Source organism: Artemia sp. Qi Xiang Cuo, chromosome 4 (assembly GCF_049724085.1).
Source record: "Artemia sp. Qi Xiang Cuo chromosome 4, ASM4972408v1, whole genome shotgun sequence".
Taxonomy (NCBI): Eukaryota; Metazoa; Arthropoda; class Branchiopoda; order Anostraca; family Artemiidae; genus Artemia; species Artemia sp. Qi Xiang Cuo.
Window position 1 is genome coordinate 81,025,553 of NC_142797.1, and position 72,089 is coordinate 81,097,641.

General features: G+C 34.2%; 1 protein-coding gene across 1 annotated transcript; it reads left to right on the plus strand.

Moving 5' to 3' along the window:
• Nucleotides 1-4,244: 4,244 nt before the first annotated feature.
• LOC148953493 (calcium-independent protein kinase C-like) lies at nt 4,245-58,796 on the plus strand. The gene is made up of 13 exons (XM_089088566.1): nt 4,245-4,648; nt 11,127-11,181; nt 16,274-16,433; nt 27,920-28,079; nt 31,936-32,020; nt 38,786-38,925; nt 42,010-42,354; nt 43,644-43,769; nt 46,447-46,601; nt 49,203-49,341; nt 50,836-51,024; nt 52,661-52,807; nt 58,579-58,796. The coding sequence occupies exons 1-13, from the start codon at nt 4,316-4,318 to the stop codon at nt 58,738-58,740; spliced, it is 2,196 nt and encodes a 731-aa protein (XP_088944692.1). The 5' UTR covers nt 4,245-4,315; the 3' UTR covers nt 58,741-58,796.
• Nucleotides 58,797-72,089: the final 13,293 nt, after the last annotated feature.

Consider the following 72,089-nt stretch of genomic DNA (forward strand, 5'->3'; position numbering starts at 1 on the left):
AAGTTCATGAAAAGTTAATTAATAGCAGCTTAGTATTTTCATCAAATTGCAATTATGTTTTAAACTACAAATTTAACCCTTTATGCCGAGGATGCCCATCCGCAAAATGCTCGAATTGTTGGAATGCAGGGAATGCTACATAATAATGGAAAATAAATTAAAGTACTATTTGTGAAATTCTTAATTGCATGTAAAAGACAATTTTTACATTAAATTTTAATGCAAAAATCCTCTGATACTTAAATGCTTTAATATGATTTGTGTGTTTTTTCTTGTTTGTATATTTCTGTTTCTTGCAAATTATTTGTTAATATAGGTATTTCTATGAACTTCATAAGACCTTTGATTCTTATTAAGTTAAGAACCCTTTTCCACAATACAGGTTTTTCAAAGAAAAGTAAAGAGCTCCATTAAGCCAAGAATGAGCAAAAACAAAGTAAAATAATCTTCCGAGCGTAAAACTACCACAAATCACTATCAATAAATAAATGAAACTCAAAACGAATAGAAATGACAATAAATAGTCAAGTCAAACTGAAAACGAGCAAAAATTAACACGAGTAGGGCTGATAAACCCCACGCCTTCTCAAGACTAGAATGCAACTTCTTTACTCAAAACAAAATACATTTGAAATCTTTTCTCTTTTCTTACTTTCATAAATAAAAATTATTAAAACTTTTAAGGAATAAATATTAGTATATATCAATTAAACTGACAATCCACGGTTTTTTGTATTTTTGTTGTTGTTTTCTTTTCGGTAAAGCGCAAATTCTGTTCTTGTCTTGAGAAGGCATGGGGGTTATCAACCCTACTCATGTTAATGTTTGCTAGTTTTGAGTTTGACTTGGCTATTTATTGTAATTTCTGTTCGTTTTGAGTTTCATTTATTATTGATAGTGATTTGGGGTAGTTTTACGCTTGGAAGATTATTTGACTTTATTCTTGCTCATTCTTGGCTTAATGGAGGTTTTCACTTTTCTTTGAAAAACTTGTTTTGTGGAAAACTTTTTAAAATTAATTAAAAAAAGGAGCACGGCATCTTTTGTAATTCGTTTTACATGACGTCATTGCAAATGAATGTTCTAAATTGATAGATAAAATGATAAATGATGCCTTATGACATCATCATAGTTACATACCAAACCTCATAAATGACGTCATCTTTTGCATATAAACGACTGTTTCGAGTGATTTTCTTATGAGTTAATCAATATAAGTTAATACAAAGCAAACAATCTATCATGTCAACTCAAGTTCTTAGCAAAGCTGAAAATTTTGAGAAGGGAAACAATGTATGTTGGCCTACAGGAGAGAAGAGAGCAGTAGTGAAGAGGGTAAATATATTTAAATCTACAAGAATTTTTAAACTAGGACCTGACGCTACTAAAGTGGACTTGAAAAATAACAATTCGGGTCAGATGGACAAAAAGGTCATCATTTTATCAAAAATCGAAAAGATGGCTGGTAGCAGACAGACTTATCCGTTCGAAAAACTAGACAAAGAGATTGCCACGATTGGCAAAATGTTATCTATATTTTATAGATCCCCAGAAACGAAAAAGAACTTCAGATTACGGAAAGAAATAATGGATTCCATACGACAGACAAAGTCACTTACGGAAAAATTGAGAAGATACCAAAGCCAAATTGGAAAATGTGATTTAGATGGAATCTTATCCAGTTTTAATTTTCAAGTGACCAAGCTGAGTTCAACCACAGAAAATTTGGAAAAAGAAGTGAAAAAGATGCAAAAACCTTTTTCAATCTGAGCAAAAGGTGATTGATTCTAAAAAGGTAGATAATATCCCGAAACTGATTGCCAGGAATAACCTGAATATCAACATCAAGATTGATAATATTCTGAGGACAATTTCAACGCTCCGTGATTCGCAAGCAGAAGAAGTGAAGAAGTTGATTTCGGACGTAGAACGTCTCAGGAACGATATGAGCAAGGGAATACAAAATGAAGCCCCAGAAAAAGAGAGTTTTGATGAAGCCAAGAACAAAAACGGTGGAAAAAAAAGCGAAGAAGAAATGATTCAGCAAAAACACGGCAAAATTATGTCCAAGGCTCCATCATCAGATAGTTGGTGGAGGCGTGGTTTAAACCCTAACTCAGAAAAAGATCCTCCTTCCTCATTCCTTCCTCCTATAAAAGGTGGCGGGGCCAACACTTCAGATACAGAGAACCATGTAAAAATAGATGCTGTCAGAGAAAAAGATAGTTTAAAGGAAATATCAGTCGTCGACAACCGAGACGAAGTCGCAGTTATCAATGTGTATGTGCCACCGCACAGAAGAGGTGTAAACTACAAAAAAGAAGAGCCATATTCTGGTCCCAGAGCTATTGTAACTAGGCAGCCAAGAGGGCCGGATGGAACTAAAGGTTTCAAAAAAGAATATTTTCAAAACTTCCACGAAACACGTGATGGCGCTGATGACAGGAGCACGTCTCCAGGGCGAAATTCTCCCGGATGAATTAGTTCCAATTAAATTTTACGTTATTCTATTTTTGTTAAAGTGTGTTTAATAAATGTATAAAGAGCCCAAATGTTGTAACTTATACAAATAATGATTGATAGAAACAGCAAGACTCATAAGTGTTAGGTCACATGTCAGATACCTGAAAGAAACAAGCTTGCCTGTAAAACTAAAGTCAGTTCTTTGGTGCCTATGTGGGCCCCTTAGCAGTGGCGACAATTCATGAAAATTTAGGTTAGGGCACAAAAGTGTCCAAAATCAAGGGATGTGAAACTAAATTGTTTTTTTTTTCAAGTTTTTCAGTGAAAAAATAAAACAAGAAAAAACTTTTTTTAATGAAAATATATCAAAGGAATTGACTTTTTATGCCGATTTCCAATATATAAAATTCATTAAGTTTAATCTTGTCCATCAGAAGCTATGAGCATAAAAAAAGTTGCCAAACTTTTCGTAAGGGGGGGGGGGAGAAACAACCCGAAAAAGTCAAATGATCCGAATGAAAATGACATAATGGAATTCAGCATATCAGAGAACCCTATTGTAAAGGTTTTGAGCTCCTGTCAACGAAAATATGGAATTTCGTATTTTTTGTCAGAAGAAAGTTCACGGATGCACGTTTTTTGTTTTCAGGAGTAATCATATTATACTAATGGTCCTAGATGATCAAAAGAAACCACAATCAAATGGAGATCAAAAGCTCTAGTGCCCTTTATAAGAGACCAAAAAGATTGGAGGGTAACGAGCCCCCCTCCGACGCTCCTTTGTCCCCAAAGACTTCAAATAAACATTTTGACATATTGATTTGATTCAGCATAGTTGAAATGCCCAATAGTTGTCTTTAGGGATGACAAGAGCTCCCCCCTCAAAGTCCATTGAAAACAATTTGTAAGTTCCGCAACTAGCCCATTGTTCTCACATAGTATCTATTATAGCGTGGTAAATATTAATATTTTTTTGGCGGGGGGGGGGGGGTTTCTAAAAGAGTGGGAAATATTTACCCGAGATAATTTTCCGTGTTTTTAGAAGGTGAAGGAGTGAAAGTTTTTTTTGCTGAAAGTAAGAGGCAAAATTAAAACTTAAAAGGAAAAAAAATGCTAGAGGGCAAGCCAGGTTTTTGCCAAAAGAAAGATCACGGATGCTGTTTATTTGTTTGTTAGTTTTTCTTAGGGGTGATCGCATCGACCCACTGGGCCTAGATCTCAATTTTTTTTTGCCAGAAAATCGCAGGGTACAAATTTTCAGGAGAAAAAAAATATGGAACCATCGAGAAATTTTTTTGAATTAAATACATACATACGCAGTTACACGTTTAAAGACAGTAGGTTTAAACAATACTTTAAATCCAGTTGGATTTCCATAGCTCCTGTCACTAAGTGGAGTAGGCATATGGTCAGTTATTTAAAGATTTTGAGCTCCATTTACGAACTTTTAATTTTTGACAAAGGTAATCTTAAAATATTTATAAGGCAGCCATTTAAGTTCATCTTGCAATTTCATCAGTTATTGCCATACTGATCAAAATTTCGTCAATTGACAAAGAAGGAAACTTTGGGTGCTAATTTTTTGTCAAAATTACGATGACTTGACTATAGTTCTGTCAAGTACTGGAGTTAAGGGTCAGAACTAGTTGGTATTCCACATTTTATAAAACATTAAAGAAGTTAGCGGAAAAGTTATTGAAATGGCTAAATAAGAGGTCAGGCTTTCCCACATTTGACGATCTTTGTTGAAGAAACAATCGAAGTGTATATAAACATTTATAGGATGAATTTAGCATAAAACAGCCCTTAACTTTAATCCTAAAGTAAAATCTAGTCAGCTACTGCCATCAAAATGTTTACTGGGACCATTAAGCTGAAAGTTTGTGAAGCTTTGGACTTACAGCCCACTGATTACCAGAAAAGGTTGAATGTAGGGCTTGGCAATTCAATAAGTCTTGACCCTTACTTAACTGTAGACATTGATGAACTCCATCTCTTCAAGACTGCAACAAAGAACAAAACATTTAGTCCATCATGGAATGAAGAGTTTAGCATTGAAAACCAATCAGGACTAGTACTAGGATTTACAATTTTCCACAGCACTGCCATTCCTCCAGATGAATTTGTTGCCAATTGCAATGTTTCATTTGAAGATTTAGTTGACAAAAGCAATTCTGATATTTGGGTGAGTCAGTTTGTTTTAGACAGTTTAAATAGTTCAATCTACAGGTTGTAAACACTTTGGGTGGCCTAACAGTCTAGCCTATATTAATGACTCTTCAGTTGGAAAAATGTTAGGCTAGTACTATACAAGTAGCTTAGAATAAGGCCCCCAAATCTATGATGGTTTTCATAGACATAGACAATAGGCTCCTAATATTGGACTAATATAGGCTAGCCTAAATATGTTTAGATAGTTGATATAGACTGATAGGCCTAGTTAGGACTGGACTAGCTGGATGGCTGACTGGGTAAATATTTACCAAATCATATTATTGACTTACAAATAAAGTAAATATACCACTTGATGCCTTTGTTTATGCTCTTTCCAAATATAGGCTAATACTAATTTTTATCAGAAATGAATTTTACCCCACCCCTATGTATACCAATTCAGGGTATATATTTGCAAATTAGGGGGGGGGGTAAATTTTTTTTCTGATGTAAATGTGAGGTAAGTTTAAAATTTGGTAAATATCTACCAAATCATATTATTGACTTACAACTAAAGTGAATATACCACTCAATGCCTTTTTTTTATGCTCTTTGCAAATATAATAATCATTTTTGTTGGAAATGAATTTTATCCCCTCCCCTATATATACCAATTCAGGGTATATATTTGCAAATTAGGGGGGTGGGGTAATTTTATTTCTGATGTAAATGAGAAGTAAGTTTAAACTTTCCCCCTGCCCCCCTAATGTGAAAATATATACCCTGAATTGGTATATATAAGGGTGAGGGCTAAAATTCATTTCCAACAAAAATGATTATTATATTTGTAAAGAGCATAAAAAAAGGCATCATGTGGTATATTCACTTTAGTTGTAACTCAATAATAGTATTTACCTAAACTTTACCCCCACCCCCTAATGTACAAATATATACCCTGAATTGGTATATAGGGGTGGGGGTAAAATTCATTTCCAACAAAATGAGTACTATATTTGGAAAGAGCATAAAAAAAGCATTGAGTGGTATATTCACTTTATTTGTAAGTCATTAAAATGATTTGGTAAATATTTACTGCTGACTGTTATCTTAGAAACCCTATGTATCTTTGCCATTAGAATTTAGATGAAAGTTACTCCTAGGCCTACAGCCAAGCCTATTTAAATACTATTAGCCTATTCTTTGTAGCAACACTTGTCTGGCATTAAAATCTGTCCAAGATTAAGTCTATGCTTTCGATACTATACTTTGTTCTAACTTTAAGATCCTGTGTCAAAGATTGGTTCCAAGCTTAGACTCAAGCTTCAATGTATGTCTAAGATTAGGATCTGCTGTTGACTATCAGTACATTTAAGATTGTGAGTGTTGTATACAGTTAAAATATTCAAGCTAATCACATACTTATTAACAGATCTTGAAAAAGTTGATAGAGAAGCAATCCACTTTCTAGGGGGTATAATAGAGATTTTATATAGATTTAACTATTGAAGGAGTTGTTAGCTGTCTAAGTACTGAGTACAGTAACTTACTCTTGTAGAAATATATAGTAGTTTTCCAGTTCTGAAAGAAACATGCTTAACAAATAAAAGTAGTAGCCTACCATTAGACTCCCTATTTTCAGATAATAATCATATCATCATAATTATCACAAATCCTGGCAGACACAGGATCTGTCTTTAAGGTAATCATCATGTTTTCTTCCATTACTACCAATGTTCTGGATCAGTTAAAATAATATTTTATCCATATTCCTCTATAATGTAGGCTACTCAGTCAAAACTAAAATCCATTATGTTACAACTACATGAACCCGTCTGAACAAAGACCCTATGATGTATCACAAAATTTAGTTAGTAGAGAAATTTATTATTATGACTATATCTAAGACAACCAAGGGGATGGGGGTAGGGTAGGGTGTATTTTAAGAAAAGGCTCTACTCCATTGACTTTGCGGCATGCCACTTGTTTAGTGGCATATCAGATACTTTGAAGTACCTGGCGCTGTGAATATTGGAATAAAAAAAAAAGACTACATTTTTGTCTCACAGTTCACATGTTTAATCCTTGTTTCATCAGCAGCTTTGATGTGATCAAGTGGTGAGCCACCATCTTTGATATAAAAATCCAAAAACATTAATTCTACTGCCATTTGCTTATTTTTGGTACCTATCTTACACAAAAATTATGGTTACCAGACTTATCTGAGATGATTTCATGCAATAAATGTCGTAAGTTTTAAGGAAAACTAAGAAAGGGTTCTGTTACTGTGAATGTTCAGTTTTTTTTTTACTTTTGCATTAACTTTTTGAACAAATTTGGTTGTCACTGTGCTGAGTCTTCCACTTTGTTCTTCATCATGAACATTTGTCTGCCCACTTTTAGATCAAATTGCTCCAAGCTGTAATTTTGATAAATTCACCATTGACACACTCCATCTTCAGTGTTAATGTTGTCCCCATACACTTCACAAAGCTGCTGATAGATTTATATAAGTCCATACTCTATGCTGGTGATTCCAAGCTCTTTGGACCAGAAGATCAACAAAGCATACAATCCAATCTCCTAAAAATCCAAACCTGGGAAAAAGAGCAACTGAAGTTCCATGGGCATTGGCAACAAGTGGTGTCAAAAGTTAACTCAATTCTAGGCCTGCTGAAACACACTATCACCAGCTGCTCCCATACAGTCTTCCTGAGACTTTACAAGAGCATTGTTAGACCATTCTTTGGATTTTGAAACATTCTGACCTCCCCCTCCTACAAGCATGACACCAGAAAAACTTAAGGAGTTCAAAGATGTGTCAACAAATGCATCATGGTCTACAAAATATGCTGTATGACGAGAGACTGGAGCATTTACATACACATCAACACAAGACTAGAGGACACTTACAGAAGCTAGCAAAACAAACAGTGAAGACATGACTGCACCAAAAATTTTTTACCAAGTGTATTTCCAACAACTGGAACAACCTCCAAGACAAAATTTTGACTGCACCCACTAGTGCCTCCTTCAAGTCAAGAATTGACAAAGAATAGAACAAGAAGCCATGGAAATATAAGTGGGATAGTTTGTCCCTCTCAGCTGCCTACAACTCTCAACAGTTGTCTTCCAATGCAGACAAGTTGACATGATGCTGACCTACAAATATAAAAACCATCAAAACAATTCTCTCTTCACAAAACATACAAGTCAGCACCAGATAGGATGCCATTTGCGAAAACTTTCTAAACATACTTTAAAGACACAAATACAGCAAAACTATTTTGCTGAACATGTCATTAATGACTGGAACAGCTTTGAAGACAAGACAGTGACTGCACCCACAACTGCATCCTTCAAGTCCAGAAACATGAGTGGTACTGTTTGTCTCATTCAGCAGCCTACTGATAATTGATTCAAGTTTTTCATAGGAGTGTTTTGCTACCATTCCCAACCATCTCACACGCTCTATCCAAAATTGCTCTTATGCAGCAGTGTCAACTGTAAACCACTGTAGAATAGTTCCTTGTGGTTCCGCCTGACCTTGTGGTCACTGCTGCTGAGTGTCATTATGTCATTATGACATGTCATTAATGACTGGAACAGCTTTGAAGACAAGACAGTGACTGCACCCACAACTGCATCCTTCAAGTCCAGAAACATGAGTGGTACTGTTTGTCTCATTCAGCAGCCTACTGATAATTGATGCAAGTTTTTCATAGGAGTGTTTTGCTACCATTCCCAACCATCTCACACACTCTATCCAAAATTGCTCTTATGCAGCAGTGTCAACTGTAAACCACTGTAGAATAGTTCCTTGTGGTTCCACCTAACCTTGTGGTCACTGCTGCTGAATGGGCTTAATTTGCATCTCTCCAGCAAATCTCTCTTACAGCATGTCACTGGACCTTTAACATAGTGACATTACATTACATTGCCATCATTGACATGGAGCAAAACAGATCCAGTATGGACCTTAATATCACTCCTAAGTGCAAATTAAGGTAATGTAAACAAAAACCTTATTAACCCTTGCAACTCATAGTTTGCAGCATTTGCAATTAAAGCAGACATTTCAAACTGTCACTGGAATTCCCTGGCATACAACACAAATTTATGACTAGCACAGCTAGATGCCAACTGAGTGCCATAATGCACATGCACCAAGATGGCTGCACTAGACCTTTGCCTTGCAGGTAGAGACAAAGATGTAATATTCTTTCTATATAGCCCTTGTAGTTCTGTATAGTCTGACAATAGTAGAAATATTATCCTACCAATAATGTTGAACAAAAAATCTTAAAGTTGGAGTAAAATATATTGTTGACAGCAAGACTCAGTTACTTTTAGTGTTATATAGAAGAATAGGCTTATTATATTACATCTAATTATTATGGTTATGGTCTTTTCTGGAGGAAACACTGTGATAACAAAAGAGCAGTACCCTGTTATTTCCCAATGAACACCCTTTCTAAAATATTTTGGTTGATATCATGACAATTATGTTGCTTCCTCCTCCTAATGGTGCCAGATAGGCTATAGCCCTGAATAATACATTTATCTTTTTTTTTTATTGCTTATATCATCATTTCTCTTTTGTTGACAGGCATTTATATCATCAACCTTATCAATGATCTCATATTGTTGTGAAATAATGTAGACAGTTTAATTAAGGCTTAAATTAAGTTGATTTATTTCAGGCCTGATAAAATTATCTACAGTGGTGTATAATGTCATATAAGCTACTTATGGAGGAGGGCTGGTGGATTTTTGTGTAGGGGATGTGCCAAAATTGTCTAACTATTAGTGACTCTTTAGGTAAATATAGAAGGAGGTTTGTAGTGGGGATGGGTAAATTAATATCTAATCCTATTTATTTATTTATTAATACCAAGATACGGTAAGCTTTAACAAGCTTGTCGCACAAAACAATTATAAAAAAGTCTATAACAATGTCAATGACATAACACAAACATACAGTAACTGAAAAACATTGGAAAAACAATATTACTGAAACATACAATACCATACCAACTTAACTGAAACATATCTGTTAATAATTGAAACCTACAAAGAAGTAAGCCTACAAAATAACTGTCACACTGTCACAAATCAGGTAATACAAAAGTAAAAAAAAAAAAAAAAAAAAAAAAATATAAAAATGGATTGTGATAGGACCTAGTATAGAAATCTGTAGAGGCTAAACTACTTTTGAAAGACTGGACTGGGGTACTTGCAACAATTTCTGATGGAAGTGAATTCCAAGTCTTCCACACTCTGCTAGACAAAGAGTTTTGGCCTAATCTTTTCTGTGAACATGGTGGATGAATTTTGTGTTGGATATCTAATCCTATTTCACCTTTGGAAATATTTTTTTAATTGAGTCTGTGGTTTTGGTGCTGTGGAGTGATATCTCCTCTCTTATTTCAAAAGTATATTTTCTTTGTAGCTTATAAGATTGTGCTTTTTCATTTATGAGCACAAAAGGGCAGCAGCGGGGAAGGGGGGGGGACACCATGAATACCACCAGAGAATTTTCAGTGGGAGCAAGTGCTACTAGGAGCTTTGTTTTTACCAAGATTTCAATGAAAGTATTTCTTATTTCCTATTTATATAAATTCTGTATTGTCTTCTTGTTTTTGGGATCATTGCCATCTGGCCCCCTGTCAGTGTCAATTGGGAACCTCTGTATAAACTGATTGGTTCTAAGAACTAGCCTTAAAAACTACAGAAGTGATGACCCTATAATTCTTCTTGATGTTTCAGACTTGAGTCAATATTTAAGGATCTTGTACACTTTTTAAGTAGAAACATAGATCACACCTCATGAAAGCACTACATTCCAGCCTTTCAGATCACATAACCATATTTTTAGTCTAAACATGGAGCCTCCTTGTCTCATAGGCTTTACTGGTTTGTTGTATACAATTTGCCCTAAAGATGAATGTAATACATAAAAAAAGAAACTTTTTCAAGGTTTTGGAGGCTATCATAGACTGTTTATCCAATAAAGCTAATGACTATACAGTGTAGCATAGTCATTAGAGTATTAGCCAATGGTTTCTATTATAGGGAGGGAGGTATCAAAGCTAAAAACAACATCTTTGTCTCATGTTTTAAACTTTCTAATAAAGATGCACTTTTTTTGTTTTAAGAACATTTTTGAAGGGTTTAAGGCTCTTTTTTCATTCCTATAAATTTGGTTTTATAATAAATTTTTGCTATTAATAGTAACTAATACCATTCCTGAATCAGCTTCAAATTTTTTTGTTTTCTTTTGTTTTAATGTGTTTTGAAACTTCTGGTAATTATAGACTTTGGTTTGCTCTTTGATAAGCTTCATCTACTGCATCAACCATGACTAAGAGTTTTATTTTGAGCTAATTCATGAGTCCAATAATTTACCATTCCATGATTTTGAATGACTAGGAGTGTTAAATATTTGAGCCTTGACTGTTAAATACACAACAGCATTTTCATGTATTGTTTAATCATTTATTTCTTTTCAGATTGATTTAGAACCACAAGGAAAGCTTCACTTAATTATTGAGCTGATCAAGCATGGTATGAAACTTTTGTTTCTTTGTAATCTATATATTATTAGTCTATTCAAGCTCTAGTTTTACCCCCAGATAAAAGAAAAGAAACCATTGAACAGTTATAAAAAATACAATTTTATATGAGTTTACATAATTAATTCATCTCTAAAGATAAAAAAGAACACAACTTTCTTTTGTTCAAAATAAATAAAATAAAATATCTTAGCTGCAATCCAAGTATCAACTGCACCAGATATATCCATCAACTGCACCAGACCACCAAAGAGGTGCAAAGATGCATAGGAGTTCCTTCACAAGCCAACACAAACTTGAATAATAATAGCACTGGCTTGTGTTTGTGAAAAGAATAGATCCCAATCATTTACAGAATAATAAAATAGAAAAAATATACAAAACCAAGAGAACCTTGTACACCACCAACTGAAAGCCTTCTATCATCATCATCATTATTAAGAGAAAGGAAAGCGACATTATTTTCTTCAAAATCAGGCATTACAGTCTACATGCTAGCATAGACTAAATCAAGCTAAACATCTTTCATACATTTTATACATATTTTTTTGTCATCATATAGAATAACTAATCATGCCTATTTGACTTGAAAGTTTATTCAAAGGAAATAGTACTGTTAAAATGCTGTTTATGCAAGAACAAAATAGTTATAAGAAATGAGCGCTTGTTTTAACCAAGACAGGAATTCTGTTGATCGAGATTGTTCTCATTTCTTGGAATCATTTTGTGCTTTTGTGATGGAAAGGTAGTAAAACCCTTATATACAATAGAGTGCCTTTTTTTCTCTTTTTTTTTAATGAATATAGAACAATTCTGAAAGAAAATATTTGATCTTTTCACTGGAATTTCTTTTTTATACTATCCTGAGTTCAATACAAATTCTCATTTTTAAATTTCCGAAATGTAATAAACTACATTAAATTATAAAATTGGATTTTAGATTAAAAAGACAAAATCTGAGTTTAGTGTTTGTGATAAATTTGAGTTGCAAAAGTGTGTTTTGCTTCAAGGTACAATGAATAGATCTTTGTATGGAAGGATTAAGGAATGCATTGTGGAAGGAGACCCATTCAGAATTTGCAAAAGAGCCCATTTTCAGAACTTTACAATTGATAAAAAATATTGGTTTTTGTAGTTTAGTAAAGCATTTGGCTAATTATGATTATAATCTGTTGCTAAAATTATTATAACTTATCAGAAACTAAGCCAAAGCAAGCTTATCACCTATTCCTACTCGTGATTGAGCTGAACTTCCTAGAGAATTATGCTGTGTCAACAAAAAAAATGGATTGAATTAAAAAAACAAAAAAACAAAGCAGGTGGGGTGGTATTTCCAAAAATTCTCCTGATTTATGAGCTTCAATTAAAAAGAAATTAAGTTTATCTTATATAATGGTTGCAGCACTAGCTGCAACATAAAGAGTAAACCTCAGCCCATGATGGCCAAAATTAGAAATAGGATTTTGAAGAAATTGTTTAGTTTGAAAAATATGCCACTTCACTGGTTCAAAAATATTAACTGTAATTCAGGTAGAGCTTTGATGGTATTTTGCATTTCTGAAAGTAAGATTTTGAGAATTGGAAAAAAGCATAAAGCTCCTTAGAACTTTGAATTTAAATAAAAAATGGACAGTTTGAATCACTATGGCCAGCAACCTTAACTGGATGCTTAGCCCCCCCCCCCTGTGCCCATCTTCGAGTCCAAGTAAATTTATATTTTAGCAATAGTTGTAGTGATAAGCACAGGAGACTACTTTGAGGTTTTGGAGAGATGAATCATTGAAATTAATTTTAGCAAGAAAAAGTAATGCCTTGAACGGAGGTATCAAACTTTTTAATTTCAGTAGAAAAAATGATATTTTTGATTGATGTCAAACCAAGGGTGCCGGCAGAAAATTTTCCAGGGGGGTGCAAACGCCAAAATATCAGTGGTGGTTGGGTGACAGGGAATATATTTCAGGATTTTCTTTTTGTAGGGATAAGTTTATTCTTAAGTACCTTTAGGAAAAAACTATCAAATAAAAAGAGCAATTAAATTGTATGCAAAATGAAACAAAATACAGTAAATTTAAACCACAAGGATTCCTGGCAAAGGGATCGATTTGTTTAATCAATAATATATTTAATTATTATGCGTTTAATATTAAAAGAAAATCAAACTCAAATCAAAATTACAGAAAGTTTGTTACCGTAGTTTATAACAGATGTAGACTTGTTTTTATGCAATTTCCTACGCCTTAGAATAGTATACAGAAGGAGTAGAGAAACTCAAAAATCATCCTGCCTGCAAATATACCACGTTTTGATTTTATAACGGCCATGTAAAATATACCTCTTTCATAACAGCAAAATTCTCCCCCTCGAACTTAAATCCCTTATATATTCAGACATTAAAAAAAAAAAATAGAATAGCGAAAGAAAGACATAAGTAAAACTTACTATCCAGCTGTCAAATTGACCCTCTTTCTTTTCATTTTCCCATTCAACTAAATAAAATGAACAGGTTCCAAAAAAATTTTCGTCATAAGAGAATCTTATTAAATAGTTTGTGAAAAAAAAACTGGAAGTAAAAAGTGACTTGAACCAATATTCACCGGAACTAAAAATGAAATTCTCATGACAATTGCTACACCGGTCGTATTGGCTTTTTATGCTGATTCTTAATCTATACAATTCTTTCAGTTTATTGTTACCCACCTAAAACCAAAAAAGTGAGAAAATTTCCCTGATTTTTGAAAAAAGGGACCCCCCCCCCAAAAAAAAAAAAAAAATAAAGCAAGCGATCTTACTGAAAATCTTTTTATTAGATACATTATATCAGAGAGCCCTACCGTGGAGGTTTCGAGCTCCGACTTTCAAAATGTGGAATTTCGCTTTCGTTTTCAGAAGAAACATCATTATGCATGGTTATTATTTGTTTTGTTTTTTCCCAGGGGTGATTGAATCAAACCGAAGGTCCAAGATAATTGTTAGGGAGCTCATTCAAACGTAAATTTAAAGCTCTTTTTCAAATGACTATACAGATTGGACAAGTGGAGAGTCTAGTTTTCTTGCTATTTTAGGGCACAAAACTACAACTTTACCCCGAAGAGGAAGAATTTTGCAATCAAAATTCTGAAGCTAATCGATTTAAAAGTATGAATAACTATAATTTAGGCTTTCCAGTTGTAAAAGAAGTAATGCCACCTAGTGGCAGTACTGGATCAACCAAGTTGATATCTGTAATTGCGTACCAGCTGTAACGAGGGGGTTGAGTCATTGTTCAGGTGGGGGCAGGGTAGATTCCTAAAAAATTACATTTTAATGGAAAAACTGCTTACTCTTCATGAGACCTCCGATAAATGTTGAAAGAGGTAGGGGAGAGTAAATGTAAATTAAATTGTTTCTCTATACAGCTAAAATGTTGCATTACCACTTCTACCAGCACAAAGGTGAAAAGGCAAGGCAGGTAATCATCAGCCCCTCCAGGAAATTTCTTTGGGATGGAAAATACCGCAAGGACCTTAGTTTTCAACAATTTTAAATGGTGCTATTGTCTTTTTCTATTTATATGAAGTATTTCAATGTATTTATCGATAAGAAAATCCTGCTGTAGAGGTTGTGATGGCTTCAGTTATGTAGAAGATCAAAAGCCTTACGGAATTTCCACCCATACAAACAATAATACTCCTTTTGATCCAACCAAAATTCTTTTACAGTAATATTAAGGATTTTTTTTACCAAATACTATTTATTGACATTGTTTTAAAGTATTTTCAAATTTTATCCAAATTGAAATAGAAAGTTTAAATGTAGGACGCTACACGTACAGGTATTGATTTACACATTTTAAAAGCAATTAACCAGGGATTTAAGGGACAGGCACATCAAATTATATCTTGATTAGGTGTGGGTATGATTTGCAAAACAATCAGAAATTAAATAAAAAAAAAAGAGCTTTTCAACTGAAAGGAAGAAAGAGATTTGAAACCTATTTGAACAGATTATTCCTTATATAAAAGGGGCCGTGTACTGCTTAGCTCTTTACTCTTTACTGTGAAGTTTGGCTTTTTTTACAAATTTTGAGATAAAATGTGCAATTGGAAAGACAAGATTTTTCAAAGCACTAAAAATACTTTTGTTTAATGAGTAAGGTGTTGAGAAAGGGGCAATCCCCCTTATATACAGAGTAATTTATATTTTTTTTAAGTTTTAACCTTGCTCCTTACTTTAGTCAAAAACCCTTTTCTATTTGTTTAATTACATTTCATGAAAATGTAAAGTTTTATGAATACAGTACTTTTGGTAACGCAGAAAAAACGATCAATATTTCAGTGGTCTCTGTTTGGATTTTAATGGGTAATCAGATAGTTTGTGGTAATGAACTAACTGTAAGTACGGAGTGACCCGGCTCAATAGTAACCGAATCTCTAAAAAACTGAATTTTGATACCAGTTCATATATCCAAAGAATATGCTTATAATGCTGATTCCAAATATTTAAGTTCCATTAAGTTTAGTTTTACCCGTCAAAAGCTTGTTCCCATCCCATCAAGGAGCCTGAGAAAATTTGTCAGATTTTCTAAAAAAAAGGGGGGAAGACCTCCTCGAAGTCATATAATTTTAATGAAAATCACACCACCGGGTTCAACATATCAAAGAACCATGCTTTAGAGGTTTCAAGCTCACATCTGCAAAAATGTGGAATTTTGTAATTTTTGCCAGAAGAAACATCATGGATGCGTATTTTTTATTTTTTCTTTTTTTTTCCAGGGGTGATCGTATCGACCCAGTGGGCCTAGACCGTCGAGAGAGTGCTCATTCTAATGAAAATGAAGCGTTCTAGTGCCCTTTTTAAGTGACCAAAATAATTGGAGGGCAACTAGGCCCCCTCCCACGCCACCTTTTTCCTAAAATCATCTGATAAAAATTTTGAGATAGTTTTTTTTTCTTCAGCACAGTTGATAGACTGTTGAGTTGCAGTGCAATATTTTTTAAAACAGGTTTTTAAAATTTAAGTTACTATTGGGGTTTGTTCTTTACTAGGTTGCAGTTATTGATGCAACCATGATAGAGTTTGGAAATAAGTTACTTTTATATCTCTAGAAGGAACAAATGAAAAGCCAAGGGAGTTCAAAGAAAGGCAAGGAATTAACAGGCGGCGAGGAGCTATGCGTCGTCGCGTCCATCAAATTAACGGACATAAGTTTATGGCTACATTCTTGCGTCAGCCAACATTTTGTTCTCATTGCCGAGAATTTATATGGTAAGCCGGATTTTTCTTCTTTTGTAACGCAATTTACTTTTTGACAAACAAAAATCAGCTCAATTGGTTTAGAATAAGCTGATTAGCATTTTTAATCTCTTCAAAACTAATTGGCATTGCCAATTAGTTGCCACTAATTGGCATTGCCAATTGGCATTGGCATTGCCAATTAATACTAAGAAACCCTCATTAAATAGTATATACAGCAAAGAGCTGGATTATCCCTGTGTCCAAGTATTGCATTATCCCCTATGGCCAATTTGGCTGCCTTTTTTTTTTTTTTTTTTTTGTAGGACTCATAAAATCCTTCTGACATCACTCCAGAGAATTCAAACTAGGGCCTCATGGACGATTTATAGCACCGATTGGGTAACTTCACTATCTCCAAGTGAGAGGTTTGAATTAGTATTGGTGTCTGTTATCTGCAAATACATCTACCACTGTTCTTCCTGTGGGTTGTCTACTTGTACGGCCTTTTGTCAAGCCAATACTGGAAACATGTAGAGAAACGGTACAGTCAGATTATTTACAAGAGGAGACACCCTCTCCACTGAGTACTTGAAGAACAACTGTGTAAGGTACTGCTCGTCCTTTGGGATTGGTCTCCCTGAAAATACGGCTGTTGATTCTTCTATAAGGAAGTTCAACATACACAAATGTTGGGTGGACAACTAAGTAAATGAATGACTAGTTAGACATCAGCCCTTTAGTTATGATAGCCAGGTTTTGTCATAAAAATAGCACAATGACAGTTATAAAGAAAGCAAAAAAGCTTGGATTATTTGAAACTCATACTTTGGTTCACCAACTAAACTTATTTCTTGAATTAGAGAGCAAGTAGTTCTGTTGTTATTATGGTCTGAACCGTATATCACTGTAAACTATTCTTGTTTAATTTTTGTCAAATATCTTGGTTTACAAAAACTCTTTTTCTGATATCTGTACAATGCAATAACCTATGCATAAGTGTTTGTAGGATACCCCTTGTAAAAAAAAAACAAAACAAAATAAAACAAAAAGAAAAAAAAATATATTTATCTGGCACCTCCGCGTAGAATAGCACGTAGCACATTTCTCTCGATTCTTTTCCATCCACCCAAAGCAGGAACTAGAGAGAGAGAGAAGACAGTCGATTTTATTCACTAATTTATTACAAATTTAACATATTTTCCATTTACATTCATAATGCAAAATTCACCTTTATCTATTGGAATTCATGCTTTCTCAAGTTGACATATTCGACATTCAATGTTCACACAGCTTCAACAATAATCAACCGACTCGTAGTAATTAACGAACAGATAAAAGTTCAAATGGGGTTAAAACCTTTTGTTAGACACTGAAAAACAGATACAGAAAGTTCTGGATATTTTGACAACATACATCAGTGAACGTCATCTGCAGAGCTTATCTGCTGATGACGATAACTGATGTATGTCGTCAAAGTATTTTTGTGTTAGTTTTTCACTGTCTAATAAAAGCACTTACCCCTATTTCAACTTATACTTGTTCGTCATAGAAAGGCATCTTCCGGGAAAATATTCACAAGTATGGTATTACTTTTTCTTGTTTCCACCGAAAAATTTAGAATTGAACTTTAAATTTCTTTATGTCATTGTGAAATAAAGAACTTAAGTGGAAGATTTTGATTTTCTCTGGTTAAATTAGAATTGAATTTTATTCTCTGGTAAAATATAGAAGAGAACTTGAATTTTTAATCAGTCCGTTTTTTAAATTTCAAATTGAGATAGAACTTTTTATCTTCTAAGAAAGTATTCGCAAGTATGGTTTTACTTTTTCTCTCTTCCTTCGAAAAATTTAGAATTGAACTTTAAATTTCAAATTTAGAACTGAACTTTAAATTTCTTTATGTCTTTGTGAAATAAAGAACTTAAGTGGAAGATTTTGATTTTCTCTGGTGAAATTAGAATTGAATTGTGTTCTTTGGTAAAATTCAGAAGAGAACTTGAATTTTTCTTCACTTCGATGATAAAATTTTAAATTGAACTAGAACTTTTTAACTTCAGGGAAAATATACACAAGTATGGTATTACTTTTTCTATCTTCCACCGAAAAATTTAGAATTGAACTCTAAATTTCTTTATGTCTTTGTGAAATAAAGAACTGAAGTGGAAGATTTTTGTTTTCACTGGAGAAATTAGAATTGAATTATGTTCTTTGGTAAAATTCCGAAGAGAACTTGAACTTTTTTATCTTCTGTGAAAACTTTGGAACAGTATTTTAAAATTTTCATCTCTTCGAGAAAATATTCACAAGTATGGTATTACTTTTTCTATCTTCCACGGAAAAATTTAAATTTGAACTTTATATTTCTTTATGTCTTTGTTAAATAAAGACTTAATTTTAATAGTTTGTTTGGCTATTTTTATATTAGAATTTAATCTTGTTCTTTTGTAAAATTCCGAATAGAACTTTAAGTTTTCTTCTCTTAGTTTAGAAAATTTTAAATTGAACTAGAACTTTTTATCTTCCTGGAAAATATTTACAAGTATGGTATTACTTTTTCTATTTTCCACTGAAAAATTTTGAATTGAACTTTAAATTTTTTAATGTCTTTGTAAAAAAAAGAACTTGAATGGAAGATTTTTATTTTCTCTGGATAAATTAGAATTGATTTGTGTTCTTTGATAAATTTCAGTAGAAAACTTGAACTTTTCTTCACTTCGTTGAGAAAATTTAAAATTGAACTGGAACTTTTTATCTTCCGTGAAAATATTCACAATTATGGTATTACTTTTTCTATCCTCCACCGAAAAATTTAGAAGTAAACTTTAAATGTCTTTATGTCTTTGTGAAATAAATAACTTAAATGGAAGATTTTTATTTCCTCTGGAGAAATTAGAATTGAATTATTTTCTTTGGTAAAATTCCAAAGAGAACTTGAATTCTCTTATCTTGTGTAAAAAATTTGGAACAGTATTTTAAATTATTCATCTCTTCGAGATCGATCTGAATTAAAGTGGAGAATTTATATATTATTCGTAATAAAGGAATTTATCAATGACTACTTTCTTTTTTGTTGGGCCAATTCAGAAGAGAACTTGAACTCTCCTTGACTTCGTTGAGAAAATTTTAAATTGAACTAGAACTTTTTATTGTCTATGAAAGTATTCACAAGTATGGTATTACTTTTTCTATCTACCATCGAAAAATTTAGAATTTAACTCTAAATTTCTTTTTTGCATTTTGAAGTCTATAACCTATTAGTCCGATGTGTGTGTACACTTATGAAATTAGAATTGAATTATGGTCATTGGTAAAAGACCGAAGGGTACTCGAACTTTTTTATCTATTGTGATAAATATTTGACAGTATTTTATTTTTTTCATCACTTCGATAAAATGTTCGCAATTATGGTATTAATTCCGCAGCAATCAACGAAAAAAAATAGAAATGGACTCTAAATAGCTGTAAGTATTTGTGAAATAATTACCTGAAATAGGAGACTACACCCTCCAATACGTAATTTTATGAAAGCACACACCTATGAAATGCTAAGAAATCTAGCTCAGAAAAGTCAAAAATAGTAAACCATTCATTCCCAAATCATAGGTATCAGACAACACACACCTAAGAAAAGCTACGAAATCCAGCTCAGAAAAGTAGAAAAATAACAGCTCACACACCCAATATCATAGGTTTCAGACACCACACGCTTACGAAAGACGGAGAAATCTGGTTATGAAAAGTCGGAAATAGCAAAGTGAATATCCTACATCACAAGTTTCAGACAACACACACCCATGAAATACCAAGAAACCTAAGCTCAGAAAATCTTGAAATAGCAATCTGTTCATCCCAAACTAAAGGTTTCAGACAACAAACACCTATGAGGGACTAAGAATCCTAGCTCTGAAAAGTCTAAAAAGCAAACTGCAAATCCCAAATCATAATTTTCTGACAGCACACACAATAACAAATTAACCATCCCAAATCATAGGTTACAGACAACATATACCTCTGAAAGGCTAAGAAATCCAGCTCAGAAAATTCAAAAATAGCAACCCACCCATCCCAAATCGTTGGTTTCAGACAACACACATCAACGAAAGACTAAGAAAGCTAATTGAGAAAAGCCCGAAATACTAAATTACATATACTAAATCATAAGTTTCAGGCAACATTCACATAAGAAACAATAGTAAAACTTAGCTGAGAAAAGCCTGAAATAGCAAACTACTCTACTAAAACTATAGATTTCAGACAACAAACACTTATGAGGGACTAAAAATACTAGCTCTGACAAGTCCAAAAAGCAAAACTACAAATCCCAAATCCTACGTTTCAGACAACACACACAAACGAAAGACTAAGAAATCTAGCTTAGAAAAGCCCGAAACATTAATTTACATATCCCAAAACATAAGTTTCAGTCATTACACACCCACGAAAGACTAAGAAATCCAGCTATGAAAAGTCCAAAAGCAAACTACTCATCCCAACCTAGAGGTTTCAGACAACAAACACCCGTGAAAGGCCAAGAAACCTATCTCAGAAAAGTCAAAAATAGTAATTTACATATACCAAATCATAATTTTCTGACAACAAACGCCTATGAAAGGCTAATAAAAATAGCTAATAAAATAAAAAAATATCACACTACTCATCCCAAACTATAGGTTTCAGACAACACACACCTATGAGGGACTAAGAAATCTAGCTCAGAAAAGCCCGAAATAGTAATTGACATATCCCAAATCATAATTTTCTGACAACATTCACCTACGATGTACTAGGAAAGCCTAGCTTATAAAAGTCTGAAATAGCAAACTACTCATCCCAAACTAGAAGTTTCAGACAACAAACACCTATGAAAGGCTAAGAAACCTAGCTCTGAAAAGTCCAAATAGCAAACTACACATCCCAAATCATAATTTTCTGACAACACAAACCTATGAAAGGCTAAGAAATCCAGCTCAGAAAAGTCAAAAATAGCAAACCACCCATCCCAACTCATAGGTTTCAGACAACACATACCTATGAAAGACTAAGAAACCTAGCTCAGAAAAGTCAAAAATAGCAAACTACTCATTCCAAACTATAGGTTTCAGACAACATACATCAACGAAAGACGGGGCCCGGGGAGGGCCTTGGGGGGTCTGGGGGGGCGGAAGGAGAGCCCGGGTAGCTTTGGGGGACGGGGGGGTTCCTTCGTGTGTGGGGTTTGGATATTGAAGCCCTTGGGATCGGGGTCGAGCGATCGGGGCCCTTTGGGGTTGGGGCAGAGGACCTCACGACACTGTTCAAATAGAACTTGTTTACTATAACGACCACACTCAAAACCTCTTCTAAAACATTTTCTATAATCATCTTTTAAAATATCTCTAACTGTTTCGCCGAAATAATTCCCTAAAATGACTAAAACCGTTTCACCCAAATAATCCCCTAAAAGTAATCTCAGCGTGTTCCTTTTGTTTTTGGCATCTCTGTGCATTCACATTTCAAATTTCTAGGAAACCCTTTCCTAAGTTTATCTCTTCATCTCATAAATTTTCCTAGCTACACTATTAAGGTTTCGTTAGAATATTAATTTATCTCTCCGACTTAAAGCTTAGTGAAGCCGTATTTAGAAATATAATTTCTATCTCCTTAGCCTCCCACATAATTCTAAGATAACAAGGGATGTCATTTCTAACTCCTGAAAGTAAAGATCAATGAATTTCTATTTAAAAATATAATGTTAATTTTTCTCTCTGACCTAAAGAACGTTTATCCCTCAGACCTAAGATTAAAGGAAGCCATAATGTTTCTTAATTCCCCCTTCGTGAATCAATACATTCCCCTAGCGATTATGTAAATCAATTTCTCAGGTTAGGTTAGCCTAAAGATCAAAGAAACCATAATGTTTCTTAATTCCCCCTTCGTTAATCAATAATTTCCACGCCTATTATGTAAATCAAGTTCTCAGGTTAGGTTCGCCTCAAGATCAAAGAAACCATAATATTTCTTAATTCCCCCTTCGTGAATCAATAATTTCCCCGTCGATTATGTAGATCAAGTTCTCAGGCTAGGTTCGCCAAAGAATCTCATAACATTCGCGTCGAGCATGTCCATTCTCACTGACAACGAACAGACATAAAACAGGAACATAAATTGCTGTTGACATCCATAAATGTAAGAAAGTTCCTGTTTTTTCATTCTCACTATATCTTTTTGGAACTGTCGTGGATGGAGGAGCGGGCAAGGTGCAATTGAAATTTTTTTATTTGAATTGGGTACGGATATTCTTGGAGTTTGCGAAACATTTTTAGATGAAAGTTCGGCAAATAAAACTAATATTAGCGATTCCCAATCTTTTCATGTAAGCAGGAATCGAAAAAAGCAAGGTGGTTTAGCAATACTAGTTAAAAATTATATTCCGGCACAGATGAAACAAGAATTTCTATATCTGAATACTGAGATGATTTTTGAGAGCTGTATTGTTGAATGTTTTTTACCAAATAATGAAAAATTATTAATTGCTGTAATTTATCGCCCTCCCTTGCCTAGCATGGCAGACTTTATTGATAAATTTGAAAATATGTTAAGTGTAATATCAAATCTTCGAATGCCATTTTTCATCCTTGGAGACTTCAATATTGACTTGATGGGATGTCTCCCATCAAGCCAGTAAGGACATGACCGACATGTCGTTCAATTTTTAGAGTGTAACCTTTCTCATGGTATGAACCCAGTATGTTTTATTCTGACACGAATAACAAATTCTTCTTTTTCTCTGATTGATAACATTTTTGCATCTTATCCATGTGAGGCTACATTCGTGGTTATGGAAGATACATCTGATCATTGTATTTTAATGTCTGATTTCAAAGCGCAAAAGATAGTCAATAAAAAAAAATCCTATGAAGAGGAGAAATTTCTCACAAGTAAATATGAATGAACTGAAATTTAATCTTAGCAATTTAGATTGGAGTGAAGTTACTAATGAGAATGACCCAAATAATTCCTTAGATATACTTTATCGAATTTTGAATGAAAAACTGGACCTTCATTGCCCATTTGAAACTACATATCGGAAAAGAACCTTGCTCGAAAAGCCTTGGATAAGTTGATCACTTTTAAAATACATCAAGGGAAAAAATCGACTGTATAAGATAAAAATGGAATACCCTTGAGCTCATAATGTGGAACGATTCAACAATTATAAAAACTGCTGGTTAAAATTCTTAGAACAAGTGAACAAATTTATTATGAAAATTCATTTAAAAAATCTGATTCACCTCGGACTACATAGAATTTAATCAAGGAAAAAATTGAAAATAATACTAAGACACCACACCCTGAAGTGATCATAAATGAAAATGGAGTTGAATTATTTTTGTAATTATTTTTCTCGTATTAACACTACTGTTGAACCGAATTCCCCGGAATCTCCGTTTTATTCATATAAAGATTATCTCCCGCTATCTAAAAAATTATTGTATGTTCCAGGTCCCTGTTACTCTTAGTGAGCTCCAGAAAGTAATTACGGATTTAAAAAGTGGCAATTCCATACGCCTAGATGGGCTCTCCACAAGTATTCTGAAAGAAATTGCTTCTGTAACCCATGTTCCATTGCTTCACATTTTAAATGCATCTATATCATCAGGGATCTTTCCAGAAGTTTGGAAATCTGCACGAGTTATTCCAATTCATAAGAAAGGTGATAAGACAGATATAGGCAACTATTGACCAATAACTATTCTTCCTCCAATATCTAAGGTTCTAGAAAAAATTATAAAAAAAAAGAATTGTTTCGTATTTTGATAAAAGGAATTTATTTCCTAAAAATCAGTTTGGATTCAGGTCGGGTCATTCTACTGAACAAGCTATTGCGGCACTAATTTTAGAGATTAATGATTCATTAAATGATGATAATCATGTGTCTACTCTTTTCTATGATATAAAAAAGGCAGTTGATACGCTAAACCACGAAATTTTTCTGGAGAAAATTAATAACACAGGTTTTAAAGGCCTAGATCTAATAAAATCTTACCTGCATGGTCGAAAAATTCAGGTAGAAATAAATGGGCACCTATCAAGCCATATTGCTATTGATGGTATTGGAGACCCCCCAGGGATCAATATTAGGACCATTACTATTTTTGATTTATATAAATGACCTTCCGAGGTGCTTACCCCAAGATAGTAGCTTAATAGTAATTTTTGCAGATGATACAGCGGTAACAATAAAAGCTAAAACCCCATCTTTATTGGTTGAGAAAATGGTGATAGCAATGAAATCTTTGAATGGATGGTTTGCTTGTAACTACCTAGCTCCAAATTTTTCTAAAACTGAATTCATGATTTTTGGGCGGTCACAGCGGACAATAAATAAAATTACCATAGAAGAGTTAATTGTGAATCAAAGCAGGATAAAAAGATTAAAATAATTTCGTTACCTTGGGATTATTTTCGACGAGCTCATATCCTTCTGTAAACAATCTGGTTATTTGAGTTTGAAAATAGCCCAGAACTTTGATTGTCTCCACAGATTGAAACATGTGTTACCTTTTGCCATCCTTGAAATTTTATACCATTCTCTAATTGAATCATATCTAAATTATTGCTCTGTAATTTATCTCAACACATTTACGGTCCATCTGCAACCTCTTCAGATAATTCAAAATAAGGCAATTAGAATTCTGGGTACTTTTATTCATTGCCCAATGAGGCTTCAAAATCTCTCGGAAACCCAAACTTTATATGTTTTTCTCAATATACTTAATCTTAAACAACTGAAGGACCTGCATACAGCAATGTGGTATTATGATATTCAATCTTCAACAAATTATTTCCATAATTTAGGTATAATTGAGACTCTGATTTCTCCTGCCCCCCACGTCCGCTCCAAGAATTATCGCCTTCCTCCAATTAAATCAGAAAGAGCTAGATTATCAATCAGATTCCTCATATAGTAAATAAACTTAATTTAGTAGAATTGTTCCCAAGTTTCAAGTTTCTTCTTTGAAAAAACATATTTCAAAAATGGTTCTTTGTCTGGATGTTGGGATCGATGAATAATTGATATTAGTATGATTTGTGTTGTAGTGTTCTCGCGCTAGGGCTCCCTCTGTCATCTCCTACCTTGTATGTTTTTTTTATATATCCTGTATTTGTTATTTCGGCATTTTCTTATATTTGTTTATGGCCGACACATCGAGCCCTGCTCTCCGTCGACCAGTTTAGAAATTTATTTGTCATGTGTTTTTGTCAATAAAAGATTACTGATTACTTACCAAAAAGATGTCTTTTTGGTTGACATGGCAAGTGCAGCTCCAGGACAAGAGCCCAAAATTATGCGAATAACCATACGTTTCAACAAAAAGGTATATATTTTATACTTGTTGAAATCAGAGTCAAATAAGTATTTTCAATTACCTTGCCTCCTCTAAATACCCCTCCGCTCTAAAATTCGTAAACATAAGCATTTAGTGCTTCTTTTGACCCGTGATCATTTTGGGATCCTCCAGTCGATTGTGCGTTCGGTCCGTCTCTGACTCCCTTTAGTCAAAACTGCATACGCTCTTTCTCCTACCATATTTGGTCAATCGTCTGCAGTTCCTTGGATAATCAGTGTATATGCTATGTCTTGAATTCCCTGTGGTCAACCGTAATTATGCTCCGTCCCTCGCTCCTCATAGTCGACAGTTCGTGCGCTCTGTCTTCAATCGCCTTTGGTAAATAGAGCGTACGCTCCGCCTCCGACCTCCTGTGGTAAAACCTGTGTACGCTCAATATTCTACCCCTTTCGGCCAGCAGTGTTTACACTCTGTCTCCGACTTCCTATCATAAACAGCGCGATTGATCATACGTTTGCTCAGTATTGCTTGTGCACTGTCTCCGACTCCTTTGGTCAACTATGTGTATGCTCCGTATCCAAACTTCTTTTAAGTACATAATGTGCACACTCCGCCCCAACCTCTTTGGTCAATAGTGCGCACGCTCGAACTCCAAGCCCTTCAGTCAATTTAACCTACGATCCTTCTCTTACCCTCTGTGGTTAATGCTGTGTATGTTCCACTTCTGAACCTCATGTCTTCAATATGCGCGATCTGTAGCCAACCCATTTTAATCAGCAGTAGATATTTACTGTTCCCAGTTTGCTTGGATAAATAATGTCTACTGTCTACGATTCTCTTTGTTCATCAGTGCGTACACTCCTGTGTGAATGCTCCGCGTTTGACCCTCTTTAGCCGAGATTTCACTATGACTGTCCTAAATCAGAACAAAGAAAGTGGACATTTAACAAGTGATGTCTGATTTCCACCAAACTGGGTATTTAATGGTATCTTAGCTTGTCGATTTAAAATTAAGGTTACTTTTGTAGCATAACAAAACATAAAAGCAAATATTTCACAATTTGGGTTTAATTTTCACCAATGCACTTAATTACAACTATCTCAGGCTGTTGATTACAAATATGATGCTAATATTACAACACCAAGGTCTGGTAAAATTAAAGAATTTTTGAGGCTGTTGATTGTAAATCTGATAACAATGTATCAATATAAGAGTCCAAAATACAAACACACTAAGTACATAACAAATAATTTATGAGTTTTGCCAAAGCACATGTGTGGTCTGTAGTTTAATAGGTTCGAATTTATGAAAACTCATCAAGGCCACCTCAAAATATAATGCTGTATTCTGACAAAAATATAATGCTGTATTCTTATTTGTTGTCTGCTGTAGTTATTTTAGTTTTATAAATAAATTGTATTTACAAACGTATAATTTATACATCCGTTTTTTGAAAAATATAGCGCCTAGATTTCGCTAAACCCTAACTGTAAAGGCTATTGCCCCAAATTGTAGGCCATTGGGAATTCTAGCCGCATATTGAAGCTTCGCGCAGAAGAACAAAAAAAAAATAATCTAAAACACTGTTCAATATTTGTTTTGAACTAAGAGCCAACTTTTGAGCTCATAGTTGAAATAGATCCCATTTTCATTATTTTCTCTTAATCAGACCTGGATATCTACTGTAGCGAGCATGAAGAACTTAAAAGTTAATGATGGATTTATTTTGACCTCTTGTTCTACTATGAAATGATTCGAAAAAAGGGCTTGTTGGGAAGGCTATATTTTTTTTGGGGGGGGGGGCTAACTCCAATTGCAAAAATAAAACGTAAGCCACTTTTCGACTAGCTATTTTTTTTAAATAGAGTCCATGAAAAACCTTTTCTATAGTTCTCCTACCCCTCTCAACCAAAATTCCAGGTCTGGATCAAAATCTCTGCCAACTTAGTCACGTGACTTATTTTGTCTTGATCCATATCAAAGGAATGAACGCATTGAAGTCTGACATAGCCCAGATGATGTATTTTTTCCTACTGCAAATTTTGCAATTCTTCATTATTCCTTCTTTCTTAGTCTTGAAAAGTTGTCTTTGAGGTATTGCATTCTTATGATAAAAAATTATTTTGGAAAGTGTATTATTTCCTGGTAGTAAATAATTATGGATTTAAGTCTTTTATTTCCAGGGGTATTGGGAAGCAAGGCTATCAGTGCCAAGTTTGCACTTGTGTTGTTCATAAGCGTTGTCACGAGTTGGTAGTTACTCGATGTCCTGGTATAAAGGAACAAAAAGAATCAGAACTCCCTGGTCAGCGTTTCAGTGTGAATGTTCCACATAGATTTCAGGTAGGTTAATTTGAAAAAAATGTTTTTCAGAAAAAAGATTACAGGTCAAAATATTACTTAGATGTCGACCACGACTGCCTGGGCCATCAGTTTCAATTTATTAATTTTGGTAATGAATTTTTAGGGTATTTTCGAAAGTACACTGAAAACACCTTGTTTTGGAAAGTTTCTTCGTTTTTATAATATATCTCTTTACGCCGAATTCTTAATCATTTATACTTCATCGCCAGATTTTTGACGCAGGGTTTATTAGTTGTTGTTTTTTTTTAAATTCATGTATTTTGTGTGTTTTTTTTTCAACTGTTCAGAAACGTTTGCTAACGATGCTTGGTGGATAAAATTTGAAAATGTAATTGTATTTTCTTTGTGACTAAGAAGAATCGTGTGAATTAAGTCTCAGTCTGAGTTTAATTGATTGATAAGTTTCAATTTTATTTATAACTAATAATGGTAGCTGGGATTCTTCTGTTTAAGATTCTTTTAAGATTTTAAGGTTTTTGCAGTTTGTTTTTAATTCAGTTTTATTTATTTTATGTTTTTTCTGTATATCGTATCGTATATAGTATTATAGGTGCACATAGCTCCAACCCTTGTGCATGTTTGTTTTTGTGTTCTGTATGTGCATTTGGGTTTACCGGTGACTGTGAGCGTGCATATATACGTGTTTCTGTATGCTGGGGGGTGGGATGTTCAAAATTTTAAACATTGTTTTTCAGGCTACTATTTTCCAAAGGAGGAGAGAAGTCAGCAGTAGTTTTGTGTGCATCGGTTGCAACTTCTAATATTTTCCCTATATCTTCATTTTCCTTATAATAGAACAGGCTATTTTAACGACGAACAGATGTCGCAACTTCGTTCGCTAAGTAGGCTCCTCGGACATAAATTAGTAGAAAAGAGATGAAACTCCTCTATTTTATTTGTCTATAAATAATACAACGCCATCTATCAAACACCTGAAAATAAAATCATCTGTCTGTAGCTGTGCTGCTGTTGCATAAAAAAATCACCAGGTAAATGGTTAAAATGAATACACCAAAGAGGGATCGCGGAAACAGCAAACAAATTAAGGTCATGCCTTCATTGAGTTTTTTCTTCTGTTTTTTCCATCTAACTACCTACTTTTTTTTAGCTCCTTTAATTTTTATTTTTTGAATTTCTGTTTTTTCATTCCAAAGTGAGTCTATATGCAAGCTGTTCAACATTTAAGCACAAAACGATCGTCTGAAGGTAAACCCCCAACTCAACAGGGGAGGGAAGAAACAATTGATGCAAAAATAATGTTAAATCATCTAGGCAAAAAAATCATCGGGTGAGACAATGAATTACTGTGTAACTGGTGATAAATCATTAGGGATGACAATCTTTTCTATTGGGGATGAAATATGATCATATTTATCACAGTTAGAAGCTTAAAATGATGGTAGGAATACAAAAAGAGAATAACTTATATCAAATAGCCAACTACCCTCTATTTAGTGCATAAGATCAAAGAGTTTTCTTTGTTAATGGTAACTTGAGTCAAAGTAATGATAGTTATCGCCATATAACCTTTGACGTAGTCAATGCCTACCTCTCATGTAGCCAATGATACTACCTCTTTTTTTTGGGGGGGGGGGGATGAGGGACGACCAAACCACCTTAGTTGTGGTAATTTACGTTGTTTTTGAATTTGGCTTCACTGTTAGTGTTAATTTCTGCTTTGTTTTTGCTTCAATTTTTGTTTATTTATACTCATTTAGCTTAACAAAAGGTAAAAGTAATATCAGGTCTAATCAAAAGTAAAGAGACTGTAAAAAAAATATGCATATTTATTAGATAATTTTTTAGATTACATTCAATCTCCTTCAAAATATGCTCCTTCCGAGTCTATACATGTTCTCCAAGGTTCCTTCCATTTTTGAAAACACATCTGGAAGTCATTTTCAGAATTTCCTCGTAGCTCCTCCGTCGCATTTTGTTTTATTTCGTTTACATCTTGAAAACGTTTACCCTTAAGCGCCATTTTTATCTTTGGAAAAAAATCACGTAAAGCTAGGTCGGGCGAATAGGGGAGTTGAGAAACAACTGGGATGATGGAGATCATGTTTGGCCAAAAACTGCTGTACAGTATGGGCTGAATGGGCTGGTGCATTATCGTGATGCAATTTCCGACTACCAGACTCTTTAAACTCGAGTTTTTTACTCGTACAGCGTCTCGTAAACGGCAAAGTACATCAATGTAGTACTCCTTTGTTATGGTCTGTCCTTTTGGAGCATATTCATGATGAACAACAACTTGATAGTTTAAAAAAAAAGGTCGATATAACCTTCACTTGACTCCGGACTTGACGAGCTTTTGTGGGTCGTGGTGAATCAGAAATCTTCCACTTCGAAGATTGTACCTTCGTTTCTGGATCTTAGCCATATACCCAAGTCTCATCATCAGTTATAATTGATTTAAAAAAAAAAGAGATCATCAGATTTGGAACACTCTAGCAAATTAGTGGTAATCTGTTTTTGGTTTTCTTTTTGCTCATTTGGGAGCAGTTTTGGAACAAATTTGGCTGCAACTCTTCTCATGTCTAAATTATTCGTCAGTATGGTTTTTCCTGATCCAAATGAGATTTAGAGTCAAACGACGGTTACTTCGTATTGCTGTTCGTATTTTTTGGGTCATTTTTTCATTGTGGCTTGTTGACAGGCGTCCTTCGCGTTCATCACCTTCACCAGTTGTTCTACCCTCTTTAAATCGTTTAAATCATTCAAAAACGCGAGCACGGGACATGGTTTCATCTCCATAAGCTAATGATAACATTTGGTAGGTTTCTGTAGCTGTTTTTCCAGTTTATGGCAAAATCAAATGCACACTCGTTGTTCTATAATGAAATCCGACAGGACGTAAAAAACACACTTTACTTAGTCGCACCTAGAAGCCGACTGAGAAAATTTTTATCTAATCTATGTCTAATATATTTCCCAACATATAAAGCTAGATTAATATAGCACGTGCAAGTTCTTGCTCAAACCTGGTTTACGATTAATCATATCAGTCTCAATACTTTTTGATTAGACCTGTATAAGCTAATTTGTTTTAGATTTTCAACTCACTTTTTTTTATAGTTTGATCTTATAAAATCCTGTGGAAAATTGGTAGTATGTAGTAGTTGTGCTATGACGAAAGAATGCTTAAGTTTAGAACAGGATGTGTAGTTGAGGTAGTTGTATTTTCGTCTGCAGAAATGATTCCTTGTCTGATTGAAAACGATAAGAAGTAATTGAATGAAACAGAAGGTACTGATAGACAGTAGAATAATGGCTTACATGAACGTAAAGGCAGGAAAGAAAAATGGTTAGCCATGATTTTATTTCCTAATTGAAAAAAGGGTCAACAGCTATTTATTCTCAGGTCAAGAAGCGTTGTCACCCGGCTGGAAGTCTCTTCTACTGTTTTATATCAATTTACCATGATTTTTTTTTTAGTTTTGGATTACTTTTGCTTCGAAGTAGAGTAAAGGCCAGGGGATAATTATCTGCTACTTACAGCACTGTAAACACATGTGACAACCCTGTTAGATTCAGTTCTTCTGTCACCCCTTGGTGCCCGCTAACTAGCTACTATTGCGGGAATTAAGATATGACAACATATTTATTTTTTTTAATTAGAACGCCCAAAAATAATATTTAACTAATTTTTACTAAGTTACATTCAAATGAAGCAAGGGCAAATAATCATTACGTCACTTGATATTATTTGTCAATGCCGCCTGTTTTAATTCATCTCCAAGGTTTTGCTATTAAGAATGAGGAAGTTGAAAGTTATGATATATTAATCTGTGACCTATTTCGAAGGCTAATTTTCGTCAAACTTTCCTTTTAGATTCACAACTACAAGCGGTTCACATTCTGCGACCATTGCGGATCACTTTTGTATGGACTCTTCAAACAAGGGCTACAATGCTCAGGTTTTTATTTGTTTATTTACTTTTTGAAAAAAATTGTGGGAAACTAATAAGAGGAAAAACAACTAAAATCTTGTACCATTAAAATGGTTTGGGAAATTAATGTGGAAACTGATTATTAAGTGTGGGAAAAGTATCGGAAACTAGTAATAGAAAAAATGACCAATATCTAGAGTCAATAAAATGATTACGTGTGGGAAACTAACAGAGAAAAACGACAAACATCTAAACCTAATAAAATAACTAAATCTGAGAAAACCTGTAGGAAGCGAATAAGATAAAAAATAATTAACATATAAAGCCTATAAAATGACTAAGTGTGGGGAGATAATAAGAAAAAAAACGACTTACATCTAGAACCAATAAAATGATTGTTTATCATAAAAATCTAAAGATTATCTGTATATATTTTTTTCTACTTTTTTTGCTTTTGCTTTACATTGGGTCAAAGATAAAAAAAAAACTAATTGTGCCAGGATGGTAAACGATCGCTTCCTTAATTATATTTCGAGGAAATTAGCCGAGCCAGGTAATGAAACTTTGAGATTTTTCGGAATTGATGCTCGTCTTTATACCCAATATTTCTATAAATTTCTATTAATTAACCCATGTTCTGCATAGAATCAAGTAGAAAATTGATTGATCACAGAATAAAGTGAAATATAAAAAAGGCTGATTTTGAGTGTTTCTAGTTTTAGTTCTCGTGTTTCTAGTATTTTGAGTATCTTAAATCAGTTTGTAAGTACCATAAGCCTGCACGTACTTAGGTCTTCTGTCCCCTTTCTCCTCAAGTTCTAAATTTTTCCTGAATTTCTTGGCACTTCTTATTCAAATTGTCCAATAAATTTGTGTCCCCCTTGATAAGAGTACGAGCACGTAGCTCTGCTAAAGTATTATCTCTTACCAGCTTCCCATACTGTTTGATTCATTTACTTTTAAGAATAATCAAGCAATATCTATGGTTCTTCCAAAATATTTCTTACCGCTGATAAAAAAAAGAAAGTCAGTAAATTTTAAGCTGATATCCTTATTAAGCAAGGATGTCGTCGACCTTGACGATTCTTCCACCTTCAACATGGACCTTTTTCGAATTTGGACTACACTGTAGGATATAAATTCCGATTTTCGGTATATTCTGCCGCAATGACATCTATATATGAACCAATCTTCATCTAGTCAGTAAACTACTAGATGACTAAGTCAGTAGTCTAAGTCATCTAGTGACTAAGTCTAGTCAGTAGACTAAGTAGTAAACTTCTTATTCTTCATTCAGTCATTGACTAGTTAACACAAGAGAGTTATATCGTACTTTTTTGGATATTTTAACTTGGATACTTGGTAAATTTTCCACTGGCTGTTTTCAGCTCTACCTTTTTTGATCCCGCCCACTGTCATCAATCGCTGCTAGACATTCATACACACAAGGTGTGCGGACGCATTGAGAGAGAGATTTTGCTTTTTTCATTTTGTCATTTGCCAAAGCTATGCAAGTGGGAATTTGGGCGTTTGCCCAATTTAAATATTACAAGCTGTGGCCTTGCAAAATTACGCGTTTGATACCTGTCAAAGATGATGGGAGTAATTATGAAGTTTGCTGTTACGGAACTGACGAAATTAAGATAGTAACGTCAGAGAATATATGGGATTACGCGGAGAAATATGAAGAAGCGCTGAGAGATGGCGGTGCGATATGGCTGTTTATGGAGGACTCGGAAGGTTTAGCCGGGGATTTATCTGAGTCGGTTAACTTGATACAGCCAGAAATTGTAAACCTTCGTGACGGCATACATGGTGATATTCTTACGAGAGTGGAAGGCCAGTGCAGAAAATTATGAAGCTCTTCGGTGACACAGATTAAGTCAGATTTTCTTGATACTGTCACGCAAGCTTTCTATGAGGCGATTGATCTGCAATTCAAGAGTAGATTTTAACTGACTGAGAATTCACTTAGCGATTTGCGGACAAGAATTGTTCAAAATTGCGCAAAGCTCCAAAAGCTTGAAACTAAGCTGGATGATATAAACCAGTCTTCTCTTCTTACTAAGGTCTTTGTATCTGGGATCGACTCTCCCGCGCGTGATTTGCCTCACCTTGGTGAGAAAGTATTAGCTCGACTTAACAGTGAAATGGGACTCGATCTTGATAAATCCGTTGTCAAGGGTGCAAGGCGTTTGGGAGGTGCATCGGAAATAAAAACTCCGATTGAACTTACATTTTTTACTGAGGCTTCTGCAGTTGAGATCCTGCGCAATCGCAAGAATTTGAAAGGTTCCCGAATCTATGTAAATGAGGCTCTAACCAGGGAAAGGCAAGAAATCTACAAGATTGCGCGCAATAAGTTTGAATTGAAAAATGTATGGACTTTACAAGGTGTGGTTTATGTCAAGTGCGGTTAGCAAATCATTCCGTGTAAAACGATTTCCGACGTAGTTCAGATTCCCAATGTGTCTTATGAACCTATCGTTTAAATTAAGAAGCGGTGAATTTTTCTTTTCTTTTTGTTTGGCTTATGGATGGTTTTCAGTGTTTTCTTGATTCTCGGTTGAAATTAGATGTTATTCTAAATTTAGCTACTGGAAGTGATAAAGATATGCCTTGTGTAAATTATCCATCTGAATGTGATTATTCTTCAGGCGACTTTCTATCGGATAAAACAAAAAGTTGTGATTTTCCGATCCGATCGTTACATGTAAATGCCCAGGGGTTACAAAGTGCATTCAATGAACTGAAGCTCTTGCTTGCATCTAGTCCTATAGACAGTGTTGGAGTTTGCGAAACTTTTTTGTCTGCTAATACACCCCTTACAATGTTATATCTGCCCGGGATGAAGTGTATTTCGCGTACAAGGTGTCAGCTGCGAGAGGTCAGAATCTGTATATTCGTGATGACTGGTCTTTTAGTATTCTCAGTGATTTGTCTGTATTTGATGAAGGGTTATGTGAGACTATTTTTGTTGAAGTCGTACCTTTGAGCTGTAATCCATTTATTTTCGGGTCTGTTTATCGATCTCCGTTGGGTAACTCAAAAAAATTTTTTTTAGTTTTTGAACCGCTGTTGAAAAATATAGAAGCGTTGAAAAAACCGATTTCGGGTGATTTTAATTTTGATCTTTTGAATCTCGATGTTGGAAATAATAAGGAGTTTTTAACTATGATGTTGTGTTCTAATTTTCTTCCAAGTATTTCTCTGCCGACAAGAGTTACAGCTAACAGAGCTACATTAATAGATAATATATTTTTCTCTCCTGTTTTATTGGATGCAGAAAAATCGTCAGTAATTTTGTCTGATATGTCGGATTATTTTCCGGTGATTGTTCTTTTAAATTTAAATAATAGTAATAAACAACATCGAGATTCAACAATGGATAATTAAAAAAAAATGATATACATGGATTGATTGTAAAGTTCTACGTCAGTTAATTAGTGACCATGATTGGAGTTCGTTTTATGGCTCAGATGACGCAAATGCTGCGTTTTCAGATTTTATTGATCAAATGATGGGACTGCAGGATCGGGCTTCTTCAACACGAGTTTCGCATGGAAAGTTTGCGCAGAAATTTGACCCATAGATTACTGAAAGTATTTTGACATCGTTAAAACATAAAAATAGAAAATTTAAGAATTATTTAAAATTACAGACACCTGAGTCGTTTGAATAATTAAGAGTGTATAGGAATAAGCTAAATTAAATTATCAGACATGAGAAGAGAAAATATTATAAACAGAAATTTTTGGAGTATAAATCGGATATGAGAAAAACATGGCAATTGATAAATGAAAAGATACGTCCTCATAGTCGTAAAATTACTAGTGTTAATTGCCTTGTTTTAAATGGAGAAAATGTTACAGAGCCCAATGAAATTATAAATGCTTTTGGAGATTATTTCAGTAATATTGGTTCTAGACTTGCATCGACTATGAATATGCAACTGAATTCTCCTTCTGTTCCAGTTAATGAGCAACATGCAGAAAATTCGTTTTCTTTTTCTGAGATTAAGCCTCATGAGATTGAAAAAGTTATTCTAAAGCTTAGGCTAAATGGAGTTATTCTAAGGATGAATATGAATTTTTGGCTCAAACCGTAAAGCAAATAGCGTCAAGCATTTCACCTTTGTTGGCACATATTTTTAATCTATCACTTATGCATGGGGTTTTTCCTGAGCTTTAAAAAAACGCAAATGTTACAGCATTATCTAAAGTTGGGAGTTCAACTGACCCTTCAGATTATAGAGGCATTTCTCTACTTTCGGTTTTCAGCAAAATTTTGCAAAAACTTGCAAATAGTCAATTACAAAAATATTTATTTGATACTAAGATTTTACACACGTCTCAATATGATTTTATAAAAGGAAATTCAACTGAACTGGCCATTCATGAGCTTTTACTAAATATTAATGATTCACTAGACGATGGTCAACACGCGTTGGCGATTTTTCTTGATGTCGCCAAGGCGTTTTACACCGAAAATCATTCGTTGCTTCTTTTTAAACTCAAGGCTTATGGATTTTCAACACAAGCTGTTAAATTTTTTGCATCTTAACTTTGTGGGAGACGACTAGATTGTGTTGATAAATCTCGTGATCTCCGTTCCGAAACTTCTCCGATTAATTACGGAGTGCCTCAGGGCTGTCCTTTGGCCTATTCTATTTCTTCTTTTTATAAATGATTTGCCTGAAGTTTTGCCTCTTGTAAAATTATAATGTTTGCTGATTATGTAGTAATTTTTGCTTCTCACCGGGACCTATCAGTTCTTTTCCATAACCTCGAAAGTACGTTACTAACTGTATCTGATTGGTATTCAAGGAATTTACTAGCTCTTAATGAAAAAAAATGCCAATATATGTTATTTTCGCGAACTGGATGAGTAGTGTCAGATACCTTCTCTCTTTTCTTGAATGGTCTTGAATTAAAACGGGTAGATCAGTTCAAATATCTTGGGATTATTTTAGATGAAAATTTGTCGTTTCATAAATATGTAAAAACACTGTCGTTAAAAACTGCCCGAAATATTGGCATGCTAACTCGTCTTCGTCATTTCTTTCCTAAAGCTATTCTAAAATCTATTTATTATTCTTTCGTCCACCCATATTTTCTCTATTGCATTTCGGTTTGGGCATCTACCTTTTCGTCTGATTTCAAATCTCTCCAAATACTTAAGAATAAACCAATGAGGATTCTTTTTAATGTTGATTGCAGATCTTCAGTTAGACACCTATATGGGACTTCAGGAATTTTCTCTTTGTACCAATTTCATTTAATTTCTATCTCTAGTATTTGTCACGATTATCAATATAGTAATTTACCTGTAAATTTCTCCAGCATTTTTCCAACTAATTCTCAATTTCATAATTATCCTACTACGCATCGTTCAGACTTTTCGTGCGAAATTCGGCCGACATCGAGAGCGGGATTCAGCATCCGTCACACTGGCCCAAAAATCTGAAAATTCAATTCCAGCATCAGTTCGAGAATGCAGTAACAAGCGACATTTTCTAAGACTGGTGAAGAAATATCTTATGATATGCTAAGCATTTTGTTCATTGGGTTTTTTTTTTCGTTGTTGTAAAATTTAGTTAGAAAATGGATGTGTATTTTCGTTGGCAATATTTTCAGCGCTAAATTATGCCACCATGCATGTGCGCTGTTTTGTGACGTTTATTAATGTATGTGTTATAAATAAAAATATTCTACTATTCTACTACTCTACTAGTGGACTATCTTGTTTTCTAAGAAATTTGTCATTTTTTAAAATTGGTTCTTCTTTTTGTGGTGAAAAACAATGGTTTGTAACAGGGCGAAAATTTTCTTAAATTCTTGCTTCCCATCAATAATATTTTAAACCACTGAATTTTCTTGCAGAAATATGAGATTCAAGTAAAACGTGCTGTTTCTATACTTCTGATTGATAGAAGGCGTGGCAAAAAGAAAAGGGATCTAGCCCGCTGTTAAAGAGAATGTTACTTAGAAGCAGTTTTCCCCCTTTTTTAGCTGGTTATAAATAATTGAAGTCCCTCTTGAATCAAATGAAAATAAAAGAAGGAAGGGCATTTGCTCTTTTTCCCATCGTATCCCTGGGGCTCAGTCTAATGGGAACATCCATCTGATGGAGATATGCTGTATTATTAGCTAAGAAGTCCTGCTACTTCATTGCATATCATTCTGTTATGGCTAGGGTTATGGTGGTCATTAATCGTCAGCTTGCATTTTAGAGCATTATTTTCCCTTAGGTCTATATCAGACACAGAGAGATGAACTGCACCCAAAAGACATATGGCTGACTTCCAGTCAACCATATCATACTGTCTCAATTGCTCTAAGTCTAAGCTCTACGGAAACAACGGAGTAAGATTCCACAAAGTTTGTTTTTTCAAAAAATAAATCAGGAAAATCCCCTTCCCCGCCTCTCTTTACCCTCCTCCTCTCTCTCTTTTTCTCCCACTTTCGCTGCTTTTTTGTTGCTATTCGTTTTAAACTTATCTAAAAATTGTCTATGCATCACATTTTTCATTTTTCAGACTTTAATTTTCTATTGACTAATTCAAGCAGTTCTTCAATTGTATCCCATTCTCCCTGTTATTATCCCTCGTTATTACCCTTTTGCTTTCTGTTCTATTCGATTGGACTTTTCAAATAGTATTATTACTAATAATGTTTTTTTTTTTTCTGCATGGTACTTATTATTTGTAGTATATCTATATTCCTTCAAAAGGTCAGATTGTGACGTAACTATTTTATTATTGTAGAAACTTGTTTAATTTTTTATTTCTAGTTTGTAATATGAACGTACATATTCGCTGTCAGAAAAATGTGGCGAATAACTGTGGTATTGACACAAAACAACTTGCTGAGATACTCAAGGGAATGGGGTTAAAAAACGAACATCTCAACCCTCCTGCTAAACCCAAGAAGGTAAGTTGATTTTTTATAAAACCAAATTAATTGTGGGATATTTCAGCAACTTTTTCAGACGCTTCAGGTGTAGGCAGGAATTAAGGTTGGCCAATACTCTTGCTTCAAGTTATGATTTGAATCTTAACTTCGTCCAAGCCGTCTCCATTACTTTCAGTCATTGATCTGCAAATTGGCTCATCAATTCGATTTCTTCCTCTTGCAAGTACACAGGCTAAACCGGGTTTGATATGCTGGACATGAAGATTATGTTTTAGAGATACGTTTTTTAGATCCATTGATTGAGCGATGATTACAACCCTGGTGAGCATTGCTTGTGCTTTTGTGGTACTTCTGGATAGAATAGTAGTGCCATCTATATTGCTAAATCACTGAAGGACAACTTGGATCCCCAACGTGGATCTTGACATTATTCAGTTAATCACAAATTAAAAGGTAAGGGTAAGGGAACACAGAACACATATCTTACACACGCTCTATCAAGATCATTTTGGATAGGTCTCCGTTAGCATGGAAGTGCATTTATTATCGCAATATGCTTCTATTAATTTTATCACTTTATTATGTACTTTGCCTTTCGTCATAGATTTCAAAATGTCACATTTTAGGACTGATTCAAATGCCGTTATGAAGCCTATAAGCCCACTAATCGTGGACTGCACGTATTTTGTTTCGCTGCTGAAGGATTCATCTTAGCGTAAATAGTTGGTCAACCCATCTCTCTTTTGAATAAAAACCAGCTTGGTCGGATATGATTAGTTACTTTTTGAGTTTTAGTTGCTAAAATATTCCTTCAACTGTTTTGCTTCCGAAATAATAATAACCTCAAGAACATTGTAAAAGCTACTCTTCAAAACATCAAAGGTTAATACGTTTTGTGTCACGTTAAGTGTCAGATGTACTAATTACTTATCGAAGTTTCGTGAGAAAAAACTGTCATCGGTGAGACTCAAACCTACTGCCTCTTCAACACTAGAAAAGCACTCTCCCATTTATATATAATGGAATATCCTTTCAAACCTTAACTAAAAACCCCGCCAACACACTTCCTCATACCTCATAATAGGACATAATTTTACCACTCATGGTAATATAATATAAACTTGAAACGCCGTTTGCGACAAAGGAAGAACTACACGAATATATCAAGACCCATCACTTCAGCATAACTGAGCCTATAATCCAGGTTTGTACTTTACTTAAACCTTGGTTATATATCTTGTCCTGCATTGGCCAGTGTTCAAATGGGACAGATGCAGTCAGTTGCCCTTTCTAAACTTTGAATCTAAAATTAACCATTTTCAGTCTTAATGAAAACGCTATATACCGCAAGAATGGACTTAATTGACATACGCTCAATCCCAAAGATTGTGTTTAAAAAAAAAATACAAGTTCGAAAATTCGTATCGTGATGAGAAAGAGAAATTATTAGCGGGGATAAGCAGCTATTACATAAACTTGTAAGAACCTGCTTCCAAGCTACCCAGCTAAACTCTTGCAAATTGAACTATCAATTTTGGTTTTGTTGGATAAATAGTTATTACGAGGAGCAATAAAAATGACTGCAGTATCCCTTTAACATTTTATATATTTAGCAAAGATGAAAAAAAAACTCGAGATCGCAAAATAATTTAAAAGAATATATTTTTACCGTCATTTTTTTCTTTATTGAATATTGCATCCCTTGTTCCATCCGTTGTTTTCTATTTTATTTCTAAATAGGAATGTTCACTTGTTTACGTTCCTAGAAATCTATGTTTCCTTTAAAGGCATGTGTCGTTTATCCATTGATGACAGATTGCACTATTTCCAGCACGTAAGCCACTAAGTTCTAATTCTTCTACCGCTTTTTTAAAACACACCTGGCTAGAAATTCCAGTCAGGCGAATTTTTGAGCAATGCGGTTGCTAATTAAGGATTTAACTTGGTCTTTAGCTAATATTAACACAATTTGTGTAGTACGCTAGGCTATTATGTGTCAATGGTGGAGACAAATATAAAAGTAAAACGTTAAAGAAAATTTACACGAATGAAATAATAAATAACTAAAAAAATAAGGGTATATTAATGTGTATCAATGGTAAAGACAAATATAAAAGCAAAAACATTAAAAGAGAATGCACATATATAAACTTAGTTAAGACTAAATAATTAACAATGATAGAATAATTAATAAAAGAAGGAAAAATGGAACAAAAGTGAAACACATTAAGCATATAACATAGAGAACCGTTCTTTGAATTTCTTGCCAATAAAATACTACTTTTGTTCTTAGCTATATGTTGAATGCTGACCACGTGCTCAAATTCCTATCGGACCCATTATGAGCTGATAGCGGCCAGATTAGGATCTGACTAAGCTCTTTGGCAAATATTAGCGTAGTTAGCTCTGCGATTCACTAATCTACAGTCTAACAATGTGTTTTATTCATTCACAAAAAAGAGCAAAAGCAAAAAATTGTGAATTAGTATAACTTTGGAGTTGAATATAGTATCGAAATTTGAATCAGACGTCAACTATGATGTAGCTGGAAGGGGTTGTCTTCAAATGTAAAACTCAAAAAGTTGTGAGCTGAAGACAGTAAACACATCCTCTAGCCAGTGGGTTACCCTCACCCATTACCTTAGACTGAAATGCCTAGCCGGATCTTTGAACATATGTGTGCAACTAACAAAAAAAGAGTAAAGGAAAAAAATTTTTTTAAGTAGTATAAATTCGAAGTTGAATATAGTATCAAATTTGAAGTAGGCGACAACTATGGTGTTGCTGGAAGAAGTGGTGTTCAAATATAAAACTCACTATCCCTCTAGAAAATCATCTAACTTTAGTGTAAAGCTAGTTGTGGGCTGAAGATAGTAAACCCATCCCCTAGCCATTTAGTTACCCTCACCCCTTAACCTAGACTGAAATGCCTAGCCAGATGTTAGGACATGTGTGTGCATATTAAAAAACTGTTGAAAGTTGACTCTAATGCTTCATTTTGTATTTAATATTTCTTACTTTTAGAAAAAACAACGCCAGCATAAATTCTGCTGTCTGCAAATTTCTAGTTCACGAATCATTACTCCTCCTTCTGTTTTTTAGATATCAATTCACGATTCTCGTATGTCTCAAATGACAAGTACAACAAATATTTCCCTTAGTGGCTCTATTATTATTGAAACTGAGGAAGTAAATCAGCCTGGTATTGGCAATGACGAAGAAATTCATCTTCGTCTTGAAGCCCAAAAAGTGATGGAAGATCGTTTGAAAAACAAAATGAAAGATATACCGGTGAAAGAGAAGGGAGAGCCAAAGATGGAGCAGAGGAGACCAGAAGAGTCGCTTAGCATGGAGGATTTTAGCTTTATTAAAGTGCTTGGTAAAGGATCTTTTGGTCGGGTTCTTTTAGCCGAGAAAAAAGGAACAGATGAAGTTTATGCAGTTAAGGTAATTTTCCATATACTGAACCATTTATGAATTTAGTTAGTTATTTTCGTAATATAAATAATAAAATAATATTGAAAGCATTGAAGAGTATTTTACTCATAGAAAATATCTCACACTTAATAATCCGATCACAAAGCATTAAATTGTTACTTTATACTTGTGACAGCCTTTTTTTACTTAGATGTCTGGAGACGTCCCAAATATTAGCCCATCTAAAGATTTATTTTTGAACGTATTTTATTGTCCTTCTTCTAACTTGAAGGTTTGATGCTTCTGTTTACCTTCGGTTTCCTCTTACAATAAAACGTGTTCATGGAGATTGTAATCCTACAATAGTTTTCAGATTTGTAAACAAGAATTGAGTTAAACTTATTTAAAACCAAATATATGCAAGAATTAGGAGGTAAACCTATTTACCGAGTTAAACTTATGTACAACCAGTGGTGTCAGTTGAGGGGAGGTGAAATTGTCATCCCCTCTCTCCATAGATTTTGGTCCCCCCCCCCCCTCATATTTTGAACATACCTTCTTTTTTTGGTACATTCATTGAAAATGCATTTTTTTTTGGAATTTTTATTAAAAAAAAAAGAGAGAAAAAACGAATAAAATAACCCTCTAAATTTCGTGGATAAACGACACTGTATACAACCAACACGTCTATAAAAAGACATTCCATTTTTTTTTTTTTTTTTGAGCTTTTTTATTATAATGTTTGTGGAAAGAAAGGAAAATAGATTAAAGTATCTTTTAATCTAATCAGTGGCCTCAGTGATCGTTTTGGCTTATATTTTAAACCAATAATTTTCAGTGGTTAAACTCCAAAGCTCATTTTGTGCTTCTTTTCATCTTGCTATGGTATGTACCACCTACACGTAAAAACAAATAAGTTCAAACAATTTATTATGTGAATTAATCCTTAAGTTTGGGCAGTTAGAAAGTGAACAGATATGACTTTGGAGTATTTAAAAACTGATTACCATATTACTTTCATACATTTCATTTGACGCTATATATCACGATCTTGAACAACATAAAAAAATTGTGCCATAAGAAAGATAAAAAACTCTAATTAAATTAGTGAAAAGGCTCCAAAGATATAGCTCTTCTGTATTTGCTAGCACTTCTTTGTTTAATATTGCTCTATTGTCCGATTTATTGATAACAACGTTGTATGGTGTTTAGTTCTACTTAAACGAAAATACCAACTCGGCTAAAATTGAAGTTTCTGAATGGATGGGGCTTAGGTATCGGCAAATTACACTATTTTAATGCTTGTTAACTTTTTGTAGGTGCTCAAGAAGGATGTAATAATACAAGACGATGATGTTGAGTGCACTTTGACCGAAAAAAGAATACTCGCTCTTGCGGCCAAACACCCGTTTCTTACGGCACTTCATTCGTGTTTTCAAACTCCTGTAAGTATCTACTTCTTCTTAATCTGTGGCCTTTATTAGTTATAAATATCTCATCTTATGGCCTTTAAGTGCTCATACCACAGTCGCTTTTGTTTGTTGCGCACTTTTTGCGCAATAGACTAGTTAACATTACGTAAGTTATGCGACACAAAGGAAATTACAGCCTAAACCCAGTTTAATAGTTTAAGTCAGTACCGGTCTTGTCATTGATCATGTTTTTAAATTGTCTGAAGGATTTGATCCTATCTTTTGTAGGGGTAAGAACTTGAACAAAATTAGTTAATTGGTAAAATGTGTTTTTTCAGAAATGGTGAGTCACACTTAAAAAAAAAAAAAACAGGAAGATTGGAGAGTAGTTAATAACATTTTAACAAGTTATCTGAGCTATTCCACGCAAAGATGAAGAAAGAAAATTTAACTTTTTTTTTCATAGACTTTGCTGAAATATCATTGTGCTGCGAAACTACACTGCTACTTTCTTAGTTTTGGTTTTGTTGTATTGTTACCACCCATCACTTGCTTGGTAATAGCAAAAGATGAAAATGCAAAGTTTTTTTTCCCGTATTGGGGATCATGGAGCGAAGAAAAAAAAATCTGGAAATTTTACCGATTTTTCATCCTTTTTTCTTTTTATTTTAACAAAACAGTATAAGAATAAACAAAACAAAAATTTTTTTGCTCGGAAAGTTGAGCTTCTTAGCGACCCCATAACGTCTTACTCATATAGAAGTTGGAATAGTCTCGTCGAAATCCAAGATAAGATGTTCTGTGTCTCTTCTAGATTTCTAGAAAATAATCCTTGAAAGTGTAATCCACAAACCCAAACTTGGATTTTCATTAAATTTTTAGTAAAACCTTTGATTTTGATTAAATTTCTAGAAATTGCGTGTGTATGCAAAAGATTGGACTCAGAAGTACGGCTAAACAAGTATAGCTGTGACCTGACTACTGACGCGGGGGGGGGAGAGGATTTTGTCTGGTTTTCTGCCGTTTGTGCATCTGCCAGGAGGCATTTCAGATTAAGCAAACTTACGGGGAAGCAAAAGTTATTGCCTTAATTGTTGCTTTTGGAGTGTGTAGGCACAACATCTCGTCGAAATTCGAGATAAGATATTCTGCGTCTCTTCTATATTTCTAGAAAATAATCCTTGAAAGTGTAATCCACAAACCCAAACTTGGATTTTCATTCAATTTTTATTAAAACCTTTGATTCTGATTAAATTTCTAGAAATTGCGTGTGCTTGCAAAAGATTGGACTTAGAAGTAGACCTAAACAAGTATAGCTGTAATCTGACTAATGAGGGGGGGGGGGGGGGTTCTGTTTTTTTTTTCGTTTGCGCATCTGCTAGGAGGAGGCATTTTAGTATTAAGCAAACTTACGGGGAAGCAAAAGTTATTGTCTTAATTGTTGCTTTTGGAGTGTGTAGGCACAACCTGACTTTTCTGAGTTTGTGGGGAGTGGGTATTCTACATTCTTGTCTTCAGGACATCTAATAGAAGGGGTTATCCATCTCAAACAAACGTGGCTGAAAGTATCGGTTGTATCAATTGAAAGAAGTGATCGATTTTTGCGACGCCCATGTTGACCTTCGTGGAAGCTCCTAATTTCTTAAGCCCGTCTAACAGGAGGGAGCGTTGGATTCCGATCAAACGCGGTGAGAATTGAGAGCTAGGCTCATACTTATACGCTTTTGGGGTCTGTACCTAATATTTCCTCAGTTCAGATAGGGAATTATCACTAGGCTTTTAGTGGAATTCAGCCAAACCTGCTTAATAGTTATAGCTATGGATCCAAGGACTAAGCACAGCTCGAGGAAAACGAGGACACATTCTCCAGGACAGACCTCACCCTGAACAAAGCAGGTGCTATATGCGTGAACTGGAGGCCTAAGTGGGAAGTGATAAGTAGCCCACGAAGTGAGCTTTTGCTTGTAAGTTCAATGCTTGTAAGTTAAATATCGAACGCTACACAAAATATTACTATATAAAGGATGTGTAGGTTGTAAGGAGAAAAAAAAGAATTATTTTCTTAGGTAAAATTTTATTGCAGTGTGCCTTTAGGGTGCTAGGCTCCTTAGTTCATTGGTAGACAAAAAATAAAATTCGCTTACAGAATATTGTAAGGTTTGATCAGACTCATATTGTGTTAAAGACTGAGAGGGTCTCGCATGAGAATGCGTGCCGATACTATCAGTCCATTTTTTTGTAATTACAAATAATTCGCTTACCATTTAACTAATCGGGAAAATTCGCTTACCAGTGGGCTAAGCCTAAAAACCCGACGACCAAAGAGGACACTGAACCGATTCCCTTGCTGTTAACAGAAATGTTTTTTAAATTTTAAAAATGTAAAATTGTCAAATTGTAAAAATAAATAAATGAAACTAACTAGTAGAAGTAAGCAAATTTATATAACTGGTAAATGTCAGTAACTCCCAGCCAATCACTAATCCTCAGCTCTGGAAACAAATGCGTGATGTCATACACCGGGTGAAAAGTCCCTTGTCCCAGTGAAAAGACCTGGCGACCCGAATAACCTTCTGGTGTCAACCTATGATTCCCTTGCTGTTATTCATCCTTCCTGGTATTTAAAAGGTATACTCTAAACCAGTTGACCAAGTTATATATAAAAGGTGCCTGTAAATCGGCTAGGTTTGAAGTATTATTTACCTTATAGGATCGACTATTTTTCGTCATGGAGTACGTAAACGGTGGTGATTTGATGTTTCAAATTCAACGTGCCCGGAAGTTTGATGAAGCCAGAGCTCGTTTTTATGCAGCAGAAGTCACTTGCGCTCTTCAGTTTCTGCATAAATATGGTGTTATCTATCGGTAAGATTGTAATTTCAAATGGTCAGTGTATCAATCAATCAATAGCTTTATTGCCCAAAAAAACAAACAAGGGTTCAATATGGAGTAGATGAGAAGACAAAAAAAAAGGAAAGGAGAAAGAAGAACACACTCACAATGAAAAATATGCTACCAAGAATAGATTCAAATATTTCTACTAACACATAGCAGGATGGAAGCTGTTTGCCCTATCAAGCCTATAAAAATAGCGACCACGACGCTGCTCAGCCGCAGTTAGTGGCTCAGTTAACCCGTAGGCTGACACTAGTCTTTTATTTCTAGCCCATAGGGGTATGCACAAGAGAAATTTCGCGAAACGAAACTATACGGATCTAATAGTCTTTTTATCAGTAGCCGTAAACATATTCTAAAATGGAGTCAGTGCGAGGACATGAGGCATCGCAAAAGCGTTGTAGACACGGGCGAGAATACGCCTGCTGTAGCAAGCTTTACAGCAAACTAGCACACCAAACGCTTTTCTAAGTTTATCACTTAGATGAGAGATAAGGAGAGCCCTAGTCGTAATTTGCTAAGGAGAGCAAATTAGCTATGAGTAGCTAATTTGGATGTAAATACATGAACAAGTTTTGAAAGCTAAAAACTTCATCCGCATATCCCCCCCCCCCCCCGACTTAAACATGTAAAAACTTAAATGTTTCGAATTGTAAATTCACCAGAATTTGCTTATGTTTATAAAGAGATGACTTTTGTAAACTTTCTTGTGGGGCTGAACAATGTGACCTTCTTCTGGAGTACATTTCATAATGTTTTAACAATCAAATTGTTTAGAATGTTGAATTACACAAAATGTGAGGAAGATTTTGAGCTGGGTGTGCTGAAGTATTTAAGAACCTCACTCATGCCCTGTTACTCCTAGAAAAATCTCAGTCATGTCCGGTTCCTCATCCTCGTAAAACCCTACTCGTGCCTACACAAATGGGCAAATGCAAATACCCGTGCCATTTAACCAAACACTTGGGAAAATATAGGCTTCACCCTTTCCCTGCAATTCCAAGGGACTTGTTGGTCATATGTCAAAATTTATGACACGGTATTCCACCTTTAGACCACAAGCGACCAAGTCTATTAGGCTTAGGTTTCACTTGTTTGCCGCCTGTAAGTGCAACCAAATTCAGTCCAGATTTTGCATACAAGTCCAGTGGACATTGTCCGTCACGCGACAACCCAAAATCAATCGAATCTTTCATCCCTTAATTCTATGACTATCTACCTTAGTTCTGCCCTAGGAATGACCTATGAATGAATGATAGATAGACTTATCTATCAACAAATGAAATGACATCATTTTTATACTGTACAATCCTAAAAAGGGCTTATCCCAGATTTGCCTCTCAATCACTCGAACTATCTGTCTTGGCTTTTTTTACAATTAGCCATGCCTTGATGTCTACTGCAATTGAAAATCAAGAATTTTGCAGTAGGCATCAAGACATGGCTAATTGTAGATTGATTTTTTGTCGCGTGACAGGCAGACCCATTTGCAAATGAGTCTGTTCATTTGCATATGGGCATTAATATTGAAATGTTTAACATTTCCTGATTATTGTGCTTGTTATTAAGCAGTTAACTTATCTCCGAGGGAGAAGGGATTACTGGTTAGGACTAGTTTTAATTATGATGGTAGGCGTAGTTTAGGTAAAAATCATATGTAATGGATCTTTTTCGTGGAAACTGAAATCTTAATGGATTAAAAGAATTGATGAACTATTAAATAAATGCAAAACATCTTTAACTGACACTTTATCCTATGATTTAGTGGTAAATAGTTTTGTTAACTTAATTATAAATATTTCTACTAAAATAATTATTAATTATTATAATAAAACTGCTAAAACAAATTCTTAATCATAAAACTGCTAAAATAAATTCAAAACAGATTTCTTTTGAATCTGTCAAGATTTAGATCCTATTATAATGGAAGGTTGACATGACCCCCATCGTCCTTGAGAAAAGGGTTGTAAGCTACGAAATTTAGTCCATTGTTGACATACAGTATTTGTTATTGGGAAATATATGGGAATTTTTGGGTTGTATTTTCTACGGGGAGGATTTTCCACAGGAGAAATTTCCGTAGGAAGGAAAGTCTCTGGGGGTATTTTCTGGGGAAATCTTACACGGGAGGGGGGAGCAAAGGAGATTTCCTAGTGTGGTTTAGAAAAATGGTCATAATTAAATTAAAAAAAGTTTTTGACCCGAAAGTAAGGAGCGACATTAAAAATTTGAAACGAGCAGAAATTATTCCGAATGTAAAGGGGGTTGTTCTGTCCTCAAACTTCGCTCTTTACGCTAAAGTTTTACTTTTTATCACAATTTTATAAGAAAGACTATCTAAACACAAAGCCCGTTGAAGTATTTCTAAAGAACTTTTGAGACTCTAGCGTAATGAGCGAGGTTGTCGGAAAACACAGACCCCCTCGTATACGATATAGTTTCTGTTCGTTTTAAGTTTTAATGTTGCTCCTTACTTTCAGTTGATTTTTTTTTTTTTTTATAAATAGTTAGGAATATGTCTGTTGACAGAAGATTTAATCGGATCTGTTTTTAATTTTTTTTTTATTTCAGTGATTTGAAGCTTGACAACATATTGCTGGATGCAGATGGCCACTGTAAGTTGGCTGATTTTGGAATGTGCAAAGAAAACATAATGGGTGGTAGTACCACTTCAACTTTTTGTGGAACACCTGACTATATAGCTCCAGAAGTGAGTGTTTTTTTTTAATATTAATTCATTATTTTAAGGTATTTTTTACCTTAAAATATTATTTGGCAGATTATTATTATTTATTTATAAATTATTTGACAGATTTTTTCGTAGTACCATCATACAAATAAAATATTCAAAATGTAAACTTTTTTTTACTTGTTTCGTTTTTTTAATAAAAGAATTCTTTTGAAATGAAATAGACTAAAGAATCAAAGTACACGTAATTGCAAGCCAAATTTGCAATTACCCAAGCAAGAATTGAGACCATCTAAGATAATTTGTGATTGCTAAGGAAATGTTTAAGAATGTTACAAGTTGCTTTATTTTAGTATCGAACTTATTTGTATTGAATTTTATTTTGAATAGCTAATCTCTTACAAAACAAGCAAAGAAGCAAAGTGAGGACCAAATTAAGAAACAATGATAAAAGAACATTCAGTTAGAAATTTGATTGAAAATAAATCCTATATATTTCCTTTGATACAGCCAATCTCGTGCAAGATTTTGATTTACTTGACCTCTTTCAAGCCTATTTTTCTTTTGATGAAACATAACTTTCTATGAATCCATTCGTCGTAATTGGAGCTTACAATTACCCCCTTATTTCTATCAAGTGAGACATGGATGTGCAGCCATTTCAATATTTTCCCTGTCTTATTATAGGAAGCAAGGTATGAGCAAGGATTGCTGGAGAGGTTATGTTCGAAGCAATTCTTGCACATACCTGACAACAAAGAAAAGAAGTATCATCAACGAATAATAATAATAATAGTGATTTTTAGGGTTTTTAGGTAAATTTTGACCAAATCATATTATTGACTTACGAATAAAGTGAATATACCACTCGATGCCTTTTTTTATGCTCTTTCCAAATATAATAATCGTTTTTGTCGGAAATGAATTTGACCCCCACTCCTATATACCAATTTAGGGTATATATTTGCACATTCGGGGGGGGGGGAATTTTATTTCTGATGTAAATGGGAGGTAAGTTTGAACTGTACCCCCACCCCCCTAATGTGCAAATATATACCCTAAATTGGTATATAGGGGTGGGGGTAAAATTCATTTCAAAAAAAAACCATCATTGTATTTGGAAAGAGCCGAAAGAGCATAAAAAAAGGCGTCGAGTGGTATATTCACTTTATTCGTAAGTCAATACTATAATTTGGTCAATATTTACCGGTTTTTAAGCCTCAGTATTACCATTGAGTTTTTGGCTCGGGTTAGAAACTTCAATGGATATATCATTCCTATATACTGTAAGAAATTGTGATTTTAGAGGAGATGAAAAAACAGAAGTCTTCATCTAGATCAATAAGGTGTGCATAGCGTAGTTGCCTATCTCTTACTACTCTGCCCTCGGACCCTGTTTGTTTACCTTTTTTCTGGGTGGTAGTTTTTAAACCTTCTTATGCTTATTATATTAGTTGTTTAAAACCAAATTCAATCTTTTTCGCGTATTTCTATGAACACGGTGTTTATTTGCAGATCTTACAAGAACTTGACTATGGTGCAACTGTTGACTGGTGGGCTCTTGGTGTCCTTATGTATGAAATGATGGCTGGACAAGCACCATTTGAAGCTGATAATGAAGATGACCTTTTTGAGTCAATTTTACACGATGATGTACTCTATCCTGTTTGGTTGAGTAAAGAAGCTGTCTCTATTCTTAAAGGGGTAAGTAGTGGCGCAATCGGATTCTTATTCTCAGTAGCTTTTCAGTAACTTATTTTCAGTAACTTGTTTTTCAGTAACTTATTTTCAGTAACTTTGTTTTTCAGTAACTTATTTTCAGTAACTTATTTTCAGTAACTTATTTTCAGTAACTTGTTTTTCAGTAACTTTTTTTCAGTAACTTGTTTTTCAGTAACTTATTTTCAGTAGCTTATTTTTCAGTAACTTATTTTCAGTAACTTTTTCAGTAACTTATTTTCAGTAACTTATTTTTCAGTAACTTATTTTCAGTAACTTATTTTCAGTAACTTATTTCAGTAACATGTTTTTCAGTAACTTATTTTCAATAACTTGTTTTGAAATATATAAATCTGCTATCATTTGACACGTATTCAAATAGAAATTCCGTGTTTTTTAAGTTATAATCCAGACTTATAAAAAGGGCGTGTAATTTTTAGAACTGTGTGTATTCTATCGCATGTTATGAATTCAATTATCCAGGCAAAAAATTTCGCTGAGATCATATGTTAGGTTTCAGTAACTAATAATTAGTGCACAGTTATTATAAATTCAAAATATCCCCCCCCCCCAGAAAAGATATAATTAGGAAATTTTCCACCATAAAATGTACCTGTATTAATTATTTCTTTTCAATTGGGGTCCCCAATTGACTAAAATGGAAAAACTTATTTTGGATGGCGAAAACAAACTTTAAATGCTCTTAGATCGAATGTTGGAAGGGAAATGCGTATATTCAAATATAGATGTTTATTCCTTTTTAACTGAGATTGAACCCTTCGTTACGATCCTTTTTGTTTTTTAGTGGGGAGGGGGGAGGGGGAGTGATGAAAATAACTATTACTTCAAGTGTTTTCAAGTTTCTTCAAGTGTTTTGAAGTTTTAGACTGGCTATCGAAATTTAATGAATATGTCAGTGACTGTCAGAACAAAGGGGAAGCTGTTCCAACAACAATCATTGACCTATTGAACTATCCTAATTGTGCTTTTAATTATTAAATATTAATCTGAATAGATTGAATTAGATTTCTATCCGTTTGAAGAAATTTGTTATCCCTACATATTTATTTTATTTGCAGAAATAAATCCAAATATTATGATTTTGTCAGTGCTGCTTGTATATTTTTTCTTTGCTTTCATATTTCATTTTACTAATGACACTTTGCTACGATTTTTAGTTCTTCTTTTGCTGTTTTTCTGAGCCTTTTTTCTACTCTGATATTTCAGTTTTCCTGCTGATGCTTTGTTGCAATTTCTTGTTCATTTATTTACTCTTTTTCTGAGCATTTTTTTCTGCTTGTATATTTCAACTTCCTGCTTACGCTTTGTCATAGTTTCTTGTTCATTTTTTTCTTTTTCTGAGGATTGTTTTGTTGCTCTCACATTTAAATTTTCCTGCTGATGCTTTGTTACCATTTCAATTTAATTTTTTGCTCTTTTTATGAGCTTTTTTTACTCTTTTTCCAAGCTTTTTCTGCTCTTGTACTGAATTTTCCTGCTAACGCTTTGTCATAGTTTCTTGTTCATTTTTTTCTCTTTTTTTTTGAGAATTGTTATTTTTTGTTCTTGTATCTCAATATTTCTCCTGATGCTTTTCTATAGTTTCTTCCTTGTTCTGTAGTTCATGACGAAGAATCCTGCAAAACGATTGGGGTGTGTTCAAGCCCACGGTGGAGAAGCTGCCATTCGAAACCATGCCTTTTTCAGAGATATTGACTGGGAAGCCTTAGAAGCTCGAAAGGTTAAGCCACCCTTCAAACCAAGAATCGTAAGAAACTCATTATATAGTTTCTTTTTTTGCTTTTTAAAGTACTTATTAATCCAGTTATAATGAAAAGAGAATCTGCATATTCTCCCCTTCAAATTGTAAAATAACTGTAGCTTTGAAAAAAAAACAATTTATCTACATATTTGGCAGTTGTCTGTTACTAATCTGATTTCTGTGTAATGCAAGGGGGAGTTTAAGCCTTCAAGCAGTTTACACAGTCATTCAGTTTCTGATAAACTGAGGGAGTATAAGTTTTTGTATGCCTTAAGGCAAGCGAGTAATGCCCAGTTTCTTGTCATTATAAGGTGACAAATGTATTTATTTTGAATTTGGTAACTGTACCCTGATTTTTCCTACGGCTGGGTTATCAAATTTTAACCTTCAGGAAGTTTTTTTCTTGGGGGGAGGAGGGGTAAGGGAATTCGAAATTATTTATATTGGGCAAGAGGACTAGCTGTTTCCCTCCAGTCCTCCCAAAAAAGTATGCGCTTAGTTTTTTTCTTTTTATGGCTGTGGTCCAACAAGCTCTTTAGCAAGTAGATAAATAAAATATTCATCAATAAAATGCAAGAGATGTGAATATTTTCTCATCGAAGTTTTAAAAGAGTATTGGTTTGTCTTGCAGACAACTCAGTAATTCAAACCAACAAAACCTGAAGAGCGTCTGTTACTTTGTTTCTACGAATACTTTACGAGCTGTTGTGAATGTTGAGCTACATTAGGTATTTGAGGGGTAACACTTTCCACGAAAATGGTTAAAAACTGAAATCCCTACTGTTGTGACTTTGGTCACTACATTCTTCTCCTTGCCAAAACAGTTTTTAAAAAAATATGAGACTAACAACACAGAATACCGGGAGACTCTCGCTTTCAAAAACACTGCGCTTTGACAATGACATGATACCACGATTCCTTTATACAGCATATTATTCGTCATTTAGCTCAATTGTTATGTTGTTTGGTATTTCTTTTATCTAACTGTGTGGGCCATGGTGTAGCCCTTGCTAATTCTTTTACTTTCTTACTTGTCTTTTCTTACTTACTTTTGTCTTTCTTTTACTTTCATACAATAATTACATGCCTGTGTTAGCTTTGAACTATTAAAATGGATAAAGACGGTATGCTAGGCGCGTTGTTGTGACATATTTATTGCTCGTTGTCTGTTAATTTATTTTAAGGTAGGATTTGACGTATTTTCAGCATTTTTCAGATTTTAATTCAAATGCATCTTAATGGCCAGTAAAACTGAAGTACTAAATTTTTGTTCTAAAATTCTTTTTTTTATTAAGAAAAAAAAATATATTCCTATCAAGGTTATGTTTCTAAATGCACAAGGTATGCTCGCAAAGATCACGGTAATTAGTGCTTTGACATAGTTAAAAATGGTGTACAGTAAATGTTTTTCAAAAAAAAATTTTTTACAAAAATACCTATTGCAAAAAAATATTTTTATTCCTCAAAAGTTGTGTTTCTGAATGCACAGTGTAATTTGAAATATATTGAATAAAAATCAAAGAGAACTCTCAGTGATCGATAAATCAAATCAAGCAAGGGTTATGTGTATGCCTTTACGCGTGTAGGACACGCCACGCTTCTTTACAAAAATTTGAAATGGCTCTTTTCGGAACATTCTTATCAAATCGACTTGTTGCATGCGCTTATTCAATCCAAAAAAACCGTTGTAAAAAGAATTATATTATCTAAAAAATTACTTGGCTTGACAATAAAATAGCTTTACTATGCAAACAACTGGTACCATTTTAAATTAGTTGTACTTGTAATGCCAAGTATTCCTAAAAATGTCCCCTATCTTTTACTTCTCAATTGAAGCCTCGAAGCAACTGGCGTCTTTTAAATCCATTCTAAAATCAAATAAAACAAGTCTATAAAACTAACAACTGAGAAAATTATGTGTGAAGCTATTGCTGGCATGGGTTTAGAAGTGCCAATTATCTGATGGGGAAAAGATCTTTGGTTTTTTTTTTATGTTTTCTTTTTATGTTTTGAAGAATATTCTTAAGCATACCTTTCTATGGACTTTATCTTTGAACTATGGAAGTTGTTTATTGTGAAATTAAGTTATTTTTGGTATTGAAAATATAAAACAAAACACAAAAAAGGGTTTATTTGATTTGGCATTTTAGAAGCTCATCTATTACTGTTCAAAGCCATTCCTATTTGTTTTCATTCTGGAATATTAAGGGGAATGGAAACTTCTTGGGAGGGTGTAAAGAGGGAGTGTTTAAATAGACTGGGATGGAGGAGGAGTGAGCGTAGCTATGTTGGCCTCAAGGGGCTTGGTGCTGCAGTCGGTTGTTAGTAATAATAGTACTAATTCTGGAAGCAAATAGTCTCACCAATGACATAATGTTTTGTTATAGCTTTTACCAAAGAGATTATGTTCCACGTTTATTTTTTTTCTGTATTGACTGTTGCATGATTTTATTGCGAATTCGAAAACAATAAACCCCTTTTCTAAGTTAAGGAAAATTCATAGCTTAAATTCTAATGAACATTAACATTTTTCTTTTCCAGAAGAAAACATGCCAATTGTTAATTTTGAGGCAGTTTGTCTATTTTTTTTTTTTTTTTTCAATGTAATTCATAAAACAGATGCCTTTTGCTCCATACGTTTCGCCTTTAGTATTATTAATCAAAAAAACTTTTCGCACAAAATAAGTTTTTCAAACAAAAATGTAAAAGCTCCATTAAACCAAAATGAAGAAAAATAGAATCAAATAATCTGCCAAGCATACAACTACCACAAATCAGCATCAACAAATAAATGAAACCCAAAACAAACAGAAATTACAATAAGTCAAACTCAACACGAGCAGAAATTAATATGAGTAGGGTTCCAAACCCCATGCTCTCTAAAAGCCGGAATGTAATTTGTACTTTACTGAAAAAAATTCAAAGGAATTTACCGAAAAAAATTTGCATTGTCAGTTTAATATACACATGCTGATATTTATTGCTTAACATCTTAATTATTGTTGATTTCTCAAAGTTATAAAAGTGAAAACATTTAAAAGAATTTTTTTCTACGTTGAACAAAATGGGTATATCAAAAGTTTGGTTGGATGTGTTTGGGGAAATTGTGGGCGTGAGACCCCTCTCACGCCCACAATTTCCCCAATCACTTTCGACTATTAAAAAGGGCACTAGCCCTTTCAATTTCCAATCGAATGAGCCATTTTGAAGTTTCTACGGAAACTCTTTCTCTAAAAACCTTATATGCCCCCAGGGCATAACTTACAACCCTTGCCCTGAGGGGTTTGAAAGTCTGTCATCCTCATAGACATAATTTCCCGAACTTTCAACTACGTTGAAGAAAATGCCTATCTTAAAATTTTAATTGGATGTGTTTGGGGAAATGGTGGGCGTGAGAGGGGGTTAGCTGCTCTCCAATCACTTTCGACTATCAAATGAGCTTTTCTTGAAGTTCCTACGACAACGCTTTCTATAAAAGCTTATCTGCCCCTAGGGCATAACTTACAACCCTTGCCCAGAGGGCTCTGAGGGGACTATCATCCTCAAAGACCTAATTTCCAGAATTTTTAATTACGCTGAACAAATTGGGTATCTCAAAATTTTGATTTCATGTGTTTGGGGAAATGGTGGGCGTGAGAGGGGGGTTTGTTGCCCTCCAATTACTTTCAACTATTAAAATGGGCTCTTGTCCTTTAAATTTCCGATCGAGTGAGCCCTTTTTGAAGTTTTAACGACAACGCTTTCTATAAAAAACCTTATATCCCCCAGGGCATAAGTTACAACCCTTGCCCTGAGGGCTGTAGGGGGAGTGTCATCCTCAAAGACATAATTTCCGGACCTTTCAACTATGTTGAACAAAATGGCTATTTCAAAATTTTGATTGGATATGTTAGGGGAAATGGTGGGCGTGAGAGGGGGATAGTTGCCCTCCAATAACTTTCGACTATTAAAAAGGCCACTAGCCGTTTTAATTTCCAATCGAATGAGCCCTTTTTGAATTTTCTACGAAAATACTTTCTAGAAAAATCTAATATGCCCCCAGGGCATAACTTAGACCCTTGCCCTGAGGGGTTTTGGGGGTTTGTAATTCTAGAGTTAGTGTAATTCACATAATTTCCAGAATTTTCAACTACGTCTAAACAAAATGCCTATTTAAAAAAATTGGATTGGATGTGTTTGGGGAAAGGCGGGCGTCAGAGAGGGGTTAGTTGCTCTCCTATCACTTCCGACTATTAAAAAGGGCACTAGCCCTTTCAATTTCCAATCAAATGAGCTTTTTTGAAGTTTCTACGACACCACTTTCTATAAAAACATTATATGCCCCCAGTGCATAACTTAAAACCCTTGCCCCGAGGCTCTGGGGGGGGGGTTATCATACTCAAAGACCTAATTTCCAGAACTTTACCTACGTTGAACGAAATGCATATCTCAAAATTTTGATTGCATGTGTTTGGGGAAATGGTGGGCGTGGGAGGGTGGTTAGTGGCCCTCCAATTACTTTCGACTATTAAAAAGGCCACTAGCCCTTTGAATTTTCAATCGAATGAGCCCCTTTTGAAGTTTCTATGACAACGCTTTCTACAAAAACCTTATATGCCCCCAGGGCATAACTTACAACCCTTGCCCTTAGTCTTCTCCTCAAAAAAAATATTTCCAGATCTTTCAACTACGCTGAACAAAATGTCTATCTCAAAATTTTGATTGAATGTGTTTGGGGAAATGGTGGTTGTGAGAGAAGAGTTAGTTGCCCTCCAATTACTTTCGACTAATAAAAAGGCCCTTTAAATTTTCAATGGAATGAGCCCTTTTTGAAGTTTCTACGACTACGCTTTCTATCAAACCTTACATGCCCCCAGGCCATAACTTACAACCCTTTCCCTGAGGGCTGTGGAGGGAGTGTCCTCCTCAAAAACATAATTTTTCTATGGAAATCAACTACGTTGAACAAAATGGTTATCTCAAAATTTTGATTGGATGTGTTTGGGGAAATGGTGGGAGTGGAAGGGGTGTTAGTTGCCTTCCAATCACTTTCGACTATTAAAAAGGGCACTAGCTATTCCAATTTCTAATCGAATGAACCCTTTTCGAAGTTTCCTCGACAACTCCTTCGATACGAAGTGCCCAGGTCTAGAAAAAAACAAAACAAAAAAAAACAATACATTGTGCCAACATCGTTCTTTACTTAGACATGCTATAGCGGTGTCTATGATAAACCGAAAGCGAAAACTGTTTTCCCGAACATTCAGTGGATTCAAAACCGATAACCCCTCAAATAGAGCTATATTTTTCAAAAGAATTTGAGAGAAAATGTTATAGCCTCAATGATTGGAGGAATTGTGCGAAATAGCCCTCAAATTACTTATCGTAAAATAGGCCTCAACTGACTCAAATAAAATAAACTCTTAAACACCATTATTTTCATCAAATTGTTTGGAGAGGCCATGCTACAGCCTTATTGATAGAAGAATTTCTATCCAGCTTTAGTCCTGAATAGAGTCTGCCAAAAGAGAAATAATGTGGACATCTTCATTACAATTGTATAGAGCGCAGGTTTGTTCCTAGTTTTTTTATAAAAAAAAACAAAAAAAAAAAAACTTCTGTTTTTGTATTAAAGTAGATGCAATTTGGATATCGCGACAAAAATTCGTGTTGTGGAATTCATACAGCTACAAAAAGAACTAATAAAAGTATTATAGGTTACGCTATAGTCTTGCTTAAATCATTACTCTCTGTTACTATTGTAATTCCAACGAGTTATACAGCAATTTCTTTTTCAGAAAAATAAAAAAGATACCGTCAATTTTGACTCTGAATTTACTAAAGAAGACCCAGTTTTAACTCCGATCAATCCAGACGTTGTTCGAGCTATTAATCAGGAGGAATTTAGAGGTTTCTCATTTGTTAATCCTGACTATCATCTAAATCGTGTTGTACTTTAGATAATTTACCTTACATTAGAGGTTTCTTTTAATAATTCACACACACACATATATATATACATATATATATATATATATATATATATATATATATATATATATATATATATATATATATATATATATATATATATATATATATATGTTGTGTTAAATTCTTGTGTCTCATACTAGTCCATGTATGTATAAAAAGTTCAGTTTTGAGTTTCGTTGCTAGTATCAATGTTACTTCTGTATTTAGTCTTTGCTTAATCTGTTTTTTCTTTCATTTTTAAAACTTAATGTAGAGCTAATAATTTGTTTGAACATTGTGTATGCCTCGTTTACTTAGTATTGTTATTGTAATTATTCATGCAGGAAAACATGCTTTTTAATTGAATTTACTTATTCAAAAGAAATTTCTGTCACGTTAGGTTTGGAATCTCTGAAATTTCTCTTGTAGATATAACGTTGAAGCCAAAATTGGGGGTCGCAAGTTGTTTTTAAACTTTTTTTATGATGATGATTGTGATTCAACATGTTTGCCCAAAGAGTTTGAGGTGCATTGTTGTCATTGAAAGAGTTATTGTCTCTTTTTTAAAAGAATGTATTTGGAATTATTTTATTATTTCAAGTTCCAGTTGCTAAGCCTACAAATATTAGAACAATCCTAAAGCTGTAGAGCTAGGCATTCTCTTTTTCGGTTTGTTCCAAGCCTAAAATTTATTTATATGCAGACCTGCCTGAATACTCTAATCGGGTTGTATTTCCTTTTTGTGTTCTTTTCCTTTTATAGACAAATTAAGAGCCCTCGAGTTGTATAGAGAAAATAAATTTTAGGGAACCGTGTGCCCACATGACAACAATAACTTATGGGATAAGTTATATGCACTGGGAATGCCTTAATTAAGCATTTACAATAGGGCTAGAGAGCCAATTTTTAAATGGCAATTCTCTGCAATACTATATACTATCTAATTTTATAAACTCTTGGTAAAATTAAGTAGAGATTTATTTTAGATTCCCGGAATATTTTACTTTTTCCAGGTTTAATCCTGCCAATGTCCTAGAAAGAGTATATTATTAAAAAAGAGTCGCTTAGCATTAAATTAAAGAAGAAAAGGGCCAAGAGGACTTGCCTCTGACTAAATTCCAAGAAAGTGTAATTCGTTTGAGCTGAAATTTTTAAACCGAGCTCGTGACCCCAAGGTTTTTAAACTGGCGTTAATAAGGTGAGTCTGGGAACCTAACTAGGAATTACATCAGGAGTTGGACTGGGAAGGGGCTATTGAAGTCCCAGCCTGGCATGCCCTAATACAAAGAACAGGTTTGAACTTCTGTAAGTTCCAGAGTTGTGACTTGGTCTGCAATACGCATCTTTTCTCTGCCCTCTGTGCCAAAACTGCTAATCGATATATATATAGACGGCTGTGGCTTCTTTAAGGAGACACGAATATGCCACTTAAAAATAAAAATAAAGTTTGGGGAAAATCGAAGAGAATTTAGAAGGGTTGACAACTTTGCTAGATAGTAAAATCCTTGATATTGGATTCGGCTGGTTCGTAAATTGTGCAAGAAAGATTTTAATTGAGCGCCAAAATGTATATTTGGGTTGTCCAGTCAGAATTTTGCAAGCAGACATTATTAAATATAGCCTAGTCTGAAATTAATGATCAGAGCCAATAATAATTTTTTAGAGTATATGAAAGCTTAGAAATCAGTGTCTTTGTGACTCGAAATCAATTGGGGGCTTAAGAGTAGACAGCCTTGCTGTGTATATTTGTAGGCTAATTCTAATAACTACTATTTTATATGCAGACTCTAGCCGCAAAAGGTTTGAAAAGAATATCAAAGTAAGCCACATCAAATTAGAGGGGCTTTTTATTTTAAGATGTCTGCTATTCTATTGGGTTTTATCAGCCCTGCGTTCAATAAGCTTACTCTAGTGGATTTTCGTAATTTTTAGCGTTCAGCAGGCAATTGCAATTGTTTAATTGTATTCAATGGCCCTTATTGAAGCCTGTTAAATTAATTATGTGCTTACTGTGCGGCAGTGCTATCAGCCCTGTGTTCAATAAGCTTACTCTAGTGGATTTTTGTAATTTTTAGCGTTCAGCAGGCAATTGCAGTTGTTTAATTGTATTCAATGGCCCTTATTGAAGCCTGTTAAATTAATTATGTACTTACTGTGCGGCAGTGCTCAATAAGCTACAATTCGTACTTTTCTGGATAGAAAATTCTTGGTCTATTTATCTGTCAGGGTATATTAGAATCTCTGTTAGAACCTTTCTTAAAAGACGCTATGAAGTTGCAACATTTTTAATTCTAATGATTTTTTATTTCAAATATGATTTTTGGTGCAATTGGAACAACATAGACGTGTAGAGAGGGAAAGTTAAACCACTAGACTTTGACCGTTTCTTCCAATTTTCAAATTACTCGCGCAAAATTAATTTGGTGACCAACCGGTGCTTAATATAGCATAATAATTGCACTGATTCAATAAACAATTTCAATTAGTTAGAGTAAGCTATATTTAACTCGGGGCAGCTTATTGGATTAAACAAGGTTAGCAACTTGGATATTAAAAAACGACCTGTTCTCCCACCTAGGGTGAATATTCAGTGACTTTGTTAATTTGAATTATCTGTGGTTTTTGTTTTACTCATATTCCTAATATGGTTTCCGACTTAAAAGTATTGCTATTTAGTATTATTTTAGTTCCCCGCTGTGCTGATAAGTGTTCTATGTTCCTAGTTTTGTTTTCTGAATTATCGTGAAACTTATTTTATCTTGACTGTCTTTTACTTTGAAACCTTTTTTCTAGTCCTTCTACACAATGTTTTTTATGATGTGCAATATTTAAGATACGTCCAGATTTGATAATAGGTTAAAATAGGCTCTTTCGAGAATGAAAGTTCTTTTTTAGTTGGATAATTACTAGATATTCTTGAAACTTTTGCTATTGAATTAGACTAAACTTCTTTCACATTCTTTCTTTCTGGAGATATTCTCATGACTTAGATGCGACTTAACTAAACCTGAATACCCGTATACAAGCCCCCCAAAGACTTGCGAGGAAGGCTGACATCCGTGTGTGTATTATGTTAGAGCTTGGCAAGGTAATTATACCCGAAAAAAAATAAGAAAAAAATTACTAGTGTGCTTAAAAAAATTATGCACCAAAATATATTGCCTAACAGGAATCCCTGAAAGTCTGGGACCTCTCACTGTCATGCAGATGGCAAATTTGGTCATTAGAAGTATTTATCTGTACTGTTTTTAAGGACTAAAATATTGTTGTCACAACTTTTTAGGGTCCGTAAAATGAGCAAAGTGTGGTCCGTGATGAGTTGTGGCTCTTTTTGGCCGCATAAGATTTTAAAAGTAGTCCTATGTGGAAAAAGAAAGGAATAGGCAGAATCGATATATGCCCATTTTTATTAGAGAATTTGGCATAAGTTCTTGCATTCCAAATAAGTTTTTTCCACTTGTGTGTTTTTCGTTTTTCTTTATTAGTTCACTTGACAGAAATTTTTTTTTGATCTGATCTGAATAGGTCGCAGAATATTCACCTTCAAATTAAGGTATTTGACTACAAAAGTGAAATTGAAATAGAAATGCAAAACTTGGTTTCTTTGAGAACTAAGCTTTGTCATTGAGGTTACAAATAGTTGAGATTATCGGGGGGAAGGAGGAGGGAAACTCGAAAATGTTACTAAATCCAAATATGAATTCTCCAACTGAAAGGGAAATTGGATCAACCTCAGAGATGAATTACCTGCCTTCTATATGTACACATACCCAATCCCATTAATACCCTACTACTTTCAAACAGTGCTACGTAATAACACATATATTCCAGTCCTATGAGCCAAACCTTGTTAAAAACCAACGAATAATCCTCGCAGGATGTCGCCTCGTTTTATCCTATTCATAAAAATAAGCCAATCCAAATTGTAAGATTTATATAACGGGATGAAAGTGTCAAGAAAATCGGTACTCTGAACTGTTTCTGTTTTTCCTTCACTTAATTGTAAAGAACTTATTACTTCTCGAATTAATACTGTTTATTAGTATTTTCTTTTATTGCAGTTAGAGTATGTGGAAGTATTTTTTGAAGTTGTTGTATATGATATTTTGTTTTTAAACTCTGGACGTATCTTTTAATTATTCGTTTAAAATGCTGATATATGAAATTGTTATAGCTACTGTGGTGTCCCAATTCTTGCACAACGTGTTATGTCATAGTCTCTTGTGTAGGTGTTTAGACACTAGTTTTAGAACAATAAAGCTAAGTGAACTTTCTTTCCTAGATAAATCCATAAGCCTAAGGTGCTATTTTTCGGTTTGTTTTTTATGCAAAAAAAAATATAATTAGTATACTTCTATTAATGTTTGGTGTTTCGATAAAGAAAAAACAAAAAATATTCAGCGTTGTTATTCACTAAATGTAAACCCATGTTTTGTTTCATTTTTTAAGTAAAACTAATATTTAAAGCGCTATTTAAAAGCTTTTCTTTTTTGGGTTTTACCTCGGACAAATTAGTGAAGAGCCTTTATGATCAAGAAAGATCCCTGTTAGTATTTTACTATTACATCAACACCCAGAAAATGTGCTACACAATATGTATCGTAGCACATATTGTGCTATGTTATGCAGTGTTATGCACAACAGTTATGCAGTGTTTCTGCTTTTTTGTTCAAAGAACAACTGTATAAACCCCCCACGGAATGCTACAAATTGCTGAAAGTAATATATGTTAAACAATATTCTACTAATAAATAAGTCTTGGGATGTAGAATCTTGGACTAGTCTTTTTTATCTCACCACTGGCGCTAATTCAAAAGGTTTTGTGTAATGTCTTTGTCGACTTGAGATCAACAGATCCCCCCTTTTTATCGCAATTCATTGATTGGTCAAATCCAGATTCTATTTGGTTTTTGAGATACTTGAAATTTTCTATTCATTCTATTCTCTTTTCTATTCTGTTCTCTTGTCTGACTCACAGATTTAATTGGAATTATTTTTAAATGATTTTTTATCAAACGGTTTTCTATTTTGTAATATTTATGTCCCAGAGCATAACGTCTTTTGAATTGCCGTAGCTAACCTGTTGTCGAGAATGAATAAAAGTAGACCTACAACAAAACTGCTGAACACAACATATACGTATTATGCTCTGAAAAGAAAGTCGACACTCATAATCCATAGTAAGATTATTTAAAGCAAGATAACCATAATCATTTATTAAATCGGAAAAAAGCATGTACTGTAAACTTTTTAAGCGGTTGTTTTATAGGTTTTTTAATGGATTTGATCTTATACATTGTCTGAGATAAAATTATAAAAAGAAAAGGTTATGTAGTTTTTGTCATCTTTAAATGTTTACAGTGGAAAGCTCCTTTGAACTTTTGATTCTTTTGTTATGTTTAATAAAAGCTTTTCATGACCTCTTCTAGGTTTTTATTAAATAGGATATAGTTCAACAGTAGGGGGTCGGCACCTTTCGCTTTTTCTTTTTTTTTACTTATTTTATTTTTTTTTCTTTTTTTTTTGAGAAAACTGAATAAAAAAAATAAAACAGATAGCCGTTTTTCTTTGTACCATTTCTGTTTCTATTTTATTTTTGTGTTTTATCGTTTTTATTTTTCTGAAACCTGTTTTTTTTTCATTTTCCATGTTTTGACTGCGAATAGCATTAAAACACAGTTTAGCGACTTTTATTGGATTTGCAATACTTGCCATCTAGCGGATAGTGCTGTTTATATGTCTTCTGAAGAAAGATGTGAAAATATATCCGACATTAAAACGGTTTTGTCATTAAAGCAACTAAACTATTCTTATCGGATATCCACCATAGGTAGGCTTGATAGATAGACAGCTCTCTGAAGAAATTGGGTACACTGACTGCAGAAATGATGACGATAGTAGCTCGGAGTTAAATAATCCAGACCTTCAAAGCTTTTTTGGGAACTCAGCACCTAAACACAGAGGCATATTTAGTGAAGTATTGACGCTGGGAGCAGCACTGGAAAAACAAATAATGCTTATTCGAATCCTGAAAGTGTCTTCCAAATCCCACAATCTTGTTGAGGTTATCTGCAAGAAATATAATCTTTGTCCATGCATCACAAAGGACATGAATGCCGATCGAACAGCAGTCTTACTATTACATAAATGGATTGTACAGAGAGTTCGAACTTCATAGTAGTGAGCAGTCCATCGTGGAAGCTGTCATTGAGGTTCCAAATCCTACGATCTTGATATCTGCAAGACATATAATCTTAGTCCATCTATCACAAAGGACGTGAATGCCGATTGAACAGCAGTCTTACCACGATAGAAAAGCATTGGGCAGAGAGCTCGAACTTTATAGCAGCGAGTAGTCCATCGTAGAAGATGTGATTGAGGTTTTTCGCCCGTTCAAACAGGCAACTGTGACAGGTAGTAGCTGCAATTATGTTTGGGTAAGCAAAATTGTACTGATGATCTAGGGACTGAGTGCCGATCGAACAGCTGTCTTGCTACTACATAAATAGATTGTACAGAGAGCTCGAACTTCATAGTAGTGAGCAGTCCATCGTGGAATCTGTCATTGAGGTTCCAAATCCTACGATCTTGATATCTGCAAGACATATAATCTTAGTCCATCTATCACAAAGGACGTGAATGCCGATTGAACAGCAGTCACCACGATAGAAAAGTATTGGGCAGAAAGCTCGAACTTTATAGCAGCGAGTAGTCCATCGTAGAAGATGTCATTGAGGTTTTTCGTCCGTTCAAACAGGCAACTGTGACAGGTAGTAGCTGCAATTATGTTTTGGTAAGCAAAATTGTGCTGATAATCAAGGGACTGAAGTATTTTTTTTTTTTTCAGACTCTAGATACTAGCATTATGACTGTCTCTATTAATGGCCTGAAGGAACTATTAGCTTTTTGGCTCAACGACCAGTCCTAACTTTGATGTGATGTTTTTCACAAGAGTTAGCTTTTTGGATCCGGTAATTTATGGAAAAATTTGCCATTTAGACCGAGAGTCAGCTTGTCAGTCCATCTCCTCGCTTCTCCAGCAATTCATTTCTGAGCAAAGAAGTACAGAAGAACTCGCTCAATTCAAATTGAACTCGGCATCTTTGCTTATTGACGTTGCTCCTAACATGGCAGGGACTAACGAAAGTGGATCACCAAAGACTCCTGATCAAGAAGACAGCTTGTTTGCTTAGTTTTCCGACATGGCTGGGCTACAGATGAACTCTTCGAGACAAAATGCGAATAAATATAAGCAATTTAAGCATTGCAAACAAAACAACAAAAGTTATCAGGGCAGATGAGAAGAGAGTTTCTATCTTATTGAGAAAGAGGCCAAGATCTAGAAAAAATAATTCTCATCTGCTAGGATTGTTGATTTACTACTTTTACGTATATCCAAATTTAAGCGAAATTACATGCATGCATCTCTCAGCGCTTGCAACTTCAGAACCCTTTGAGAATGCATTAGTATTACTGGGTACTTTACGCAAAAGCAATGCTAAAAAATGACCGCGAAGTCACTTGAACTTCCAGTGCTTTTAAGTGATAAGTGATAAATTTTAATTTGTGGTGTTTGTGTATTTTTTTTTGGGTGTGTTTTTATGGTGTTTTTGGTTTTTTTTACTAATTTATATCAGTAAAAGATCATTTTTTTTCTCATAAACCAAAACTAACTTAAAACTCGGAAGTATTTGTTAAAGCGGAACAAGTTTTTTTTCACCGTTTCCGTTTATGCTTTTCCCATTTTTTTTTTACCGTTTCTATTTTGGTCAGAAACAGAAACTGTACCGACTCCTACTTTATAGTTTTTTTACAATGACACTTAACCCCAAGCTCATACAAGTACTTCTTTCTAGACAATCACACGTATTCTCACAGGGAGTGAAATCCTTCTCCGGCGCGATAGTTATTTTTTCATATATTGAGTAAGGTATTGAACAGACAAAACAGAGTCAATAAAAAAAGAAAAATGGGAATCAAAGCCGAGTCCACTAAAAAAATTACCAACACTTGTTTAATTCGGGAAGCTGGTCGATTGAGCAAGTGATCTGACTTCTTATTTAGGAATTGGTGAAACCAAATCATTTTTTGACATTTTCTTGCCTTGATCGTGTATTTATCGAACCAACAGCTTATAACCATTTGATAAAACTATAGTTCAATTACTATGTAATGCTTATTAATAAACTATATATTTCTTATTATAAACTATATCTATATCAAGCAGTTCGTGGTAACGAACTGTAAATTTGGAGTGGCTCGGCTCATTAGAAACCAAATCTTTAAAAAACGGAATTTTCATGCCGGTAGACATATAAAAAGAAGCTGATTTTTGTGCTGATTTCAAATATATAAGTTTTTAGTCCTACCCATCAAGTTACGCGCCTGAGAAAATTTGTCTGATTTTCGAAAAAGAGGGAACAGCCCCTAAAAGTTAGAACCTTCATGAAAATCACACCATCAGATTTAGCGTATCAGAGAACCCTACTGTTGAGGTTTCAAGCTCCTATCTGCAAAAATGTGGAATTTTGTATTTTTTGCTAGAAGAAAGATCACGGATGCGTGTTTATTTGTTGTTTTTTTTCCAGGAGTAATCAAATCGACCCAGTTGTCCTAGAATATTGCAGGAGGGCTCATTTGAACGGAAATTAAAAGTTCTAGAGTCTTTTTTAAGTGACCAAAAAATCGAGGGCAACTAGGCCCCCTCACGCTCATTTTTTCCCAAAGTCACCCGATCAAAATTTTGAGATAGCCATTTTGTTCAACATGGTCGAAAAATATAATAGCTATGTCTTTGAGGATGACTTTATCCCCCACAGTCCCCGGGGGAAGGGCTGCAAGTTATGAACTTTGCCCAATGTTTACACATGGTCTTAGTTATTGGGAAGTATACAGACGTTTTCAGGGGGATTTTTTTCTGGTAGTGGGGGGGGGGGTACGTGGGAGGATCTTTCAAGGGAGGAATTTTTCATGGGGGAAGGGACATTGTTATGAAGGGGGCGCTGGATTTCCCAGCATTATTAAAAAAAAACGATCAGAGATTAAATATAAAAACAAGTTTTTCAACTGAAAGTAAGGAGCAACATCAAAACTTAAAACGAACAGAAATATTACGTATATGGTTGGGTACACCCCCTAGTCAATACCTCGCCTTTTACGCTAAAGTTTTTTTTTAGTACTTTCATAAGAGCTATTTATTCTAATCAACGGCCTTTGTGATTAAGGAGTCATTCTTAAAGAATTGGAACACAATTCGAACTCTAGCGTAAAGAGCCAGGTATTGACTAGGGGGCGAACCCCCTAATATACGTATTAAAAATATATGAATATAGAAGTACGTTACGTAAGTCAATTCGTAAGTTACGTATATTTATTACTAATAAAAACGTTCGTAAATAAAATCAAACAACTTCGAGAAAGCTATTTAACCAAAAAAAGTACTCGCCTGAGAAAATTTACCTGATTTTTGAACAAAGGGGGAAAACCCTCCTAAAAGTCACAGAACCTTAATGCAAACCACACCCTCAGATTCAGCATATCAGAGAAACCTACTGTAGAGGTTTCAAGCTCCTCTCTGCAAAAATGTGGAATTTTGTATTTTTTGCAAGAAAAAAGATCACGGATGCATGTTTATTTTTATTTTTTTTCAGGGGTGATCGTATCGATCCAGTGGTCCTAGGATATCATGGGATGGCTCATTCGAACGGAAATTAAAAGTTCTAGTGCCCTTTTTAAGTGACCCAAAAAAATGAAGGGCAACTAGGCCCCCTTCGACGCTTATTTTTTTCCCAGAGTCACCCGATCAAAATTTTGAGATAGCCATTTTGTTCAGCATGGTTGAAAAATATAATAACTATGTCTTTGAGGATTACTGAATCCCCCACAGTCCCCGGGGGAAGGGATGTAAGTTATGAACTTTGCCCAGTGTTTACATATAGTATTGATTATTGGTACAGTACAGACGTTTTCAGGGGGGAATGTTTTGGTAGTGGGAGGGGGGGGGGTCGGGGGTTACGTAAGAGGATCTTTCCATGGAGTAAGTTTTCGTGGGGTAAGGGACATTTCTTCGAAGGGGGTGCCGGATTTCCCAGCATTATTTAAAAAAGCGATCAGAAATTAAATTAAAAAAAACAAGTTTTTCAACTGAAAGTAAGGAGCAACATAAAAAGTTCAAACGAACAGAAATTATTACTTATATGATTGGGTTCGCCCCCTAGTCAATACCTTGCTCTTTACGCTAAAGTTTTTTTAATACTTTCATAAGAACTATTTATTCTAAATAACGGCCTTTGTGATCAAGGGGTAATTTTTAAAGAACTGGAACAAAATTCAAACTTTAGCGTAAAGAGCGATGTATGGACTAGGGGGCGAACCCCCTAATATACGTATTAAAAATATATGAATATAGAATTTCGTTACGAAATTCGTAAATATAGAAATTCGTAAGTTACGTATATTTATTACTAATAAAAACGTTCGTAAATAAAATTAAACAACTTTCGAGAAAGCCATTTAACCAAAAAAAGTAAAATTGATATGCAAATTTCGTTTAAATTTTTTCATGTACGGTGAGCCAAAATCAAAACCTGCATTAATTCAAAAACGTTCAGGAATTAAATAAAACAAAAAAAAGTTTTTTTAACTGAAAGTAAGGAGCAATATTAAAGTTTAAAACGAACAGAAATTATTCTGTATATGAAAGGGGCTGTCCCCTCCTCAACGCCTCGCTCTTTACGCTAAACTACTTTTTAAAACAATAAAAAACTTTAGCGTAAAGAGCGAGGCGTTGAAGAGGGGACAGTCCCTTTCATATACATAATAATTTCTGTTCATTTTAAGTTTTAATGTCGCTCCTTACTTTCAGCTAAAAAAAACTTGTTTTTTATTTAATCTTATTAACAAACTATATACGGAATATTGCCATTATTTCTTGCGTAAATGTATACTTCTAGTTTTAAATAAATTTTTCTAGCCAGTGATATCAAAGAGCAGTTTGGGAAAAGCAAAATTGACTTTTTAGGGCTAAAATATCCATCACAAACCAAACCAATGAAACCAGAAACGTTATAAAAATTCAAAAAATAAAAGTTGAAATAAAATATAAACTCATGATAAGAAGTGTAAGAGTGACGAAGCCCTGATCTGCTCATGGGAGCGAGAGGAGAGGGTGGCACCTGCTAGTAAATAAATAAAAATTTCCCATTTCATTTTTAGGATCATTGCCTGATTATAATTGCTCCTTTACGCTAAACCAACGCAGCTGCGTTTGTACCTCCTCCAATCCAATTTATTTGAAGCTTAGCTCTACCTTCACCATGAACTTTGACTCTACTTCTTTCGAACCATCCGGGGATGATCAGCTTTTTATTAGGCTCCTGACGGAAGGCCAAAAGCATAATTTTTGACAACCTGTCATCTGTAAAACGCGACATAGTCATCTTAACCTTTTTCCATTATAACCCTCGAAGGTGGGATCAAACCATATTTTCACAGCTTACTGTTTGATATACTGTCAGTCAAACGAGTACCTAAAAATATCCTTCGACAATTCATCAGGCTAACACCTGACAAATACGCCTTAGCCTTTCGCATAGCCCATGTTTACTTGTCATGCTTAGCTGCGTCAGTACTGTGGCTTCCATTGTTCGAATCCTTGTTCGCAGACATATCTTCCTTTTTTTCAAACTTTTCAACTGGAAAAAAGTACCTTGGGCCTTGACTACTGTACATTTTCTATTTTAACTGTATCCACCATTTTTACTAATAATAACACCCTAATAAGTGAAGCCAATCGATCTTCTCGTTACATAACATCACCTCTTCATCCTTATTTATTTCTAGTCTTAGCTATTTAGTTTCTTAACAATAATTGGCGCCAGCAGGGGGGGACATGCCCCCCTGGAAATTTGGGACTATAAAGTTATTATTAGGAAACCAAAGGAAAGAGTGCAGAATAAGGAAAACCCATGGAAAAAATATGTGTTTCCCCATTGTTGGCTGCCTGCAAATAGATTTTGACCCTTAATAAGGAAAATATAAGTTCTAATTTGTGACTGGGTGACCTCTTTCTAATTTTCCATAAACATTTTTTCTATCTGATTGGGTTGGGGTAAAAAAAAAAAAAAAAAAAAAAAAAAAAAAAAATCAAATTCTTCATAGCAATGAATGGTAAGTAAATAACGGTCCTTGTCAATAACGAAAGTATAAGAGCATAACAATTGATAACATTCAATCAACAAGTCAGCTTTTTATTGTGATCCTAACTATGTATTTGTTTTTTTTCTAATTAGTGCAGTTATTAGAACACAAGAAAGTTCGTATAATTATAGAAAACACAAGGAAAAAAAATTAATAAGGGGCAATTTCGGACGAAAAAAAATATGCCGTCAAATTTTGCCTGCATTGCAAGAGTACCCATGAGCTGATATATGAAACCACTATAATCAGAAATGTTTCCCTGAACGAATGGTGGGAATTTCTGTATTTTCCTCCTGAACGGATACCTTTTTTGTGTTTTATTCTCCTTTATTTTTTTTTTTTTCAGAAGTGATTGTATTTATCTAGTTGTCACTTTGAAAAAGACTTAATTTTTTACAGTTATGAAGTATAAAGGTATCAACTACATGGGTTTTTATTATTCAAAATTAAATTAGAAATATTTAATTAAAAAATTTTATTTGATTTTCTTAATCTTAGTTTTAATGTTTTATTTTGAACAAACTACTTTATATTCAAACTACGTAGAATCAAGGAGTGGGTCAAATGTGTTTACCAGCAATAAATGGTTGATCAAATGTAACTGAATTAAGAATAGAAGATTTCAAAAGGAAAGAGAAATCACCCAGATTCATCAAACATTACAAATGCATACAATTTCTTTACAAACGCATAAACAGGCCGAAGTAGCAGAGGATGGATTGAAACTATAAAAGTAAAATGTGCATTAATACAAAAATACAAATGAATATGCATTGTCAGTTTAATATACAATACTGATATTTAGTAATCAAAATGTTAAAATTATTTGATTTATTAAAGTTATAAAAGCAAAAACATTTATATTTTTTTCAGTAAAGTGCAAATTTTGTTCTGGCCTTGGGAAGGCATAAGGGTTTTGCGCCCAACTTATGTTAATTTCTGCTCGTTTTGAGTTTGACTCGGTTATTTATTTTAATTTCTGCTCGTTTTGGGTTTCATTTATTTATCGATGCTGATTTGTGGTAGTTTCGAGCTTGGTAGATTATTTGATTCTATTTTTGCCCATTTTTGGTTTAATGGAGTTCTTTACTTTTCTTTGAAAGCTTATTTTGTGGAAAATTTTGTTTAATTATTTTCT

Coding starts and splice junctions, on each gene's coding strand:
- LOC148953493 (XM_089088566.1), top strand. CDS start 4,316: ATGTTTACTGGGACCATTAAGCTGAAAGTTTGTGAAGCTTTGGACTTA. Junction 42,355..43,643: donor ATGAAGTTTATGCAGTTAAG/GTAATTTTCCAT, acceptor AACTTTTTGTAG/GTGCTCAAGAAGGATGTAAT. Junction 49,342..50,835: donor CTGACTATATAGCTCCAGAA/GTGAGTGTTTTT, acceptor GTTTATTTGCAG/ATCTTACAAGAACTTGACTA.